We start from the raw sequence: 72,089 nt of genomic DNA, 5'->3' as shown, positions 1-72,089 counted from the left end.
TCACAGTCCAACTCTCACATCCATACATGACCACTGGAAAAACCATAGCCTTGACTAGACAGACCTTTGTTGGCAAAGTAATGTCTCTGCTTTTTAATATGCTGTCTAGGTTGGTCATAGCTTTCCTTCCAAGGAGTAAGCGTCTTTTAATTTCATGGCTGCAACCACCATCTGCAGTGATTTTGGAGCCCCCAAAAATAAAGCCTGACACTGTTTCCACTGTTTCCCCCATTTCCCATGAAGTGATGGGACCAGATGCCATGATCTTCGTTTTCTGAATGTTGAGTTTTAAGCCAACTTTTTCACTCTCCTCTTTCACCTTCATCAAGAGGCTTTTTAGTTCCTCTTCACTTTCTGCCATAAGGGTGGTGTCATCTGCATATCTGAGGTTATTGAGATTTCTCCTGGCAATCTTGATTCCAGCTTGTGCTTCTTCCAGCCCAGCATTTCTCATGATGTACTCTGCATAGAAGTTAAATAAGCAGGGTGACAATATACAGTCTTGACGTACTCCTTTTCCTATTTGGAACCAGTCTGTTGTTCCATGTCCAGTTCTAACTGTTGCTTCCTGACCTGCATACAGGTTTCTCAAGAGGCAGATCAGGTGGTCTGGGATTCCCATCTCTTTCAGAATTTTCCACAGTTTATTGTGATCCACACAGTCAAAGGCTTTGGCATAGTCAATAAAGCAGAAATAGATGTTTTTCTGGAACTCTCTTGCTTTTTCCATGATCCAGCGGATGTTGGCAATTTGATCTCTGGTTCCTCTGCCTTTTCTAAAACCAGCTTGAATGCTTATTAAATCAGAAGGGTGGTGACATTTTTCTTTCACCTAATGTCCTGGGGCATATCTTATGCTTTTATTTATGGCTTTATAGTTAAGTAAGCCCGCTTTGTTCCATGACATTCTGATAGCTTTCTTGAGAGATCATTAACATAGAATGGTCTCCCAAAGCTTCCTGGGTTTCTCTATCTGTAGTCCCCTACTGGGACTTTGACAACTGTCTTTATAACTATCCTATTAATCTACCCTATCATAACCCTTGGACTGCCAGGGAACTCCTCACGTTTTGACTTCTGAAATTACAGCTTGGGCACTTGAGTATCGTGCCACAGGCTTTTATTTACCCTTATCTCATAACCCACAATTTTGTGAGGTGGATATTATGAACTTCATTTTACAGACAGATAACTCAGGGCTGGATGTTAATCCCAGGCCCTCATCCCTGCTGCTTCTTCATCATCAACCTCACAGCCGACAGTATTAAAAAAGTTGAATATAGGGGCTTCCCTTTTGGCTTGGTTATAAGGAACTCTGCCTGCCAATTCAGGAGACACGGGTTCAATCCCCCACCTAGGCAGATCCCACATGCCACAGAACAGCTTAGCCCACGCATCACCACTATCGAGCCTGTGCTCTAGAGCCCAGTAGCCAGAACTACCGAGCCCACGTGCGCCAACTACTGAAGCCCGTGGGCCCAGAGCCTGTGCTCTGCAACAAGCCACAGCAGTGAGGAACCCGCACACCACAACTAGAGAGTGACCCCTGCTCTCTGCAAGTAGAGAAAGCCCTCACACAACGTCAGAGACCCAGCACAGCCAACAATTAATAAATATAATTATTTTTATAAAGTTGAGTATAGGCAGATATACCATTGTGCTGGGGCTTCCCTTGTGGCTCAACTGGTAAAGAATCTGCCTGCAATGTGGGAGACCCTGGTTTGATTCCTGGGTTGGGAAGATCCGCTAGAGAAGGGATAGGCTACCCACTCCAGTATTCTTGGGCTTCCCCTGTAGCTCAGCTTGTAAAGAATCCACCTGCAAGGTGGGAGACCTGGGTTCGATCCCTAGGTTGGGAAGATCCCCTGGAGAAGAGAAAGGCTACCCACTCCAGTATTCTGGCCTGGAGAATTCCATGGGCTGTATAGTCCATGGGGTCACAAAGAGTCGGACACTAAGCGACTTTCACTTTCACCATTGTGCTGGGCACAGTCTTCAAAGGGACTCCCCCAAACAAAGAAACAAGCATGCTACACATGGAAGGAATTAGATTTTTAAGGAGATTAAAGGGCTACATGTTGCCTATACATAGAAATTTAATTTGTGGGAACTAGAAAATAAAAATTTTGTATTACTTGCGAGGAGACAGAGGTAAATTCATCTATGAGAAATCTGTGTACACTGAGCTTCTTGACGACAGGTTGCTCACCCTGGTCATCTTTGCATTAAAACTGATGAGTATTTGCATGTCTTTGTGAAAGTTCTATGAATTATGGAATACTTACTCAGCCTCCAGTTTCCAGCACAGGTGGGTACCCAGCAGTATTTGAACATACGAAGTTACTGACGGGCTGCACTCAGCAACCCAGGCAAACTGCAGTGCTGTGTGCTCACGGAGCCCGTATGTACTTGCCGAGCCCATGTGCGCTCCTGGAGCCTGTATCTGCCCCTGGAGCCTGTGTGCGCTCGCAGAGCCCATGTGCTTGTGGAGCATGGTTGCATACATCTCAGGCTCCATTCTCTGGGAAATGCTCCAGCCGAAGCTCTGCCAAGGACCATGAACAGGAACAGAGTGGGTACCCCATATATGCCACTTTGGCATGAGTTTTAGTTTGGGCTAACAGTAGTCAAAAAGCCGGTAGATGCAAGAAAATTTCTTTACTTCTCCTGTGCATGCGTGCTAAGTCACTTCAGTCATGTCCAACTCTTCACGACTCTATGGACTGCAGCCCACCAGGCTCCTCTGTCCACAATATTTTTTCAGGCAAAAATACTGGAGTGGGTTGACATTTCCTCCTCCAGGGGATCTTCCCAACCCAGGTATCAAACTCACATCTCTTGTGTCTCCTTTGCTGGCAGGTTCTTTACCACTAGCGCCACCTGGGAAGCCCTTACAACCCCCTCAGTTGCCTAAATTTATGTTGGAAAGGAGCCTGTACCAAAAAGAGAGCTATTACCAGATATACCTTATTACCTAAGAAACTCATCAGCATAACAGGACATTTGTTTTTCAAGCATCTCCTCTGCCTTCCTACCAATGGCCTTCCTCCCTTTGTACCCCTGCCTCTTCCCTTAGCTCAGGATGTTACAGAAGCTTCAATTACCTGACCGTCCTTTGGGACTTCATATCTCTACTAGGCCCCATATGTACATAAATTTGTGTGTTTTTCTGTTAATCTGTCTTTTATCAATTTAGTTATTAGACCAGCTGAAGAGTCAAGAGGAAAAAATGTTCCCACTGCTACAGCCATATTTAGACATGTGACAATTCCTCCCTTGCAGTTGATTGGACCCAGAAAGCCCATCCACCGACCAGCAAGCAATCAGATTTTCTACTGGGCTTCATTTTCACAAAATGCTCTTGTAACCTTTATTTTTCAAATAAATTTATTTTATTTACTTATCTTTGGCTGCACTGGGTCTTCATTGCTTCGCCCAGGCTTTCTCTAGTTGCAGCAAGCAGGAGCTACTCTGGGTGGCGGTGCTCAGGCCTCCCATTGTTCTGGCTTCTCCCGATGCAGAGCACAGGCTCTAGGTGCGTGGATATACTACATGGGCTCTGTAGTCGTGGTGCTTGAGCTTAATGTGAAACCTTCCTGGACCAGGGATCAAACCCATGTCCCCTGCATTGACAGGAAGATTCATACCCACTGCACCACCAGGGAAGTCCCTTTTGTCATCTTTAAAATCTGTCCTCCTCAAGATTTGACCCACAGACTATTTTAGACTATTTTCTTTCAATCTACCAGGAAATAAGTGCAGAAACTGAGAGTTAAGAGTTTGAATTTGTATAGCTATCTTGATAGCTGGCTATTGGATCTAATCCTAATAAAAATGTGTTTTTTATTGTGTATGTCTCTTTATGTCATTTTTCTCCTTATTATATTTTATAAAAATATTGATACCTGATGCTGTTGATCTAAAACTGGACTACCAGCTAGTTCTCCAGCAAAGATACACTTATACACAATCGGTAGAGAATTCCAACTCAAGGTCTACAACCATGAGGAAGGCAAGGAACACACTTTTATTGGCGGGGGTGGGGAGGAAGTTGCGAGGGCTGTAGTCAACACAGACTCCGTGGCTTTTCAAAGGCTGAGTCCTGGCCATGAAAGAAGAGGGAGATTTCTTCTTCCTCTTGGGCTCTGCTATCATCGCAGGGTCTCAGACCTCTCCCTTCTTGTCTCTTGACTCTATTTAATTGGGGTTTCTCTTTATTAATATTTTACAGTGTCCTGGAAATTTTTAAAAAGAAACAAAACATCTGCTATTTCACTACAAGTGGTTTAAGAAGCACTGTTTTAAATAACTCACTTTCTTCTTTTGGGAAAGGAAGGGCCGAGCTGCAGTCAGTTCCTGTTCCTTAGAAAAAAAATAAGCTCTAACATAATGCAAGAGGCTTGCTTTAATTTCATAAAAGCAGCAGTGACCTTTAGGACCTGACACCAAAGCTTGTGAACATGATTCAGGTGATGGCAATAGACTCTGGGCCAATGGAACACCCAGACAACAGGGGGAAGAGATAAGACCAGTAAGAACCTGTTATTTGAAGAGTGGTAAGAAAGTAAGTAAACTGGAACCATATGGTCTGGAATTAAGTAGCATAATAACTTACATTTGTAGAGCATTTGATTATTTATAAAGCAATTTTATATGAAGTATTTTCTTTATTCCTCACAAAACCCAATTGACAAGGCAGAGCAGATAATAATTTCAATTTTCTAAGTGAGTAAGCTGTTCAAAATCCTTCAAGTTAGGCTTTAGCAGTATGTGAACCGGGGAATTCCAGATGTACAAGCTGGATTTAGAAGAGGAAGAGGAACCAGAGATCAAATTGCCAACACCTGTTGGATCCTAGTAACAGCTAGAGAGTTCCAGAAAAACATCTACTTCTGCTTCACTGACTATGCTAAAACCTTTGAGTGTGTGGATCACAACAAACTGGAAAATTCTTAAAGAGATGGGAATACCAGACCACCTTACCTGCCTCCTGAGAAGCCTGTATGCAGGTCAGGAAGCAACAGTTAGAACCAAAGATAGAACAATGGACTGGTTCAAAACTGAGAAAGGAGTACATCAAGGCTGTGTATTGTCACCCTATTTATTTAACATATATGCAGAGCACATCATGCAAAATGCCAGGCTGGATGAAGCACAAGCTGGAATCAGATTGCAGGGAGAAATATCAACAACCTCAGATATGGAGATGATATCACTCTAACAGCAGAAAGTAAAGAGGATCTAAAGAGACTCTGGATGAGGGCGAAGGAGAAGAGTGAAAAAGCTGGCCTAAAACTCAACATTTAAAAAACTGAGATCACGGCATCTGATCCCATTACGTCATGGCAAACAGATGGGGAAAAAGTAAAAGCAGTGACTGATTTTATTTTCTTGGGCTCCAAAATCACTGTGAACAGAGACAGCAGCCATGAAATTAAGACGCTAGCTCCTTGGGAGAAAAGCTATGACAAACTTAGTGTATTAAAAACCAGAGATATCACTTTGCTGACCAAGGTCCATCTAGTCAAAGCTATGGTTTTTCGAAGGCTGAATGCTAAAGAATTGATGCCTTCAAAATGTGATGCTGGAGAAGACTCTTGAGAGTCCCCTGGACTCTCAAGGAAATCAACTTGAGAGTTGATTAAAGGAAATCCACCCTGAATACTCATTGGAAGGACTAATGCTGAAACTGAAGCTCCAATACTTTGGCACCTAATGCAAAGAGCTCATTGGAAAAGACCCTGAAGCTGGGAAAGATTGAAGGAAAAAGACGAGGGTGGCAGAGGAGGAGATAGTTAGATAACATCACTGACTCAATGGACATGAATCTGAGCAAACTCCAGGAGATAGCAAAGGACAGGGAAGCCTGATGTGCTGCAATCAATGGAGTCGAAAAGAGTCAGACACTACTTAGTGACTGAGCAACAACAAAATATACTCACAAACATTATGCAACTATCGCCACTACTCATCTCCAGAAGCTTTTCATCATTCCAAACAAAAACTCCAAGCCCATGAAACAACAGCTCCCTAGTTCTCACTTCTTCCAGTATCTGGTCAACTCTCTTCTGCTTTTTGTCTCTATGAATGTGCCTATTCTAAGCACTTCATTGAAGCAGAATCCATACACCATTTGTCCTTTGGTGCTGGCTTGTTTTTACTTGGCATAATGTTTTCAAGTTTCTAAGATGAACTTGTATTCTCATCCATAAAAAAGATAGAGAATGGAACCTACTTCACAGGGCTGCTTGAAAGGTTTAATCAGATAATACACAGTATGATGTACAATACTCCTTGCTTCTCCTCCCATCACAAAACAAAATCAAATTCCACTTACATGGTCTGACCTTAGTGACCTGCTTCCACTGAAGAGAAAGCAGCCGAAATGGAGCATAAAAGGTGATATGACTTTTGCCTGGTTGCTGAGACATTTGTCCTTGGAACTCAGCCCTTTTTTCAGTCCTAGACAGAGAAAATCCACCTGCTGCCAGGAAAGGCCCCCTAGCATTAACTGCCGGATGTTGTGAGTGAGTCAGCCTGAAGGCAATTATATAGCCCAGCCTTCAAGCCACCACCGCAGATATCTGCCAAGTGAAGCAGAAATGAGCTGTTTCAACCAAACCTCATGCAAGTCACAGAGTCAAGAGCAAAACTGGTGTTGTTTTCAACTCTAAGTTTTTGTGCTTTTACATAGCAGTAGATAGCCAGGACACATGAACAGCTGACAGCTGTTGATACCATTTCCCTTTTTCATCTTTGTGCCCCAAAGAATAACCAAGTACTCAGAGAAGGTGATCCCACCCCAACTCAGGGATAACCAACATGGAATCCCCTTCTCTTGGCAGCTGTAGCTGGACATATGACCCAGTTCTGGCCAATCAATCTTAAGAGGGAGATTCTGCTTCTAGAAAAGACTCCCCGGCTCTTAAAAAGAGACACAGAGAGAAACAGATGGTGGGATGCCTGCAATCACTGCATTCATTTTCTAACCAGGAAGTTAGCAAAACTGAGGACAAAGCTAACAGGGCAAGAAGGGCAAGACCACTGAGAAGGTGGAAAGACCCAATGACTACAGTGTTAACCCACCAAGTCAGCCAATTCTGGAATTTCCCTTCCTTGGGATAACTTGGTATGTGAGATGAAAATGTTTCTTTTTTTTTTTTTCCTTTATTTTTTTTGAAGGACAATTGCTTTACAGAATTTTGTTGTTTCCTGTCAACCCTCAACATGAATCAGCCATAGGTATATATATATATATCCCCTCTCTTTAGAACCTCCCTCCCATCTCCCTCCCCATCCCACCCCTCTAGGTTGATACAGAGCCCTGTTTGTTTCCTGAGCCATACAGCAACTTCTCATTGGCTATCTATTTACATACAGTAATGTAAGTTTCCATGTTACTCTCTCCATACATCTCACCCTCTCCTCCTCTCTCTCCATGTCCATAAGTCTATTCTCTATGTCTGTTTCTCCATTGCTGCCCTGTAAATTCTTCAGTGCCATTTTTCTAGATTCCGTATATGTGCGTTAGAATATGATATTTATCTTTCTCTTTCTGACTCACTTCACTCTGTATAATAGATTCTAGGTTCATCCACCTCATCAGAACTGACTCAAATGTGTTCCTTTTTATGGCTGAGTAATATTCCGTTGTATATACATAATACCACTTCTTTATCCATTCATCTGTCAGTGGACATCTAGGTTGCTTCCATGTTCTAGCTATTGTAAATAGTGCTGCAATGAACAATGGGATACATGTGTCTTCTTCAATTTTGGTTTCCTCAGGGTGTATGCCTAGGAGTGGGATTGCTGGGTCATATGGTGGTTTTATTCCTAGTTTTTTAAGGAATCTCCATACCATCTTTCATATGGCTGTATCAATTTACATTCCCATCAACAGTGCAAGAGTGTTCCCTTTTCTCCACACCCTCTCCAGCATTTATTGTTTGTAGACTTTTTGATGATGGCCATTCTGACCCGTGTGAGATGATATCTCATTGAGGTTTTGATTTGCATTTCTCTAATGAGTGATGTTGAGCATCTTTTTACGTGTTTGCTAGCCATCTGTATGTCTTCTTTGGAGAAATGTCTGCTTAGGTCTTTTTCCCACTTTTTGATTGGGTTGTTTGTTTTTCTGGCATTGAGTTGTATGAGCTGCTTGTATATTTTGGAAATTAATCCTTTGTCAGTTGTTTCATTTGCTATTATTTTCTCCCATCCTGAGGGCTGTCTTTTCACCTTGTTTACAGTTTCCTTTGCTGTGCAAAAGCTTTTAAGTTTAATCAGGTCCCACTTATTTACTTTTGTTTTTATATCCGTTACTCTAGGAGGATCATAGAGGTCATAGAGGATCTTGCTTTTATTTACATCATTAAGTGTTCTGCCGATGTTTTCCTCTAAGAGTTTTACAGTCTCTGGTCTTACATTTAGGTCTTTAATCCATTTTGAGTTTATCTTTGTGTATGGTGTTAGGAAGTGCTCTAATTTCACTCTTTTACATGTAGCTGTCCAGTTTCCCCAGCACCATTTATTGAAGAGGCTGTCTTTGCCCCATTGTATATTCTTTCCTCCATTGTCAAAATATAAGGTACCCATAGGCACATGGGTTTATTTCTGGGCTTTCTTTCTTGTTCCATTGGTCTGTATTCCTGTTTCTGTGCCAGTACCATACTGTCTTGATGACTATCACTCTGTAGTATAATCTGAAATCAGGAAGGTTGATTCCTCCAGCTCCATTTTTCTTTCTCAAGACTGCTTTGGCTATTTGGGGTCTTTTGTGTTTCCATATGAATTGTGAAATTTTTTGTTCTAGTTCCATGAAAAATGCCATTGGTAATTTGATAGGAATTGCATTGAATCTGTAGGTTGCATTTGATAGTATAGTCATTTTCACAATATTGATTCTTCCCACCCAGGAACATGGTATATCTCTCTAAATCGTTTTTCTTTCATCAGTGTCTTATAATTTTTTGTCTCCTTAGGTAAGTTTATTCCTAGATATTTAATTCTTTTTGTTGCAATGGTGAATGGAATTGATTCCTTAATTTCTCTTTCTGATTTTTCATTGTTAGTATATAGAAATGCAAGTGACATCTGTGTATTGATTTTGTATCCTGCAATTTTGCTAAATTCATTGATTAGCTCTAGTAATGTTTTGATACTATCTTTATGGTTTTCTATGTACAGTGTCATGTCATCTTCAAACAGTGAGAGCTTTACTTCTTCTTTTCTGATCTGGATTTCTTTTATTTCTTTTTCTTCTCTGATTGCTGGAGCTAGGACTTCCAGAGCTATGTTGAATAATACTGGTGAAAGTGGACACTCTTTGCCTTGTTCCTGATCTTAGGGGGAATGCTTTCAGTTTTTCATTGAGAATAATCTTTGCTGTAGGCTTATCATATATGGCCTTTACTATGTTGAGGTAGGTTCCTTCTATGCCCATTTTTTTTAAGAATTTTAATCATAAATGGGTGCTGAATTTTGTCAAAGGTTTCTTCTGCATCTATTGAGATGATCATATGGTTTTTATCTCTCAATTTGTTAATATGACATATCACATTGATTAATTTGTATATATTGAAGAATCCTTGCATTCCTGGAATAAACCCAACTTGATCATGGTGTATGAGCTTTTTGATGTGTAGCTGAATTCAGTTTGCTAACATTTTGTTGAGGATTTTTTGCATCTCTGTTCATCAGTGATATTGGCCTGCAGTTTTCATTTTTTGTGGTGTCTTTGGTTTTGGTATCAGGATGATGGTGGTCTTGTAGAATGAGTTTGGAAGTGTTCCTTCTTCTGCAATTTTCTCAAAGAGTTTTGGAAGGACAGGCATTAGCTCTTCTCTAAATGTTTGATAGAATTCTCCTGTGAAGCCATCTGGTCCTGGGCTTTTGTTTTTAGGGAGATTTTTGATCACAGCTTCAATTTCAGTGCTTGTAATTGGGTTGTTCATAATTTCTATTTCTTCCTGGTTCAGTCTCGGAAGATTGAACTTTTCTAAGAATCTGCCCATTTCTTCCAGGTTATCCATTTTATTGCCATGTATTTGTTCATAATAGTCTCTTATAATTCTTCATATTTCTGCATTGTCTGTTGTAACCTCTCCTTTTTCATTTCTAATTTTGTTGATTTTTCTTTTTTCCTTGGTGAGTCTGGCTAAAAGTTTGTCAATTTGTTCATCTTCTCAAAGAACCAGTTTTTAGCTTTATTAATCTTTACCACTGTTTCTTTCACTTTTTCATAATATTTCTGCTCAGATATTTATGATTTCTTTCCTTCTACTAATTTTGGGTTTTGTTGTTGTTGTTGTTGTTCTTTTTTTTCCAGCTGTTTCAGTGTAAAGTTAGGTCGTCTATTTGATGTTTTTCTTGTTTCCTGAGGTAGGATTGTATTGCTGTAAACTTCCCTCTTAGAACTACTTTTGCTGCATCCCAAGGTTTTGAGTTGTCATGTTTTCATGGTCATTTCTTCCTAGAAATTTTTTGATTTCCCTTTTTATTTCCTCAGTAACCTGTTGGTTATTTAGAAATATGTTGTTGAATCTACATGTGCTTGTGTTTCTTACAGCTTTTTACTTGTAATTAATATCTAGTCTCATAGTGTTATGGTTGGAGAAGATGCTTGATACCATTTCAATTTTCTTAAATTTACTGAGGTTTGATTTGTGACCCAAGATGTGGTCTATCCTGGAGAATGTTCCATGTGCACTTGATAAGAAGGTGTACTCTTCTGCATTTGGATGGAATGTCCTGAAGATATCAATGAAATCCACCTCATTTAATGTATCATTTAAGACTTGTGTTTCCTTATTAATTTTGTTTTGATGATCTGTCCATTGGTGTGAGTGGGGTCTCCTACTATTATTGTGTTACTGTCAATCTCTCCTTTTATGTCTGTTAGTGTTTGTCTTATGTATTGAGGTGCTCCTATGTTGGGTGCATAGATAATTTATGATGTTATGTCTTCCTCTTGGATTGATCCCTTGATCATTATGTAGTGTCCTTCCTTATCTCTTGTAATCTTCTTTATCTTAAGGTCTATTTTGTCTGATATGAGGACTGCTACTCAAGCTTTCTTTTGCTTCCCATTTGCATGGAATATATTTTTCCATCCTCTCAGTCTATATGTGTCTTTAGGTCTGAAGTAGGTTTCTTGTAGACAGAATATATATGTGTCTTGTTTCTGTATCCATTCAGCCAGTCTGTGTCTTTTGGTTGGAGCATTTAATCCATTTACATTTAAAGTAATTATTGATATATATGTTCCTACTGCCATTTTCTTAATTGTTTGGGGTTGATTTTGTAGTTCTTTTTCTTCTCTTGTATTTCTTGACTACATAAGTCCATTTAACATTTGTTGTAAAGCTGGTTTGGTGGTGCTGAATCTCTTAACTTTTGCTTGTCTGAAAAGCTTTTTATTTCTCCATCAATTTTGAATGAGATCCTTGCCAGGTACAGTAATCTTGGTTGGAGATTTTTCCCTTTCAGTACTTTAAATATATCCTGCCATTCCCTTCTGGCCTGCAGAGTTTCTGCTGAAAGATAAGCATTTGTGGTTTCCCTTGTACGTTACTTGTTGCTTCTCCCCTGCTGCCTTTAATATTCTTTCTTTGTGCTTAGTCTTTGTTACTTTGATTAGTATGTGTCTTGGTATGTTTCTCCTTGGGTTTATCCTGTGTGGGACTGTTTGTGCCTCTTGGACCTGACTATTTCCTTTTCCATGTTGGGGAAATTTTCAACTACAATCTCTTCAAAAATTTTCTCATACCCTTTTTTTCTGTTCTTCTGGGACCCCTATAATTCGAATGTTGGTGTGTTTGATATCGTACCAGAGGTCTCTAAGACTATCCTCAGCTCAGTTCTTTTCATTCTTTTTCACTTTATTCTGCTCTTCAGAAGTTAATCTCAGCATTTTATCCTCCAGCTCACTGACTGGTTCTTCTGCTTCAGATATTCTGCTATTGATTCCTTCTAGAGTATTTTTAATTTCAGTTATGGTGTTGGTTGTCTCTATGTTTATTCTTTAATTCTCCACGCCTATGTTAATTGATTCTTGCCTTTTCTCCATTCTGTTTTCAAGGTTTTTGATCATCTTTATTATCATTATTCTGAATTATTTTTCAGGTAGTTTGCTTATTTCCTCTTCTTATTTGGACTTCTGTGTTTCTAGTTTGATCCTTCATTTGCATAGTATTTCTCTGCTTTTCTGCCGGGATCCAGCCCCGGTGGATCCAGGGAATTCGAAGCGGGGACTGCGTCGGTGAGGATCAGGAAACAATTGCTTAATTAAACGTTAATTAAGGATATAAAGAGTGGTGAAATAAGGATAGCTCAGTGAGGAAATTCAGTGGAGAAAAGAGGCTGAAATAAGGATAGCTCAGTGAGAAAATCCAGTGGAGAAAAGAGGCTGAATAATTCAGCCAGAAGGCGAGAGAAAGAACGACATGGGGAGACCAAGTTTCGGTGAACAAGGCCCGCACTTTATTTTCCAAAGTAGTTTTTATACCTTAAGTTATGCATAGAGGATAATGGGGGAAGGGGTAGAGTCATGCAGTAAGCCAGGCTTTCTTCCTGCAAACTTATCATATGCAAAAGTTTAGGTGATTTGCATCATCTCCTGGCCCGCAGGCCTGTTAACATTTTAAGACCCTTTCTTCAGAAAACTTATTCTTCTCTAAAGGTGATTAGTCAGGCGCCATCCTCCAAAAGCATTAAATAAAGTTGCATTCCTACAGGGCAACGGTGTGGTGGGCTATAACAAGAAAAAGAATTAACTCAAGGGTCCAAGGTTACAAACATTAAAGCTACTACTTACACCAATTATATTAATCAATACACTGCCAGGGACACAGCAGGTAAGGGATATGGAGACTTAGCAGCAAACATTGGCCCAACAAGTGAAAAACCCTTCACCAATACAATTTCTAATCAATCTTTTAACTGCTCAAAGGAATCTGTATTTAGACAGTTTAGAACATCTCATGCCTCTCACAGTTGTGAACTAAAACTCTCTTGTCACGCCCAGGAACTTTATTAACTGGAGCTGTAATTTAACTCTTTTTTCAGAGAGAGGTAGTGGGGGACAGCCCCCCGTAAAGTCAGAGGTGTAGGTGAGAGCACAAAGCAGTAAAGTAGGCAGACTCTGGTTTTGGGGGTAGATGCTCAAGAATTTCCAGGGGGACTCCTGAGGCTCGATCCTGCCTTTGCGTATGCCGAGCCTCCTTCCTCATGACCTTTGCCGTGGGCGGAGCTTCTCACGCCAGCTCCCGGCACTTTTACATTATTTTTTTTTAACTTATTGTGTCTGAGGTCTCCTTTTTCCAGGTTTTAAGGTTGAATTTTTCCTTCCTTTGGGTTTCTGCCCTCCTAAGGTTGGTTCAGTGGTTTGTGTAAGCTTCCTATAGGATGAGATTTGTGCTGAGTTTTTATTTGTTTTTCCTCTGATGGGCAAGGCTGAGTGAGGTAGTAGTCCTGCCCGCTAATGATTTGGTTTGTATTTTAGTTTTGTTTGTTGTTTAGATTAGGCGTCCTGCAGAGGGTGCTTGGGCAATGCCGGGTCTTGTATTCAAGTGGTTAACCTTGTGTGAGTCCTCACTATCTGATACTCCCTAGGGTTGGTTCTCTGGTAGTCTAGGGTCTTGGAGTCAGTGCTCCCACTCCAAAGGCTCAGGGCTTGATTTCTGGTCAGAAACGAAGATTCCACAAGTGGTTTGTTATGGCATTAAGTGAGGTTAAAACAAATATCCAAAAATGAGAAACCAAAGATGAACCCCAGAAAAATGGCAGTTACAAAACCAGGCAAATAATAATTAAAATAATGGAATATACACATATACATATACACCCATGAGCAAAGTTAAAACAGCCCAACAAAAATAAAGTGTAATCGATTGACCTGGTGAACAAAGGAAATAAAAAATCATATTTACCAGTTAAGATCAAAACTAACTAAAGAACAAAGTGAAAAACAAAACTAAAGCAAGGTGCCAAGTGGGGAATAAAGCAATGAAAACAAAACTAACAAATATGTTGAGAGGAAAGGAAGAATACATATGCAAAGTTAAATAGAGGTAGATGAATATTTATAAACATTAAAGATTAACTGCAAGGGGAAAAGATCAGTAGGAAAGGCAAACAAAGGAATAAATGTAGAAAAAATATGATAGGTTTAAAAAATTAAAAGTTAAAATTATAAAAAAGAGAAAAGAAAAAAAATAGAAGAAAAAAGGGGAAAATAAGGAAAATTCCATAGAACTGCAAAAGCCCAATGAGATACAGAGGTTTATAACAATAAAAAGTGTGACTGAATGTACATATATACATATATACCCATAAGAAAAAACAGCCCAACAAAAATAAAGTACAATAGACTGACCCAGCAAAAAAAGGAAACCAAAAATTATGTCTACCAGAACAAAACTAACTTAAGCACAAACTGGAAAACAAAACTAAAGCAAGGTGCCAGGTGGGGAATAAAGCAACGAAAATAAAACTAACAAATATGTTGAGAGGAAAGGAGAGAAAGAAAAGAAAGAAAGAATAGATATGCAAAGTTAAAAAGAGGTAGATGAAGAAGATTTATATACATTAAAGATTAACTGCAAGGGGAAAACATCAGTAGGAAAAGCAAACAAAGGAACAAATGTTGGAAAAATGTAGGTTTAAAAAATTAAAAGTATAAAAAAGAGAGAAAAAAAAAAAAGCCCAACATAGAGGCAGAGATTTATAACAACAATAAAAAGTGTGACTGAACATACACATATACACCCACAAGAAAAATCAAAACATCCCAACAAAAATAAAGTACAGTAGATTCACCCAGCAAAAAAAAAAAAGGAAACCAAAAAGTATGTCTACCAGAACAAAACTAACTAAACCACAAATTGGAAAACAAAACTAAAGCAAGGTGCCAAGTGGGGAGAAATGAAAATAAAACTAACAAATATGTTGAGAGGAAAGGAGAGAAAGAAAAGAAAGACAGACTAGATATGCAAAGTTGACTAGATATGCAAAGTTAAATAGAGGTAGATGAAGAAGATTTATATACATTAAAGATTAACTGCAAGGGGAAAAGATCAGTAGGAAAAGCAAAGGAATAAATGTAGAAAAGGTAATAATAAGTTTAAAAAATTGAAAATTTAAATTTAAAAAAAGAGAAAATAAAGAAAGAAGGAAAAAAAAAAAAGGAAAACTCCCCAGAACTGCAAAAGCCCAACATAGAGGCAGAGTTTATAACAACAATAAAAAGTGTGACTGAGGGAAAAAAAAACCTCAGAAGCTTAATTAGATTTCATAGTGCCAATAAAATCAACAACTACAACAGAGGGAGAAAAAGGAGTGGGGGGTGGTGGAGAGAGGAAAATCCAGAAGAATCTACAGAACAAGTCAAAACATAAGAATAATAAATGTTTTAAGAGACCTTTCCCTCGCCAGGTGTCACAGGCCACCTCACCTCCCTAGGATGCCCTCTAGCACTGTGCTGATCTCTGGACCCGCTGGGACGGCAGCTCAGATCCTAACCTGGTCCTACTCCTGTGTGTTCTTGCCTCCAATGTCCACAGCGTCAGAACTAGTGCGTTTTCTTTGGTGGCTGCTCTCAATGTCCTTTTATATATTCCATAGACACAGTCTGCCTAGTTGATCATGTGGATTTAATCTACAGCTTGTACAGCTGGTGGGAAGGTTTTGGGTCTTCATCCTTTGTCACACTGCCTCTGGGCTTCAATTGTGGTTTTATTTCCACCTCTGCACGGGGGTCGTCCACTGGGGTTTGCTCCAGAGGCTGCCCTGGAGGGCTTGGGTCTGCCCCTGTGAGGGCCAGGTGTGGAGGTGGTGCAGCTGCTTGGGTCACAGGGGTCCCGGCAGCACCAGGTACTCAGGGGTCTTGGCTGCTAGGGCAGCAGGAAATACAGTGCTCTAGAAGGGTATGGCAACCAGTATTGGCCCACACGCTCCTGTATTCTTGCCTGGAGAACCCCCCCGACAGAGAAGCCTGGCAGGCCAGTCTACAGGGTCGCAAAGAGTCGGACACGACTGAAGCGACCCTGTGCGTGTAAACGTAAGACGTATTTTGCCTGTGGCAGCTCTACCCCAGTGAGGGTGAGTGTGAAGGTGGCGCATCTGCTTGGCTTGCGAGGACCCTGGAGTGCCAGGTGTGCAGGGACACACGCTGCCTCCGCCCCAGGAGCTACGGCCCTATCAGAGTCTTTTTCGAGCCTCTTGTAGCTGGGGATCAGAAGGTCTCTTTGGCCACTCTTTCTCTGTAGCTCCACCCACTCAGGCTCTTAGAGGGCTCCCTTGCCTGGGGTCCTTCTCTGTTGTTCGGTGCATCAGGCACACAGAGGGGGCCCCCCCGGCTAGGGTCCTACTCATAGATCAGTGCATCACACACTAAAGAGGCACCCTCTGTGCGGTCCTACTCTGTAGTTCAGTGCATCAGGCGATTGATGGGCCAGCCTCTCCATCGTTCAGCTGCCCATGCTGGCCTTGGGGGAGAGAGAGGCTGTGGTGAAGGCTCCACCCCCTACGCATGACTCAGCAGTATCGCCTTGCTTCCATGGCTCCCTGGCTCCCTACGCATGACTCAGCAGTATCGCCTTGCTTCCATGGCTCCCTGGCTTTCCTCCACAGGCATTTCCCACCACAGTCTCCTCCCTCACACCCCCTTGATCCATCTCTCCAGTCAACAGCAGTGCTCATCCCCGGATTGCTCCACAATCCCCCCAAACTCCAGCTCCCAGCCACTGCGCCTTCCAGGGGACCTGTGTCCCTGTCCGGGGTCTGTATGGCTGTGGCAAGGACTCTCTGTATCTCATTCCATTTAGGCCACCACAGATCAGCTGTTTCACTCTCAATCTTAACTGTTTCTCCTCTGACTCAAGACAATCGCCCAGATGTGGGGATGGGACCCCTGCTTTCGTTCCCCTACCCTCAAGGGACAAGTCCAGTCCTACTAACACTCCTGTTTTTCCCCCGAGTTCCTTCATCCTACCGAGTTTTGCCTGATTCTATATATTATTTTCCACTGGTCAGGCACTCCTGCCCACTCTCAGCTGGTGTTCTCCATGCACTTCTGTATCTGAAGGTGTATTCCTGATGTATCTGTGGAGAGAAATGTACTCCACGTCCACCTACACCTCTGCCATCTTCCTTATTTTTTAAAAGTTGGACTTTCTGCTCATTGCCTCCAAAAGCAACATCCTAATATGTTTATAAAGTGTGGTGCATTATAAGGAACATAAGAACACAGTAAGCAGAAATAAATATCAGCAATGATGATGATGACGATGATGAAGAAAGAGGGTGAATTCTTGGAAATCAGAATACTCAGGTGAGAATAGCAAAAACTACGGACTTTGAGGAGAACACTCTACTTTAGGGGAGAGTGGCTAGGGAGAGTCAACAATGGACAAAGTGACAAATACCAGGAATGGAAAGAAGTGAAGCATAATGAAAGCCAAAGAGACGATATTACAGGTATCTCTCAATTTCTGGAAGTTCACATTACACTATTTTGCTTTTACAAAACACCCACCTTAGTCCCTGTTTTCAACAACTTGGAGACATCTGAAGACAGTCTTCGTTCTTATCAAAAAAAGTAACTGCCATATTAATGTACTAATGTAGGACTTTTGTAAAATCAAAGTGATCTAACTGGAACTATTATTTTAACTTTTTATTTTATATGAGAGTATAACCAATTAACAATATTTAATAGTTTCAGGTGGACAGCAAAGGGACTCAGCAATACATATACACGTATCCATTCTCCCCTAAACTTCCCCACCCCACCCTCTCAACCAGGCTGTCACATAACGTCGAGCAGAGTTCCTTGTGCTATACAGTAAGTCCTTGTTGGTTATCCATTTTATGTATAGCAGTGTATACATGTCCATCCCAAACTCTGTAACTATCCCTTCCGCCCATCCTTCTCCAATGGCAACCATAAGCATTGCCAAATCTAAGCCTGTGAGTCTGTATCTTAACTGGAACTAATTGAAAGCTGGGGATACTCTTTACTTTATGCCATAATAGGTGTGCTCTACTTTTCACAGATATTAAGTGTTGGACCATAAAGAAGGCTGAGCACTGAAGAATGGATGCTCTTGAACTGTGCTGCTGGAGAAGACTCTTAAGAGTCCCTGGGACTGCAAGGAGATCCAACCAGTCCATCCTAAAGGAAATCAATCCTGAACATTCATTGGAAGGACTGATGCTGAAGCTGAAGCTCCAATACTTCGGCCACCTGATGTGAAGAACTGACTCATTGGAAAAGACCCTGATGCTGGGAAAGACTGAAGGAAGGAGGAGAAGGTGATGACAGAGGATGAGATGGTTGGATGGCATCACTGATTCAATGGACATGGATTTGAGCAACTCCGGGAGACAGTGAAGGACAGGGAGGCCTGGTGTGCTGCAGTCCATGGGGTCACAAAGAGTCAGACACAACTTAGTGACTGAACAACAAACAACAACTACTTTCAGATACAGGGGAAACCTCTATCAATGCCAAGGGATGATTCCACCATACAAATCCTGCAGATCCTCTTGCAGTCTTATCAGTGCAGACCTCAAAGGGGATAAATATGACATGCAAAAGCCCAGGTGGATGTCTGTGCTGATGCCCCCTGAGGTGTTCTTTTAGATCGATGATTCTCAAAGTACAGTTCCCAGATCAGCAGCATCAGCAACACCAATGAACTTGCTTAGAAGTATAAATTCTCAAGTCAGAAACTCACAGATGGAGCCCAGGAATCTGTTGTTGCTGTTCAGTCTTTCAGTCATGTCTCTTTGTGACCCCATGGACTGCAGCACGCCAGACTTCCCTGTCCTTCACTATCTCCCAGAGCTTGCTCGAATTCATGTCCATTGAGTCAATGATGCCATCCAACTATCTCATCTTCTGTCACTTCCTTCTCCTCCGGCCCTCAATCTTTCCCAGCATCAGGGTCTTTTCCAATGAGTTGGCTCTTCGCATTAGTTAGTCAAAGATGGAGATTCAGCATCTGCATCAGTCCTTCCAGTGAATATTCAGGGTTGATTTCCTTCAGTATTTACTGAGTTGATCTCCTTGCAGTCTAAGGGACTCTCAAAAGGCTTCTCCAACACCACAGTTCAAAATCATCAATTCTTCAGCACTCAGCCTTCTATAAGGTCCAACTCTCACATCAATACATGATTCCTGGAAAAACCATAGTTTTGACTATACAGATCTTTGTTATTAGCAAAGGGATGTCTTTGCTTTTTAATATGCTGTCTAGGTTTGTCATAGTTTTTCTTCCAAGGAGTAAGCATCTTTCCATTTCATCACTGCAGTCACCTTCCATGGTGATTTTGGAGCCCAAGAAAATAAAATCTAACACTGTTTCCATTTTCCCCCCATCCATTTGCCAAGAAGTGATGGGAGCAGATGCCATGATCTTCATTTTTTAAATGATGAGTTTTAAACCAGCTTTTTCACTCTCCTCTTTCACCTTCATCAAGAGGCTCTTTATTTCCTCTTCACTTTCTGCCATTAGGATGATGTCATCTGCATATCCAAGGTTACTGGTATTTCTCCCTGCAATCTTGATTCCAGCTTGCGCTTCATCCAGCCCAGCATTTCTCAGGATGTACTCTGCCTATAAGTTAAATAAGCAGGGTGACAATATACAGTCTTGATGTACTCCTTACCCAATTTTGAACCAGTTTGTTGTCCCATGTCAGTTCTGTTATTTCTTGACCTGCATACAGGTTTCTCAGGAGGCAGGTAAGGTAGTTCTGCAGTCCCATCTCTTTAAGAATTTTCCACAATTTATTGTGATCCACACATACAAAGACTTTAGCATAATCAATGAAGCAGAAGTAGATGTTTTTCTGGCATTCCCTTGGTTTTTCTATGGATGGATGTTGGCAATTTGATCTCTGGTTCCTCTGCCTTTTCTAAACCCAGCTTGTAGATCTGGATGTTCCCCAGCTCACATACTGCTGAAGCCTAGCTTGAAGGATTTTGAGCATTACCTTGCTAGCATGTGAAATGAGTGCAATTGTGCAGTAGTTTGAACATTCTTTGGCATTGCCTTTCTTTGGAATTGGAATGAAACTGACCTTTTCCAGTGCCGTGGCCACTGCTGAGTGTTCCAAATTTGCTGGCATGTTGACTGCAGCATTTTAACAGAATCATCTTTTAGGATTTGCAATAGCTCATCTGGAATTCCATCACTTCTACTACCTTTGTTTGTAGTAATGCTTCCTAAAGCCTACTTGACTTCACTCTAGAATGTCTGGCTCTAGGTGAGTAACCATATCATCATGGGGGTCCGGTTGATTCAGACCTTTTTTGTATAGTTCTGTGTAATCTTACTTCTTAATAGCTTCTGCTTCTGTTAGGTCCATACTGTTTCTGTCCTTTATTGTGCCCATCTTTGCATGAAATGTTCCCTTGGTATCTCTAATTTTCTTGAAGAGATCTCTCGTCTTTCCCATTCTATTATTTTCCTCTGTTTCTTTGCATTATTCACTTAAGCAGGCTTTCTTAACTCTCCTTGCTACTCTTTGGTACTTTGCATTCAGATGGGTATATCTTTCCTTTTCTCCTTTGCCTTTAGCTTCTCTTCTTTTCTCAGCTATTTGGAAGGCCTCCTCAGTCAATCATTTTGCCTTTTTGCAATTCTGTTTCTTGGGGGATGGTTTTGATCACCACCTCTTGTACAATGTTGATGAAATGGGAATCCAAGTTCTTGTTCATGAAGCTGAAGGATGAACTTTAAGAACACACAAACACTCAACGTAACAAGCCAATAGGATTTATTAAAGAGAAGGAAAGTACAAAACTCTCAGCATAGACACTGAGATGGGGTAAAGAGTCCCCCAAAGGTGGGACTTACAACAGTTTATATCTTTACCACTATTAATCTGTACATCTTTGATTGGCTCCTTTCCTTAAAACAGGTCATTTTTAACCAATCAGTTTAAAGGTCAACTTAATATCTCTATGGCTTCTCTTAATCCTCGGATTGAAGAAATGCCCCCTGGCCATTTTACAATGGAACAGAGGTATGGGCTAAAGATTAGTGATCACCAGTTGTTTTTCCCTCAGGCATATGGAACAGAAGTTAATCACAGCCTTTCCCTGGATCTGAGTGCTGATAATTTATCAGACAAAGGACACATTCCAGGAATTCAGGACAAGGGGTACAGCTTTAGGTTAATGGTGTGAGATGTTTACTGAAAACAAGACTGAGGTCTCAGAGCCCTACACTGATGGCCTAGCAATTCCTACCTCATTACAGACCTCTGTCCATGGTTCTTCAGGCACTTAAGTCTACCAGATCTAATCTCTTCAATCTATCCCACTGTATAATCATAAGGGCTTGAATTAGGTGATACCTGAATGGCCTTTCAACAGTACATGAACCATGAACTTCCAGATGTTCAAGCTGGATTTAGAAAAGGCAGAGGAAGCAGAGATCAAATTGCCAACATCTGTTACAGGATCATTGAAAAAGAGAGCTCCAGAAAAATATCTACTTTTGCTTTATTGACTATGCCAAAGCCTTTGACTACGTGGATCACAACAAACTGGAAAATTCTTAAAGAGGAATATCAGACCACCTGACCTGCCTCTTGAGAAACCTGTATGCAGGTCAGGAAGCAACGGTTAGAACTGGACATGAAACAACAGGCTGTATATTGTCACCTAGAGTACATCATGAGAAATGCTGGGCTGGAGGAAGCACAAGCTGGAATCAAGATTGCCGGGAGAAATATCAATAACCTCAGATATGCAGATGACACCACCCTTAGGCAGAAAGTGAAGAAGAACTAAAGAGCCTCTTGATGAAAGTGAAAGAGGAGAGTGAAAAAGTTGGCCTAAAGCTCAACATTCAGAAAACTAAGATCATGGCATCTGGTCCCATCACTTCATGGCAAATAGATGGGGAAACAGTGGAAACAGTGACAGACTTTATTTTTGGGGGCTCCAAAATCACTGCAGATGGTGACTGCAGCCATGAAATTAAAAGATGCCTACTCCTTGGAAGAAAAGTTAGGACAAACTTAGACAGCATATTAAAAAGCAGAGACATTACTTTGCCAACAAAGGTCCATCTAGTCAAAGCTATGGTTTTTCCAGTGGTCATGTATGGACGTGAGAGTTGGACCATAGACAATGCTGAGTGCCAAAGAATTGATGCTTTTGAACTGTGGTGTTGAAGAAGATTCTTCGGAGTCCCTTGGACTGCAAGGAGATCCAACCAGTCCATCCTAAAGGAGATCAGTCCTGGGTATTCATTGGAGGGACTGATGCTGAAGCTGGACCTCCAATACTTTGGCCACCTGATGCAAAGAACTGACTCATTGCAAAAGACCCTGACGCTGGGAAAGATTGAAGGCAGGAGGAGAAGGGGATACCAGAGGATGAGATGGTTGGATGGCATCACCAACTCAATGGACATGTATATGAGTAAACTCCAGGAGTTGATGATGGACAAGGAGGCCTGACGTGCTGCAGTCCATGGGGTCTCAAAGAGTCAGACAAGATTGAGTGACTGAACAGACTGACTGAATGGTCTAGCGGTTTTTCCTACTTTCTTCAACTTAAGTCTGAATTTGGCAATAAGGAGTTCATTATCTGAGCCACAGTCACCTCCAGATATTGTTTTTGCTGACTGTATAGAGCTTTGCTCTCCCCTTACCTTACTTTCTTTATAGTAGTTTTTCCTTAGGTAATACTTTGTGTATTATCTGTATACTCTGCTAGAGTGTAGGATCCATGAAAGCAGGGGTTTGGGGTTTGTTTGTTTTTTTCCATTGTGTCCCCAGCATGCGAACAATGCCTGGCACATAACAGGAACTCAAAAAATGCTCACGGAATAAGTCACCTGTCCATGAGGCCACTGTGGCAACAGGAGCATTGTTTCAAGGGGCTGGTGGGCCAGGGTTCCAGGTGAGGACGCACTAGTGAACCGGAGCCGTACCTGGGGGACAGTTGGGGACAGGCCAGGCCATATGGAGGTGACACAGCACGACCCTGTGGGGCCCTCCTGGGTGCAAGTCCTCTCTGTGTCCACTGTTCTTATTGGTAGGCAATAGGTTTCGTTCAGCCTCCTTAACCTTCCCTGAGTTCCAAAGGGCAGATTCAAACAGTTGCTAATCAGGGAAGGGAAGGAATATAGAAACAAAGGAGGAGCAGTCAATAAATAATAGTACAGCCTCAGGGCAGGGTCCTGATTCCTCCTGAAGAATACACATAACAGTATCTTTGACTTCTTCTGCAGAAACAAAGGTCTCTACCAAGGTGGAGGACAGTAACTTCTCGATACCTCACCATCAACCAATCAGAAGAAAGTCATACCGCCTGCAGCCCTTACCCCAAAATTTGCCTATAAGAAAACCTTCTCCCAAACCATCAGGGACGTCAAGGTTTTCAAGCACAAGCCACCCATTCTCCTTTCTTGACACTGCCATAAACCTTTCTCTGGTCCAGACTGACGTTTCGGTTTATTTGGCTTCACTGTAACAGGGAAGAGCAAAATCTGACTCTGTGTTGGATCTGCTTCTCTGAGTTTTTTCTCATTGCTTTTGTTATTACAATCTCACATGATGGCCTGCCCCAGGAAATGTGCCCCTCTGTCTGAATGTTAAACTAAAGTGACTTTGTTTATCTCAGAGACAGACCATCTGACCCTGCCCACCCATGAAATAGCTACAGAAAAGAATAAATTAACACATCCCCTCCCTGATGCTGGTCAAGCCAGGAGATGTTTTGTAATATTAATTGCCATTTTACTTTACGTTCTTGTCTTCCTTTTTGTTCTATAAAAGAAGCTGGCATCCAGACCCCAATAAAATGGTTCCTGGGGGACCACTAGTCCTCCCCCTTCTTGGTCTGCCAGCTTCCCAAATACAGTTGTATTTCTTGCCTCAACACTTCACCTCATGATTTATTGGCCTGTTGTGCAGGGAGCAGAGCAAGCTTGGGCTCGGTAACATCACTGCATCAGGCACGTGTACTTGTGTTCAGTAACAGAGGAGCAGCTGTCCTACATGGAGCAGCTGAAGATGAACTGTGACCTGGGAGGCAGAGCCTTGTGTCAGGGGAAGCACACTGAGTGAAACCGCCCACCCTGGCCAGGCACCAGAGTAACCACTGAGAGAGCTGTTTTACGACAGGAGGAACACGGAACTAATAGGCCACCACCTATGGGAAGAGTTTGGGAAAGATCAAAAGGAGACACCACGTGTCCGACCACCTCCCAGAATCCTCCTCGCTGGCATCCATCTTGACTGAGCAATGCGTGCACCACCAGGGAGGGCTCTGAGTCAGAATGATTGGTCAGAGACAACCCGAAAACTAATCCCATCACCAGAAAACCCAAGACTGCAAGCCACAGTTCTCCTGGTTTCCCTTACCCTACTGCTCTCCACCCAGGTGCCTTTCCCAATAAAATCTCTTGCCTTGTCAGCACATGTGTCTCCTCAGACAATTCATTTCCGAGTGTTAGATAAGAGCCCACTTTCGGGCCCTGGAAGGAGTCCCCCTTCCTGCAACACTTGGGCTACAACAGATTTAGTAAGTTAGGGCAATTTTTCATTAAATATTGGTGCTTTGTTACAAAGTGTAGTGGCAGAGGACTTCCCTGGTGGTGCAGTGGATAAGAATCTGCCTGCCAATGCAGGGGCACAAGTTAGATCTCTAAACCAAGGAGATTCTGCATGCCAAGGAGCAACTAAGCCCATGTGCCACAGCTATTGAGCCTGTGCCCTACAAGCCGCAACTATTAAGCTCCGTAACACGAGAAGCCACCGCAACGCGCAGCCCATGCACTGCAACGAAGAGCAGCCACCACTCACAGCAACTAGAGAAGGCCTAGGCAAAGCAATGAGGACACAGCACAGTCAAAAATAAAGAAATAATTTTTTTTAAGAAAGAAATGTAATGGCATAATTGGCAGCATACATGCATGCTGAGTCACTTCAGTCGTGTCCAACTCTGCAACCCCATGGACTGTAGCCTGCCAGGTTCCTCTGTCCATGGGATTCTCCAGGCAAGAAGACTGCAGTGGGTTGCCATGCAGCAGAGGGAAAAGGGAACGATTAAAAACACACAAGAGTAAAGATGACTGTAGAACAGAATTCCAACCTCTACTTTTCAATTTCTCTGAGTCTCCATCTTGCCATAAAATTAGGAATCATCACTTCTATTACTCTTTTCCTCATGGTAGCAACTGCTATTTCCTACAAGTGTTCAAGAGTACCCAATACCACTGCAGCTTCTGATAATTGGCCACCTTTCAGAAAGGTGACGAAGGAAAGGCCACTGTGTGCCGTTGTTAGAATCCACTAAGCGAATCTGACTTGAGGCACATCAGCTAGACGTAAAGAATGAGTCATTATGAATCATTAAGGGTTAGAAATACAAAACAGAAACCACTCCGCCTAACAGGTGGGGCTCCTATTTAATAGACCAAAGGGCTGCTCACAGAATAGCACAAAATTGTGCAGCAACCCACAACAGGAAAATAAATGCAGTGTTTTTGTTTACACTTCATAGAATTGTTTTGCGATGACGTTACTGGCATCTATTTCTGACTAAAGATAGTTGGCACTTCCTACACCATTAGAAAATTTAGACTTGGGTTTTAAAAAATAACTTTCCAAAAAGGGAACACAGCACAGATTGCATTCAGCCTTTTCTAAGTGTTGTATAAAGAGATGTCATTTCTTACAGATAAGCAATGACTGTTTTATAAAGTGGGAATAAATTTTTGAGCTTTTTAAGTAGTTTCTGTTAAAAAAAAACAACATTGATTTGGCATGGCATTTTAAGAATTTAGTTTTTGTGCTCTGAATAGGTGACACTATTCTTTTTATAACTTCAAGGGTTATTGTATCTGATAGTCCCAGTGGCATCAGAGGGTGATTGATAATCTAATATTATTCATGGATATTGGTATTAAAAGTCAAATGCCATTTGTATGTGGATCTTTTACACAAAGATGAATGTAAAGTTGCAAACTGAGTAATTATAAATGTATATAAACGTTCCCTTATACTCAAAACAACAACAATATTTTCATAGAACAATACTAAATTATTACAGGTGTTGGCAAGCTGAAACCAGTAATGTAAGTGAAACAGGAAGGAAGGGGGCATGGCCTAACCTTTAAAAGAATGACATAGCCATTGAGTATGTGCTGAAAACTGGTTAGAACCAACTAGGTTCTGGCTGGCAGAATATATCACTTTCAGTGGACCTTGGGCCTCCTCATGTGTTCATCATAATAGCATGTGTTAAGTGATACTCTCACCAGCACCTTGTCAGTTTCGAGGCCAACCATCAAAGACCAAAAAGTGGGTGGTGGCCCAACTCCTGCAAATACCCACCCGTTCCTCAAAACAGTTGGAATAATCCTCCCACTTATTAGCCTATGAAATTACCCAGCCCATAAAAACTAACCATGCCATACTTCGAGGCTCTCTCTCACCTTCTAAGATGGCCCGCACACTGTGGTGTGTTTTTCTCTCTAAATAAATCCACTTCTTGCCGATCACTTGGTCTCTCACTTAATTCTTTCTGTGATGAGACATCAAGAACCTCAGATTCATTAAGCCCCGAGACCTCGTGTGATCTCAGTTAAAAGACTATGGGTTCAAGTCCCATCCTGGGTTTTGGCCAGGTTAAAGTCCCAATATGAGTCACATGGTTTCATTTGTTTTCAAGAAGAAAGAAGTGACTCAGAGGATTATGACAGATTTTTTTCCCCAGAGATGACCACAGCGTTATTTCCCATTCTACATGCTCAATTACGTTAAATGTAAATGGTCTAAGCATAACAATTAAAAACAGACTGTCAGATCTGCAAGACCAAAATACACGCTGTCTATAAGAAATACACTTTAAATATGATGACACAGGTTAAAAGCAAAAGAATGAAAAATAGATATGTCACACTAACATTAATCAAAAGAAAATTAGACTCTCTATTAATATCACAAAAAGTGGTTTTTCAGAGCAAAAAATAGTAGCAGTGTAAAAAGGGTCAGTTCATAGAGAGGTCAAATCACCAAAAGGACATCAAAATCCTAAGTATTTATACACTTAGTAAGGCAGCTTCAGGCAGACCCAGGTTCAATTCCTGGGTTGGAAAGATCCCCTGGAGACGGAAATGGCAACCCACTCCAGCATTCTTGCCTGGAGAATCCCACAGACAGAGGAGCCTGGCAGGCTCCTCCTGGGGTTCCAAGAGTCAGACATGACTGAGCAATTAAGCACAAGGCAACTTCAAATTACACAGAATGAAGACTGATAGGACTTCAAGGAAAGATAGAGACATTCAAAGTTTTAGAGATTTTAACACCCTTCTCCCAGTGATTAATACAAGTAGACACAAATCAGTAAGAATACAAAAGACCTTGGAGAAGGCGATGGCACCCCACTCCAGTACTCTTGCCTGGAAAATCCCATGGATGAAGGAACCTGGTGGGCTGCAGTCCATGGGGTCGCTAAGAGTCAGACATGACTGAGCAACTTCACTTTCACTTTTCACTTTCATGCATTGGAGAAGGAAATGGCAACCCACTCCAGTGTTCTTGCCTGGAGAATCCCAAGGACGGGGGAGCCTGGTGGGCTGCCGTCTATGGGGTCGCACAGAGTTGGACACGACTGAAGTGACTTAGCAGCAGCATAAAAGACCTGGGATTTCCCTGGTGATCCAATGCCTAAGATTTCATGCTCCCAATGCAGGGGGCCTGAGTTCGATCCCTGGTCAGGGTACTAGATCCCACATGCCGCAACTAAGAGCTCACATGCTGCAACTGAAAGACCCCACACGCCACAACCAAGACTCAGCACAGCCAAATAAAATTTTTTAAGAGTATAAAAGACCTGAACATTTATCAACCAACCTGACCAACTGACACAGAACCCTCCACCCAACAACAGCAGCATACACAGTATTTTCTTTTTTTTTAATTTATTGAAGTATAGTTGATCTACAATGTTATGCCAATCTCTGCTGCAAGCAAAGCGACTCAGTTATACAGCATATGAACATTCTTTTTTATTCTTCTCTATTAAGGTTTATCCCAGGATGTTGAATATAGTTCTCTGTGCTATATAGTAGGACCTTGTTGTCCATCCATCCATTCTATCATAGTGTGCATGTGCTAACCCCAAACTCCCAGCCCATCCCGTCCCCACAAGCCTGTCCTCTGTGTCCGTGAGTCTGTTTCTATTCTGCAGACAGGTTCATTTGTGCCATATTTTAGATCACACATATAAATTATGTCATACGGTATTTGTCTCTTTTTTACTTCACTTAGTGGGATCATCTCTAGTTGAACGCATGTTGCTGCAAATCGCATTTTTCATTTGTAACGACTGCGTAGTATCCCATCGCGCCACCTGTTCTTGTCCATCTCTCTGCCGATGAACTTTTAGGCTGTTTCCATGTCTTGGCTATTGTGAGCAGTGCTGCTATGAACACAGGGGTATGTGTATCTTTTTATAGTTTTATCCAGACACATGCCTAGGAGTGGGACTGCTGGGTCATACGGTAATTCTATAGTATTTTTAGTTTTCCCAGGAACCGCCCCGGGAGAAGGCAATGGCACCCCACTCCAGTACTGGAAAATCCCATGGACGGAGGAGCCTGGTAGGCTGCAGTCCATGGGGTCGCTAAGAGTCGGACACGACTGAGGGACTTCACTTTCACTTTTCACTTTGATGTACTAGAGAAGGAAATGGCAACCCACTCCAGTGTTCTTGCCTGGAGAATCCCAGGCATGGGGAAGCCTGGTGGGCTGCCATCTATGGGGTCGCTAAGAGTCAGGGATGACTGAGCGACTTCACTTTCACTTTTCACTTTCATGCATTGCAGAAGGAAATGGCAAGCCACTCCAGTGTTCTTGCCTGGAGAATCCCAGGGATGGGGGAGCCTGGTGGGCTGCTGTCTCTGGGGTCGCACAGAGTCGGACACGACTGAAGCGACTTAGCAGCAGTAGCAGGAGCCACCCGACTGTTTTTCATTGTGACTGCACCAACTTATATTCCCACCAGCAGTGCAGGAGGGTTTCCTTTTCTCCACACCCACTGAAGCATTTGTTATTTATAGACTTTTTAAAGATGCTCATTCTGACTTGTGTGAGATGCTACCTCATTGTAGTTTTGATTTGCATTTCTCTAATAATTAGTGATGTTGAGCCTAGCATCTTTTCATGTGCATATCGACCATCTGTATGTCTTCTTGGGAGAACTACTTATTTAGGTCTTCTGCTCTTTTTAAATTGGATTGTTTTTTATTTTTGTTGTTCTTGTATGAGGTGTTGGTCTGTTTTGGAAACTAAGCCCTTATCTGTTGCATCATTTGCAAATATTTTCTCCCATTCCATAGGTGTCTTTGTTTTGCTTTCTTTATGGTTTCCTTTGCTGTGTACACGTTATTTTATTTATAATCTCATGGCTGGTCTCTCTGATGACCAGCCCCGATCCTGGATCATCTCACCTCTTAGCATAACCTCAGATGTGATCCAAGGGGCTGGTGAATAACAAGGACATTCCTATTGCTGAGGGCAATTCCAAGGATTTAGAATCTCCCCACCAGAAACAAGAGACAACAGCCAGTCAAGTTATTATACAACAACCTCAAATCCACACCTCAAACAACTCCCTCCCCTCTTCAAACAAAGATAAAATCTGGGCCCACTGCTGGCTAGTTTTGTTTCATTGTTTTTAAGTTTTTATTATAGGGATTTTCAAACAGAGACAACAGTAGAAGGAATAATATAGTAAACACTCATATTTCCACCACTGTTTCCTTGATTATTCAACTGTGGTTTATTTATCTTTTCACTCATAGCCCTCCCCTGCCTCCCTACCCTCATCCTCAGATCATCCTGAAGCAAAGCCCAGAAGGACATTTGGCTGAGAATTCACAGCAAGCTTCCTGAGAGGCTGCCCCACCCAAGCAGCCTCAACTAGGCTCCAGCTCTGCTGAAATCTAGCAGGCTCCAGCTCTGCTGAAACCTAGCAGGCAGCTGAGTGGGGGGCACCCAGAGGCCCTTGGGCACCTCATTTGCTGACTCCTGCATGACAGTTAAGGAACACTTTCTACACACACTGTAATGTGTGCAAGAACACCCAACACCGCTGTATTGCATTCAAAGCTTCTAAGGCACGCAAGCCAGCCTTGGTCCCGGTATTTCTCATGCCTTTCAAAGGAATAGTGTCTACAACACTGATAATGTCCTGAAGAATCAACGCATAAAAATACAAGCTCAAGAACACAGGCTTAAATACTCCTAATTAAAATCAATGCAGGGTCGGACAGAATAAGGTAAGAAATAATGTATCAGTATTATTTTATAGATCACAGACCCATCTCAGAATAATTAAAACAGGCAAACCAATCAACCAGTCTTTGAACAACAAAAACTTGACCCCGATCTTTGATTTATCATTGTCAGAGTGGTGGAGACAGTCCCTGCTACCTAGGTTGGGAGAACATTTGTATGTTTATCTGTGAAGTTCTGACCCTCCCCCAGGGTACCAGGGGGCATCTACAAGGTACCTCCTCCAAGACGGGATGGCAGGAGCAGTGAGTGGATCCATCCAACACCTGCCCATCTGACTTACTCTGCAAAATGGGAAGTCAAATGAATGCAAAGTTCCCCCAAGTCTAGGACTTGAGCACTGGGTACCAGCCCCGCAAGGCGAGAGGGGACATGAAGTCTCACCACTGGATACAGTATGGTTTGAGACAGCGAGGGTGTGCTCCTCAATTCACGTCTCCAAGGCACCCGCATAAGCCTCAACTTGGGTTACCTGCTTGCCTTTCATCATAAGAGGGGCTCAGGCTCCTCTGTCCTGAGCTGGACGATGCACTATCAGGGAAGCTCCCCCCTCCCCGCCCCCACTGCCTTCATTTCTAGAGGAGAGCCCAAGCAAGACCTGTGGTTTAATCTTGGGCACCCTCTTCAACCCAGCTGTTCCCCAAGCATGAACTGGCTCTGAACAAGGCTTTTGTTTCAGGAGATCAATGAAGGTGCTTTGAACCATCTCCAAAAGCAGAGAAGAATCACCAAAGAACTTTTCTTCCTAGTAGCAAAGGAAGAAAATCTTCAAACACCCACAGTTCAGCTATTGCAGGGGATCTTCCCTACAAAGATGAATTCTCTCCCAAGGAAGTAAAAGTTCGTGTTGGAAGGTGACACAGATCAACACTTCCATCAGGAACATCAAGTGCTCTGGGCCTAACTAGAATGCCCTGGGGATCCAGCACAAAACCAGAGATGACCTGACATAATATCAAACATCTATATGGAAAGGCCTGAGGTGCGTGTCTCCAGTGGTATGGTCCTTTTCAGACCATAAGGATTAAGGAGCCTGACTTCAGCTCACCTGCTGGGAAAGTCCAGAGCAGGACTCATTTCCTCACAAGCCGTTACATTTCTCCCACTTTGGGGATGAAAACTTATATCCTGACAATGTCAGGATGTAAGGAGCTCGGAAAATTCCAGCCATCGACTCCCTCCAGCCCTCAGTGGACTGAGGCTATTTCTGTTGCACAGAAACACTGCAGGAAAAATAGCCCCTTGTACTTGAGCCTGGCAGCTGGTTTCCTCCCTGGTTTCAGTCTTTCTGACCCTTCTCCTGGTCAATTCCTACATCTGCATTTGGCTCAAGCGAGGAAGAGAGTATAAAGGGTTCGGGCCTCTCTGACTCACAAGAGGACCAGCGCTGGGTTGAACAGGAATGTTGCTGCTTCCCGTGCATCTGCTAGCAGGCCCTTCTGGCCACAGGTAGGCACCCCAGCAGATGACTAGGGTGGTCCTGGAGGCAGCCGCACCGGGCCTGTCTTCGTGGCAGCAGGCTTAGCTAACCGATCAGCTCTGCTGGCCACGGTGGGGTCTCCACCAGCTAGGGCAGGGTCTCACGGTCCTGGAGGAAGGAGGCGAGCACTGAGGAGAGCCAGTCAGTAGCCGAGACGCTCTGATGAGAGCAAAACTGCCGACTGCTAACGCCCTCTTGCCTAGGGGGACTGCTGCTCCACAGCCTGCGTGACCGGAAGGTTCTGGGGCCGCAGTCAAAGCCAAGGCATCTGCGGCCTTTCATAATACACAGGAGTGGGTGGGGCTTCTGGCCACATGGGGACCGGGTCATGCTGACCCGGAATCACAAAGTCAACACAGGCTGATTCAGATTATGGTTTGAAACCTTAGACCAAAAGTGTTCCTGTTGGGACTCAACATTTTAAAACCGTGGATGGGGTGATGAGGTACAGGACAGAAAGGGACAACAGAGGGCGAAAAGGACATACTTCTTTGGGAAACTCCAGTCTGGGTGGAGACCTGCTGTGGGTCGCTTCCCTCGAGCACAGAAAATAATCCGAAGTCTAAGCATTCATCCCAACTCCCACGTGGAGGCAGTGGAAGGGAATGAAATTCACTGACTTTGGCTTTTTTTTTTTTAATCTACAGACCCGAATAGCTCTACAAAGAGTCATCAGAACTCCAAGATTTGAAGGCTACTTCGGAGAAGAAAGAAGCAGGCACCAGAGGCCTGAGGAATAACCCACAGTGGCTACAGATTATGTCCAGCAGAAAAGGGACGCTTGTGACTTTGCCTCCCCGGAGACCTGCCCAGCTGCCTGGAGATCTACCAGAACCGAGGTGGGGCATCCGGCCAGAGAGGCACCAGGAAGTGGGAGCCTTCCTCACCCACAAGGAAACACCCAGCCCATCCCTGGCCAACCCTGACCTCTCATCCCATCTGCCCAGCCTCCCACCCTCCGCAGCTCCTCTCCCATCCCTTTGGCCCTGGGGGACCTAGGGCAACTTCCCGGGGGTCCCACCTGCAGCACCCTCCCGGGGGGGACCAGGGGAAGCGCGCAGGCGGTCCGGCCGAGCATCCGTGGCCGGCCTACTTGGAGGAGCAGATGGAGAGCGTGGCACCCGTGGAGAAGAGCCAGAAGGCGGGGTACACGGCCTCAGTGAAGTCCACCTTGTACTTGTACAACAAGTGGACCTTGTCAGCCGCGGCGAAGAAGAGGACGAAGCCGTGATCGCAGTTGAGAAGCACCCCAACCCGCGTGGCCTTGGTGGAGGGCAGGGTTTTCTCCACATTGTTGTGCCAGGCGGAGATCTTGGTGTTGAACCACTCCACACACCAGGACGCGTTGTTGCGGCCAAGCCGGCTATCGGGGCCCTGCCGCTCCATGCTGCCGTAGCAGACACCCACCCCGCAGAAGTTGTTCTTCTGCAGCTCCACCTCCCAGTAATGAATCCCCTTCTTGTAGCAGTGCAGCCCCAGCACCTGCGAGCAGTATGTGAACCTCTGGGGATGCGGCCGGTAGTTCAGGGACGTGTCAGCCACGGACGCCACGGTGTAGTTCTCGGACAGGGCCACCTTGCTGTGGGCGGTGTTGTAGTCCAGGACGACTTTAACCACATCTAAGGAAGCATCAAGGAGTCAATCACGAGGAGCTCCAAGCGCTCTCACCTTTCATCCTTTCTCTGCTGCTAAGTCACTTTAGTCGTGTCCGACTCTGTGCGACCCCATGGACTGCAGCCTACTAGGCTTCTCCGTCCATGGGATTCTCCAGGCAAGAACACTGGAGTGGGTTGCCATTTTCTTCTCCAATGCATGAAAGTGGAAAGTGAAAGTGAAGTCGCTCAGTCGTGTCTGACTCTTAGCGACCCCATGGACTGCAGCCTACCAGGCTCCTCCGTCCATGGGATTTTCCGGGCAACAGTACTGGAGTGGGGTGCCATTGCCTTCTCCATAGCTGGTAGTATTTATTCATTTGTTCTACCCATCCATTCAACCACCCTTCCAGTCCATTCATTCTGTCCAGCTCGTCAGACATTTGTCCATCTCTCTAACCACCAATCAAGCCATCTGTGTGTCTATCAGTCACCCATCTGTCTGTCTATTCCTCCACCCAAAACCATTTACTGAGCCCCTGGCTTATGCCAGGCTCTATACAGGATGCACAACCATGAACCAGATGTGGTGCCTGGCCTCGTGGAGTTCCCACTCCCAGAAGTAAGGCAAGCGCATCAGTAATGACAACAGTGAAGACTCCATGCTCCACTAAAGGGCAGGCACCCTGGGGGAGGGACACAGCCATGGGGGTAATGGGCCAAGGGAGGGGAGAGCACAGAGGAACACTTACTTCACGGGTGGACTGGAATCTGAGCCAAGCAAAAGGGAGATGAGAAGAATTAAACAGGAGAGCAGAGGAGGGAGAAAGGCTACGCTGGACAGAGGAGACCGTGAAGGCAAGCATGGAGTCACAAGGATGACGGGCATGTGCTGGGAACAGGGAAGGCCGGGCAGCTGGGAACACAGAGGCCACAGCAAGAGAAGAGGGACCCCTGAAGCCACGAGTGGCGAGCCAAAGGGTCTCGACTTTAACTGGGGGCAGCGGGCAGCCAACTGAGGTCTGCCAAACACAGCAATGACCTGAATAGAATCCTTGATTAGGACACAAGCCTGGCCTCCACCTCCTCCCTAGGACAAGCCCTCCCTGCCCTTCCACTCACGGAGGACCCTGGACCAATGATAGAGAGCGGGGCAGACAGGGAAAACCCTGCGCTTGAGAATTTGGGAAGCTAGAGACCAGGACTCTCTGCCACCCCCTGGCTCAGGGAAAGATACTTTGCACCTGGCCCTGGGCCTCCCCCAGGGCAAAATGAATGGCCTGGGAAAATGTCCTCTGAATGTCCTAAGTCCCTAGAACTCCTTTCCCCTGCTTAAACAGCTGTACTGCAGAGTGCAGGGGGCTCCACAGACATGTGGCTCAGCACCGCCCCCAGCAGCACGGCATCAGTCATGGGGGTTGGGGGCAGGGGAGGCCTTTCCCAGCCAGGAAGCTCCAGGGAGGCCGGCCCTGATAACCAGGTACCACTGTTCCAGCAACGGGTGAACCACGCCCACTGCACCAGAACCACGCCCACAGCTCCAGCAATGGGTGAACCACGCCTACTGAGCCAGAACCACGCCCACAGCACCAGCAAGGGGTGAACCACGCCCACAGCGGCTGTGGGGAAAGGAGGGCCAGAGCGTACTTTGCAGAGAGAGATTTCTGCAAGAAAGCATTAGCGGAGAGTGCTCCGTGGGTGAAGCTATGGGTGGCCCGAGGCCTGGCCTGGAGGAAGGAACTGCCACCACTTGCAGGCTGGAAGCCACAGAGGAGCAGTAAGGACACCCTCCAGGGGACAGGCTGACCACGCCAGACAGAGGCAAGGACAAGCAAGGCAGCAGATACTCACACTCCAGGAGCTCCTGCCTGGACTTGGTTAGGAAGTTCTCCAGCACCTTGGCGTTGAGAGATGCTGAGGTCGGCGGCACGGCAGGGGCTTTGGCTGCACCTGGAGGAAGAACAGAAAACCATTTGCTAAACAAATTCAGAGCAGGCATTCCACTGTCCACGGCCCACCAGAACTCACCCTCCTGGACAGTTAGTTTGGGATTCACTAAGTGTTCCAAGGATCCAAAGCTGAGAGGCTTGTTGAGTAAGGCAGAGCCTGGGATAAGGGAAGAGAGGTATGAGTTGGGGAAACAACAGAGTGACCTGATGGCCTGGAATCCCTCCCACACTATTTCTCAAGAGCTGCCTCCACAAACACACACCTGGACCACCAGGGTGACACAAGAGTCCAGACAGGGCAACATGCATCATACTGATCTCATGCATGTCCACTTACCCTCACCCCCAAGCCCAGACCCGGCGGCCAGCACAAGTCAAAGTCATGGAGCCCATGCCCATCTCAGACCCTCCCCCAACACACACCAGCCCACAGCTCAGCTTTCCTTGCTGGCATTTAGTTCTGCACTCGGGCACTCAAGGAACTAAAAGATGCAGAAATGCATAACTTACCAGGTTTCCTGGGCTTCTTCTCTTCTTCTGAAAAACAAAATTTTCAGAATTAAGATGTTTCAAAGCAGACACAACCATACTTTCAAACACCATAATAATAATCGCTATGTGAAGGTGACCCATACAAATAGAGCTAGTATGTTTGAAGTTGAAAAATATAAGGGGGTCAACAGGCAAATTAATCTACGGTCCTATATCATGGTTTTGGTGGGGAGGGGCTTATAAGGAGCATGAATGGATTTCCTGGTGAAATGGAAATCTTTATCCTGATTTGCGTAATGGTAACACAGATGTATCGGAGAAGGCAATGGCACCCTACTCCAGTACTCTTGCCTGGAAAATCCCATGGACGGAGCTTGGTGGGCTACAGTCCATGGGGTTGCTAAGAGTCAGACACAACTGAGCAATTTCACTTTCACTTTTTGCTTTCATGCACTGGAGAAGGAAATGGCAACCCACTCCAGTATTCTTGCCTGGAGAATCCCAGGGACAGGGGAGCCTGGTGGGCTACCCTCTATGGGGTCGCACAGAGTTGGACACGACTGAAGCAACTTAGCAGCAGCAGCAACACAGATGCATGCGTTTGTTAATCTAACTTTACTTTTAAGATCTGGACATTTTACTGTAGGTAAATCATATCTCCACAAAAGAAAAAATGCAAATACAAACACACACAAAAAACCCACATAGAAAACCAGCCAAAAAAAAAAAAAAATGTGCTTGCCAGATATCACAATAGTCTTTATAAAGTACCTGCAGTGTGTATCTATGGGGACTGAGTTTAGCTAAAACAACTATCCTCAAAGCACGTGCCCCAAGCTAGCAGTGCCAGCATCACCCGGGCAGCTGTAAGGAATGCAAAGGCCCGGGCCCCTCAGACCAGCTGAAACTAACAATCTGGGTTACGAGCCACTGGACTCTGATGCCTGCTCAAGTTTGGAGGGCCGGAAGATTTCGGGTCCACTCTTCACTACCACGACTGAAATGAAAAGGGGAGTCCTGGATCTCATCCCTGCCGGCCTGAGGACCCTGCACATTCCAGACCAGCCCCACCAGACCCGCCCATGGCCCCACCTGGCCCCTGGCCGCCCCTTCCTCTCACTCAGAGCCCTGTCTCAGGGGTCATTTTCACTCTCCCCATCTCCCCACCTGCGTCTCCCCGCGACTCCCACTGGACCAGCATCTTGGGAGGACTCCAGGCTGTGACCTCGGCTGTGGGCACAGGGCTCCCTCCCAGTGACCACGGGAGCCTCACCCACACTGTGACGAGTCCACCCACGAGCCAGCCTGATGCCAGCATCCTCGGCTCGCGCATGCAGAGCAGGCTTGGGGGGGGGGGGTGGGGCGGGCGGTGGGAGGGAGGCTCTCTGGGCCCGAGCCTTGAGAAGGACACAGGTTGGCAGTGCGCGTCACCTCGTCTTCACATCGGGTGCTCTGCACGTGTCAGGCTCCCCTGACGGCCCCCTCCTCCCCTGTCCCAGGCATGCCAGCCCCGGGCTACACTCCACTCCGAAAGCACACACTTGTCTGCCAAAGACAAGCACTAAATACTAATGACAAGCAAACAACAACAAAAACTAGCCCAGAGTTCTCTCAGCCCCTCACCACCCCATGGCGGCGAGCAGCCCTCCTCCGTCCTCACCGACTCTTTCGGTCAACAGTTTGATGACATTTATTGCTGCTGTCCAGTCGCTCAGTTCTGTCCCACTCTGTGACCCCATGGGCTGCAGCACACCAGGCTCCTCTGTCCTTCACTGTCTCTCGGGGTTTGCTCAGATTCATGTCCATTGAGTCGGTGATGCTTTCTAACCATCTCATCCTCTGCTGCCCCCTTCTCCTCCTGCCCTCAATCTTCCCCAACATCAGGGTCTTTTCCAGTGAGTCGGCTTTTCACTTCATGCGGCCAGAGTGCTGGAGTCTCAGCTTCAGCATCAGGGACATACGCCTGGCCTTTAAAGAGCTCTCACCATCAGTGTCCCGCATAAACCTCACACAACAGTCCTGTGAGGTCAACGCCGTTATGCTCTACGTTTGACAGATGAGGAACCTGAGGACCATTCTGCACCCAGCCCCCATCTCAACAAGGGTTCCAAAATCCCCAAGTGAAAGTGAAAATGACGGTCACTCAGTCATGTCCGACTCTTTGAGACCCCACGGACTGTAGCCCCCCAGGCTCCTCTGTCCGTGGAATTCTCCAAGCAGGAATACTGGAGTGGGTTACCATGCCCTTTTCCAAGGGATCTCCCCAACTCAGGAGTCGAACCTAGGTCTCCTGCATGGCAGGCAGGTTAGGTGCCATCTGAGTCATCAGCCCATTACCCCCAAAGTGGAGGACAAAAGTTGATCTTTAGGGACTCAGGGAGAGGTAAGAAAGGAAAAATCTTCTTTTTTGGATCAAAGCACCATATGTAAATAGACACACCATATGTGGGGTATTAAACTTCATGTATGGGGTGATTATGAAAATTCTGTCTAAAAGGGCTTGAGGGGTAAAAGCAGAGGGTAATAATGGAGAAAAGGCTGAGAAGCTCTGTGAGGGCTGACTCACGTCACACCCGGGACTGAAGAGAGACAGCCTCTGCTCGGGGTGCTGCCCCCCAGGCCAGAACTTGGCGTCACGTTAAGTATTTCTCAAGACGAACCAGCTTTGGTCACCTTGCCATCCCAAGCAGTGGGAATATCTAGCGCTGATGGCTGGTCCTCCCAGGAGCCCTGCAACCTCCCCGCATCAGGTCGGTCGGTACTTGCCCCCAGATGCTTCCAGGCCACCCAGAACCCGGGGTGGGCTGGGCCCCCCGGGAGGAGCCATGACACCCTCTGGTGCCTCAGCCTGAGCACTGATGCCCACAGCTGCCGCCGCCCACGGGGATGGAGGTGCGACTACTTACTCACAGCCTTCTTCACAGGCCGGTGGGCCTTCGGTGTGTGTGGTGCGCAGGGTCCTCCAGCGTCCCCTGGGCCAAAGAAGGAGAGGTTAGTTTAGGCGGCTCTTCCACACCCAGCCAAGGAGCCAGCCTCACGGTGGAAGGGCAGCCAGCTGCAGGGAGCTTACAAAGGTGATTCCCACCAGCCTTCCCTCTGATCACTTACAAGCACTAGAAACGAGGCAACAGAAACACAAGTTTGGTGTGTTCCCTCTCTTCTCTGCCTTAAAATGTAACTGGGGTGGAGTCTTTTCTCTGCCAGCACCCTGCTCCACGACCGCTGACCTGTCTGCGAGCTGTGCTTGCTCGCCCGAACCGCGGGGAAGACTCTTCACCCAGGGGGCAAGACCAAGGCGCCTGCTGTGCCCAGGAGGTTCCTTTCCCCCGGGAGTCTCTCACCACTCTGTCTCCAGGCCAGCGAGCACAGGTGTAGCAGGAAAACAAACACACGGGGCTAATGCTCAAAATTAGCTTTCCCCTTGGCCACGGCCACGGCACACGGGTTGCAGAGGCTCTTCAGCAGGGCCATTCGGCCAGCCAGGCTGGGACTCAGGCCTGCTCCCTGGATTATAGACCAAACACCCAGCGTGTGCTGGGCTCTGTGCCAGGCACTGGAGACAGTACTGGAAGAAAAACAGACCCAGCCCCTGCTTTCACGGATCACAAGCTGGCAGGGGAGACAGAGGGCGATGGCAAGGAGGAGTAAAACGACAGGTGTGAAGGAACTTCCCAGGTGGTCCAGTGCATCCACTCTGCAAAGCAGGGGACGAGGGTTCAAGCCCTGGTTGGGGAACTAAGATCCCACAGGCCTTAGGGCAACTAAGCCCGTGAGCCTGGGCACTCCAGGGCCTGCAAGCCACAGCTAGAGGGTCCGTGCGCCTCGATGCAGGAGCCCGCATGATGCAACTAAGACCCAAGCAGCTACATAAATATATAAGTTTTTTTTAAATGACAGGTGCAAAAAGGGCCCCAAGGAAGGATAAGGACCTGGGACCTTGTCTGAGGAGCCAGAGTGGCAACAGGGAAGGTTGGCTGAGAAATGTTAATGTTTTAACTGATCTCCAAGGGAGACAAGAGTCACTTGGTGGAGTCTGAGCCCTCTAGGTGGCTGGGGGGGGATGCACAAAGACCCTGTGGCAGGGAGGTTAACATATTCGAAGAACTGAGCGTAAAGGGATGTACTGGGGGGAAGGGGCCGCTTCAGGGCTGGAGAGGTGGACGGGGCCTGATCAGGCAGGGGCTTAACAGCCAGACTCAAGAGTGTGGTCTGCAATCTAAACAAAGGAAATTCTCCAAAGAGGAGGCAGGGGAGAGGGTGCCAGGAGAGCAGACTGTCATCCTGAGGCGCTCTCTCCAGCTGCGACAGGAGCGGCTGCAGAGGAGCTGGTTAGGAAGTTGCCGCAGGTGATTCAACCGAGAGCAGGCATGAGGTGGCTGCGGTGGAACGAGCTGAGTCCGGAGATATTTAAGAAGAAATCTGACAAGGGGCTGGATATGAGCAGAAGGGCACGGGGTGGCGGTTGTTTAGTTGCTAAGCCGTGTCCAGCTCTTTTGCAACCCCATGGACTGTAGCCTGCCGGGCTCCTCTGTCCATCGGATTCTCCAGGCAAGAGTACTGAAGCGTTGCCATTTCCTTCTCAGGGGATCTTCCCAACCCAGGGATCAAACCCACGTCTCCTGCTTGGCAGGTGGATTCTTTACCACTGAGCCACCCGGGAGGCCCCAAGGTAGGGGGTATCAAGAAAGAATTTCATGTTTCTCTGACCTCCAAACTAGCCGCTTCCTTACCAAACAACACTGACAACCCAGAATCCATTCAGCCCATCTGAGCCAGCCTCAGACTCAGACCAAATAAAAGCCTATCCAGAAAAGCCTTTCATAACACCTGGCCACAAAAGACATTTTAGGAAGGATGGCTACAGTCTCAGGATGAGGTGAAGACTGCCCACTGCCTCCTAGATGAGGGTAGTGGTCTTGTAACAACTGAAGCTCAAGCCCCACTGCTCCAGAGCAGGACTTCCCTTCCCGAACCGCAGAGGGGACACATTCCGTTTCTAGAACCCCAGTGGAAAGCCTGAGAGGCTGCTGACAGTTACCTGGGATGGTGACCTCCTCAGGCTTCTTGTCCTGGGGCTGTCTGAGGCACCGCTTCAGCTCATTCTTCAGGTCAGAGGTGCCCTGATAGATTTCCTTAATCAGCTCGTGGTTCAGCTCCACCTTGGGGACGAAGACTGGCTTCGTGGTGATTCCCTGCAGCTTTGTCGCTTTCTGCAATGAGCCAGGGGGTTAGTTCAGGCAGGTCTGGTGAAGCTAGGGCCCGGGCTCAGGCCTCATGAACCCCAGAACGAGCTTCCCCATGCCCGTGGGCACTAAGTCTAATCAGCCTCTCAAAAGTGGCTGGGGGTTGAAGTGCCCCTTTAAGACACAGCCATCTGGAGGTGGAAGAGCCCTCACCTTACAAAGGGAAAAACTGCAGTCAAGAAATGACAGGTGTCCTGCCAGGACCTCTGCCGATTAGTACCAAGGACACAGCTGGGACCCAGGCCTCCTGACCCATGGATAATGCTCTTTCCACCACCATCGCCCCTCAAAGACCAGCTCTGAATGCATGTTCTGAAAACAGAACAGGAAGGCCCTGAGGCCTGCAGGATTCAGCCACACATCCAATGAAGGAGAAGAATCTTACGGAAGGTCTCCCAAGCTTGGAGACCAAATCAGATCACATGGTATCAAGAGGCCCAGACGTGGACTCAGAATCCTTCTGGGAGAGCTCGAGGCAACTGGATCAACAAACAGGAGTGAGCATGTGAGAAGAAAATGCCATCCTGCCCAGGCGGGCTAGAAGACCCTGCACACAGGAGAGAAGGTTCCTGGGCACTCCTGTGCCTCCCCAGGACCTGAACGTGGAATCTGGGCCTTTGAGGTGTCAAAGCAGCATGCCACCCAGTCACCTGGGCTCCCAGAGACACCCGTTGAGTACCTGGCACTCTGCTGTACACTAGACACACTGGGAGGGTGAAAGGCCCCTCTTGAAAGGCACAGACAGCCTTCGAAACAGACAAGGAAACAAGCACATCTAGACTGAGATCATCAAGGGAGAGAGCAGAGGCAGGTCACATGCTCTGGATCACCAGCAGTGGGAAAACAATGGGATCCCAAGAAGATGGGGGAACCGGGGCTGCCCTGGACAAATGACAGGGTTTACGAGGCAGAGGCCAGTCTCAGAGTTCCCTGCCCACACTCAGGGCCTCTGAGGAGCACCCTGCTGTGGTCAGAGCCCCAGGCATGGGCTGGGGGTGGCTCGCAAGAGATAAGACTGCTGGCAAAGGCAGGCAGGTCACCAAGGGCCCTATGGGCCACGCGGAGGAACACAAAGTCAGAAAGGGTGTCCATGCTGTAGAAAGATACTTCCGGGGACCATGCAGAGGCGGGATGGGAGGAAGAAGGTGGAGGCCTAATGCAGGCAGCATCCCAAGATGGACCCCGAGCCTCCTGACTGCCCTGGGCGCACATGTTACACATCCTCACCCCCAGATTAAGGGCAGGACAGTGAGTATGAAAGGGTATCACTCCTATGAGTAGGTTACATTACATGGAAACACTGAAGGAGTACTGCGGATGTAAGTAAGATCCCAAATCTGTTGATTTTGAGTTCTTCAGAAAGATGATTCTTCGGGGTGGGCCTCACCAAATCAGGTAAAAGCTCTTAAAACAGAAAGTGGGCCTTCCCGGAAGGAGAAATTCTCAGCTGGTTCTGAGGAAACCAGCTGCCCAGTCGAAAGAGGACCACATGCTGAGGAATCGTGGCAGCCTCTAGGAACCTGAAGGACACAGGGCCCTCAAGCCTGCACCGCGAGGGACTGAACTCTGCCAACAAGCATGTGAGCTTCCCCAGAAGGAAGTGGCAACCCCCTCCAGCATGCTTCTCTGGGAAATCCCATGGAGGGAAGGGCCTGGCGGGCTACTGTCCGCGGGGTTGCCAGAGAGTCAGACACAACTTAGCGACTAGAAACAGCAACAGCAGAATATGCTCCTTTCTTCAACAGGACAGTCAGACTTCCTATTTATGAGTTATTAGAACCCACCAGTACCAAACACACTGGAACCCAACAAAAGAGAATTAGGCTCTTTTCTAAGGGGGAGAGAAATGCATGTCTTGGGGGAGATGTCCAAGGGACACAGGTATTCTGTCTGTGTTTGTCAGACAGGCAAAAGAGAGACATCAAAGAGTAGAAAATACTGAAAAATGGGTCTTGAGCTAAAACTCCCCTGAAGTTTGTGGATTTCTGGGAGTATGAAGCCCTCTGAATGAAGAGTTTAAGCCGTACACAAAGATGGAGCTCAATTAGGACTGGATATATTCACAATGACCTTGCTTATTCCAAGTGATTTGACCAGACACTGGCTGAAGAGAGCTTAAGCTGAAAAGGAATTAATAACGTTGTCGCTAAGATTCTGACAGATGTGAATAACAGGAAGAAGAACTCTGGGGCAATCCAGAAGGATAAAAGTGGAAAAGAGGCTGAACAGATACAAACTGCTGGCTGTATTGATTGAATCTCATCCCAGCTATGAATTCAAACAGTAGATCTATCATTTCAGAGAAACAAATCTCTTTTAATAAAGAAAAATTACACAGTGGGAAAAAAAAAAAAAAAAAGCATGTCAGCTTAGAAGACAACCCTGAGCTCCAAAAGGAACATACAGCCTAGTGAGACCACAGCCTCAGCCACACAGAGTGTGAGGTAACGGACAGCTTTTCTTCTAAGCCACGCAGTTTGCAGTAAGTGGTCACAAAACGTAGAAAACTAATACAGCCTGTGTGTCTCAGGGATGCGTCCCAAAACCTCTTACCGCCCCAACCCCTTGAGAGTCCCGCTCCACACTGTAATTCAAGGCAGAAAGAGGATTCAACAACGTGCTCATCATGACCCACCTCCAGAAATTCAAACTCGTCCCCCTTAGTCAGGGCCAGTTCAACCTCCTCCTTTAGGGTCTGGATCTCACTCCTCTTCTTGAGGATGATCTGGTAAATGTTGTCGAACTTGCTGATGACCCTCTTCTCCTCTTCCTTTATCTTCCTTGTGGCGCTGGCCTCGGAGGCATCAATGAGAGCCTTCATCTCCAGGTATTCCTGTCTCAGCTGGTCCACCTTCCTATGTGCAGCGTCCTGAGAGGCCAGAACAAAAGGGCATCCATCAGACGGGCAAAAGGGCTGGGCCTGACACACGGAGTACCACAAGCTCTCACCTGGACTTCACGGGAATTCAGACAGGTGCAACCACTTTGGAGAGCAATCTGACAAGATCAGTGAATTTCATACCTTATGACCTAAATCCTAGAGGAAATCAACCCTAAATATTCCTTGGAGGGACTGTTGCTGAAGCTCAAATACTTTGGCCTCCTGATGCAAAGAGCTGACTCATTTGAAAAGACCCTGATGCTGGGGAAGATTGAGGGCAGGAGGAGAAGGGGACGACAGATGCTTGGATGGCATCATCAACTCAGCAGACATGAGTTTGAGCAGACTCGGGGAGATAGTGAAGGACAGGGAGACCTGGCGTGCTGCAGTCCATGGAGTCGTAAAGAGCTGGACGTGACTAAGCAACTGAACACCACCATCACCACCACCACCTTAGGACCCAGCAATTGAGTCCAAAGAAGGTACCCTAGAAAAAGACTCTGCTCCTGAGACACCCGAGAATGCTCTAAGCAGCACTGTTTGAATAGCAAAATCAAGGAAACAAGCTGAATGTCAGTCAGTAGAAGACTGAAAATTATTCCCTGGGATGGAATATTAAACTATGATAAGGGAAAAACAACTTATAGAAGACACACAGTAAGAGGCACCGGACACAAGACTTAGAAACAAATAGAATGGCACATGTGCGCACTCAGTCACTTCCGTTGTGCCCAACTCTTTGCGACCCCATGGACTCTCTGCGACTTCTGGACGAGAGGACGAGGGATACAAAAAGGGAAAGACAAAGCCAGGCCTATATTCTCCTTGGCAATATTTTACTTCTTAAGCTAGAAAGCGGTTCATGAGTAATTTTTTTAAAGGGTATGAAGCTGCCCTAGACAATTTCCTCTAGAGCTACACTACATGCAGCTGAAGTGCCCTTGAATTACGGCCAGTCCAAGTTAAGATGTGAGATAGTATAAAATAAGAAGAGTATGAAACATCTCATTAATACCTTATATTGATTAAAATAACACTTTGGATATACTGAGTTAAACAAAATGTACTAACAGAACTAGTCTCGTGCATTATTCAGATTAAAGTTATGTATAAGGTTCGCTTTATATTTCTACTGGACGGCACTGCTCTAGAAGCTGCCGTTTCCCTTTACAGGTTGGGTCACCTCATCAGAATCGAACGTGACAAAGAGAAACACACACAAGAGGGCCAGGGAGACTGGAATTCAACTTTTTTTTTTTTTTTGGGCCACACCATGCGACACTCAGGATCTTAGTTTTCCTACCAGGGATTTAAACCCAAGCCTCCTACAGTGGAAGCTCAGAGTCTTAATCATTGGACCACCAGGAATTCCTGAGAATTCAATTTACTTCTTAAACCAGTACCTGACCCTGCCACTTCCAATGTGACTATCAATGTCCCTGAGTAGTCATCCTCCTTCTCCCCTGTCAGTAAGAAAACACCCCTGGGTTCAGATGGGCACACGGCTGCCCAGCCACAGACTACATCTCCCAGCATCCCCTGCAGCTGGTCACGTGACTACGCTGCTGCCTACACAACGTGAACAAAAGTGACAAGCACAACACTCTCCCCCCTTGTCACTCCTTCTCACAAGCTACAGCTAAGATCTAATGGTGTCCCAGTGGCAGCCAGAGACGAGGAAGGGCAGGAAGAAGGCAAGGTCCTGAAGCCTGATGGGTCACAGGCCGCAGACCATCCCATAGCCTGCCTGGGTTACTCAGGTCCAGCCCTGAGCCGTCACAGTGAGGAACTCACACAGCTATCTTATTTAAGCCTCTGATTCGGAGGGGTATCTCTGCTACAAGAACTTAGCCTGCCCGCCAGTCAATACAGGTATTCTCATCTGCATTCTTTCACTTAAACCTCAAACTCACCTTCGGAAAGAGGTTCTGCAAGTAGATGGAAAAACTAAGGCTCAGAGATTTGCCAACATGACCACAGTATCACAGGCTAGTATTCTAATCTAGAGCTCATCTAATCTAACCACAGCTGTGGTGATGAAATCAGATGCTGCCACCCCAGAAAGGATGCTTAAAAATCAAACCTTCTCTCAATATAAAAGCACTGTAACCTTATAAAAATTATGAACCTGGAGGAAAAAAACCTCTATAATTCTACCACTCCAACACTTGCAGTACTGCTCCTTGACTATATTTCCTTCCAGTCTTTTTTCCTACACTTTCTGTAATGGGTTTAATGGTGGCTCCCTAAAAGTTACATCCGTGTTCCAGAACCTGGAAATGTGATCTTACTGAGAAAAGGAGTCTATGCAGATGTAACTAAGGTAGAAATCTGGAGCCAAGATGATCCTGCTTACCCAGGTGGTTCTAGATCCACTAGCAAGTGTCCTTATTAGCGACAAAGAGCAGACACAGAGGGAGGAGGCGATGTGAAGATGGGGGCAGAGACTGGAATGATGCAGGCCCAAGTCAAGGAATGCCAGAAGCCACCAGAAGCTGGAGAGGTGGGGACAGACTCTTCCTCAGAACCTTCGGAAGGAGTGTGGCCCTGTCGACACTTTGGGTTTGGACTACTGGCCTCCTGGAGGCCATTTTACAGATGATAAAACTGAGGCAGAGGGGACAGCACGGGGGTCAAGTTCACAAAGATAGAACGAGCTGAGACAGCGGCTTCAGTAAGTGGCAGATGTGGTCGTTCAAACCAAGCCTCTGCCTGCAAACAACCAGAGAACTGAACTGTGAGAGACTACATTTCTTGAAACCCAAGTGTGTGGTAATCTGTTACAGTAGTCCTAGAAGACAAATACACTTTTTACAAACAAATGGATGCAGGAACTTCCCTGGTGGTCTGGTGGTTAAGACTCTGCTTCAAATGCAGGGGACATGGGTTCAATCCCTGGCTGGGGAACAAAAGTTGCTCCATGCTGCATGCAGCGCAGCCAAAAACTAACTAAATAGATAGATGCAGCTTTGGCTTCCTGTTTCTCTCCCACTTAAACCGTAATTACTTTTTATGTTTTAACCTTAATTTTCAGTGATTCCTCCCAGCCAGGTTGGACTCATAGTCTATTAAGAATCTCTCTGGGCATGTAGATTTTTGCATGTTTTGTTGAATTCTGACTCTGTGAGTGGACCCAACAGGAGCTGTTCGGATGCCAGAGCTGTGCCCGCCTCCCCAGAGGGGCGGGGTGCCCCGTCACCCACCTGCGCCTCCTGCTGCCTGGCTCTCACGTCCTCCAGCGCTCTTGACGCCCCATTGATCTGGCCGTACATGACAGTCAGTTTTTGCCTCAACTTGTTCTGCAGAGAAAATGAACCGGGTAAGAACACACCTTGTCCCAGCCCCCCAGAAGCGCCCAACACCAGGGACCCACAGCTGTTTCCACCACCCGAGTCTCGCCTGCTTGCAGCTTTCTGATGCATTCTCGTATTTACTGCCTCCATCCTTTCAGGGGGACAGCGCAGTGAAGAAGTTATAGGATAGGACTTGGAGCTAGACAGAGCAGACTCAGTTCTCAGCTGTCCAACTGTCTCGCACCTGTTTCTCTGGTCAGGAAATAGATACAGCTGTTCCTACCCTGCAGGGCTAGAAGGACAATTAACTGAAGCAGTGTCAGTCCTCAGCCTAGTGCCTGGATCTTAGCAAGGACAAACGTCCTTAGTAAACATCAGCTTGGATTATTACAAGCTTCTTCACTAGAACCCATTTTACAGATGATGAAACTGAGGCAGAGAGGAAAGCAAGGGGGCCAAGCTCACCCAGACAGAATGAGCTGAGACAGCCGCTTCAGTAAGTGGCAAATGGAGTTGTTCACACCAAGCCTCCCACTACAAACAACCAGCAAGCAGACAAAATACTGGGGGAGGAGGGACCTACTGAAAACCAATGGGGGATTAACAAAGAAAGGGAGGATCACACAGTTAAGATCCAGGAGAAGGAAACCCAAAGAGATAAGCCTGGCATCTGGGGTTCTCCCAGGGCCATCTGCCAGTTCCAGAACACAGCTGGGAGAGCCTCTGTGCGCCTCAGAGAGGCAGGGAGACAAAAACCAAAGTCCAAGGCTCACCTGATAAGCCCCACAGACCGAGCCCTCCAAGGGAGACACCCTGGAATAAGGATGAACCGGCGGCAAACCAGGTCAGTCCCTGAAACTGAACTAGGGTGATTCAGAATCGCTATGCCCCAGGTCACATTTCGATGCACCAAGGCAGCTAATGCCACCCGAAGCCCCCGAGTATTTTCGTAAATTTTCATAATCACCAGCCGACTTGCACCCAACTCAGGCAAAATGCTGCAGTGTAGAAATGGGTAGGAAAATCACCACCACCTCCACCGTAATAACGGCAGCTGGTGTTGGTCATGAACTTACTCCAAGTCAGACACTGTTCTAGTACTTTTCACATATTAACTTTGTAAAGCTAAAAACAACACTAGGAGGTAGGGGATTATCCGCCCTAACAGATGACGTCACTGAAGCAGAATAATTAAGGGGCTTACCTAGGCCACATCACTATTAACTAGTGTACAAGATGCTGGTATTACAATAACAGACTTACGTCCAAACTGAGCACACAGGAAATTTCTAGGGGAAAAAAATGCACGTCCCTTAACTAGCTGGCTCAACAATACTCTGGCCTTCCCTTCCTCTCCTCTGGCTCTCCCAGGTCACTGACCTTCACTCTGGATTTGAATAACCCAGTGACAGTCACATGAAAAGGCTGGAAGCACAAACCAAGGCCACACTAACTCAACCTCGAAAGCCCAAGTCACTCATGGTGTTTCAGATATGACTTCTCTGACAATAACCTCTGACCCAGCCTCTAGCAGTGGCCAAGCTAAACTGCGGCCAAAGGCAGAAGGCCAGCCCTGGGCACATCCAGCCTCACGGGTCTCAGACCTGGAAGAGACCTCAGGACTCCTGGGGGCTGCCAACTGTTTCCAAGACCCACTCTCAGTGGTCATTCTTGTAGCTGTTCAGTCTCCCAGTCGTGTCTGACTCTTTACAACCCCATGGACTGCAACACATCAGGCCTCCCTGTCCCTCACCATATCTTGAAAGATTTTACACAAATTGATCAAAAGCATGCAACAGTCCCTGTTGGTACACAGGGGCCCACATGGCTATAGACCAAAGGAAAGCCACCCAAGGCCTTTGAGAGCAGCTAATCAAGGACAGGGAACTTTTCAAAGTTCTAAGCATCCCTTTACAGGCTGGGGACTTCGGTCCTCCAAGTAGGCACCAGAGTCCTGAGTCCACCCTACACCAGTGATCAAACCCAGCTGGGCTGGCTCTGCAGCCAGTACTGACCAGCAGCAGGGCTGGAAAAGGAGACGGGTTAAAGCAGGAGTTCCCAACCCTGGGCTGTAGGCTGGTACTGGTCCAAGGCCTGCCACGAACCGGGCCGCAGAGCAGGAGGTGAGCAGTAGGCGAGCAAGCGAGGCTTCATCTGCCGCTCCCCACACTGCCTGAACCACCTCTCCCTGTCTTTCACGAAACCATTTCCTGCTGCCTGCCAAAAAGGTGGGGGGCCGCCGGGTTAAAGGACGCAGCAGGCCAAGAGATGGAGGGCAGGCAAGGCTTGTTAAAAAGATTAAAAAGCTGAGTGTGCATGGCATACAGATAATCTGGGCGCAGATTTCAGCTCCAGGCCCTGGAGGTCGAGTAGAAGCTGTGGCTCCAGACCAGACTACAACGGGTCCTTCTGCCCCTCCCTGCCTTCTGCCTCCTGGATAAGAACTGCTAGCAGGCCTTCTGAGCAGATCTAGGCCTCCCAAGTCCTCAGGCCCACACGTTCTGAGAAGAAGAAAATCTGAGCAGTCTAACACCCTCCATGCAGCAAACTCTCCTCGGGGAGTTTCTGAGTAACAGAAATGTTAGCAGGAGCTGCTAGCGAGCTATAAAAATGCCACGCATGGGGAATTCCCTGGTGGTCCAGTGGCTAAGAATCCACCTTCCAATGCAAGAGACACAGGTTCAATCCCTGCTCAGGGAACTAAGATCCCATATGCCAAGAAGCAACTAATCCTGAGAGGCTGTGCTCTGCAACTAAGACCGTCAGAGCCAAAACTTAAAATGACTATTTTTTTTTAAAAAGCAACTCTGATCTCTGTCAACTGAAAAGAAAAAAAAAAAAAAAATACACAGCCTAAAAGCTAAGAAGTGAAGTGTTAGTTGCTCAGTCGTGTCTGATTCTTTGCAACCCCATGGACTGTAGCTTGCCAGGCTCCTCTGTCCTTGGAATTCTCCAGGCCAGAATACTGGACTGGGTAGCCATTCCCTTCTCCAGGGGATCTTCCCGACCCCGGGATTGAACCTGAGTCTCCTACACTGAAGGCGGATTGACAGCTATGTTTAAAACAAATAAACAAAACCCGCCATTTATGGATCACCTCATTAATCCTCCCAACAACCTCCTCAGATAGGCATCATTATTGGGCCCTTTGATGGGTTCCCAGCCAGGAAGTAGAGCCAGAATTCAAACCCAAGTCTCAACATTCAGCTCTGGTCAGAGTCCGAGTCAACCAGCTGGGCCCTGGGGCCTGCCTAAGAAGCACTTCCCAAACAGCTCAGCCCCATGGAGCCTCCTGGCCACTCTTGGATGTGCAGAGGGAATGCTATTAATTCCATTTTAGGGATGAAGAAGCTGACCCTCAAGAGAAATGCAAAGACTTGCCCTGAACCACAGCTGATGTACGCAGAGCAGGCCTCCAGGCTCTGAAGGCCAGGCAGGTTCTTTCCTATAACAGGTGGAGACCCAAGTGGGCTGGGCCTGAGACAGTTGTACCTCCCAGGTCAACGCCAGGCAAGGCCTGAGGGACTCAGGGAAGCAGGCCGCAGGAACCCAGCTCAGCCTGGACAGGCAGACGAGGCAGGGAGGGTCCTGCCCAGGCCAGAACAGCACCTGCCCCCGAGCCGTGGAGCCACTGCAAAGGTCCCCAGGCTTCCCATCTCCTTAGACAAAACAAGGACAGTCCCGGTTTTCCCTGAGAGCCTGGGAGAGAGAAAAGAACCCAGGCCTCACCCTGAAGTTTGACTGAAGCAAGGAAAGGGAGTGGGACTACACCTGTTCAGCCTCTGCCTCCATTCCAGACGGGACATCAGGGTCCACGAACCACTGAAAACATCTCAGACCAAGAAGGGCCCTGAGGAATCCACCTGATCCCCCTCCTCACATTGCTGACGAGGGCCAACCTCAGGCAACCACTGAAACCATCTCAGACCAAGAAGGGCCCTGATCCCCCTCCTCACATTGCTGATGAGGACCAGCCCCATGATTTAAAGTGGCTCAGGCAGGAGAAAGGGCACAGCAAGCGTGCGGCTGGGCCTCCTGTCCAGGGCTTCCTGGGACCCTGCCCACCCTCCCCCTCATAGTGGTTGGTCCTCCCTGGTCACCAGAAGTCTCTGGCTCACAAAGACTTTATCTCACATGACCTCAGAAATGTCCTGTGCTCTGAATTCCAGGACTTGGCTTTGAGGCTGATCCACCAGGAGAAACAGCAACAATGATGTCGGACCAGCTGGCCAATGACCACTTGGCCACTTGGGTTAACTCAAGTGAAAGGAACTTCTCTGAATGTCCATTTCCTATTTCCTCAGCTGTAAACAACTCATTATACCCACCACCTGGGAGCCAGGGGAACTTAAGAGAACAGAGGTAACCTCTAGCCCTCATATTTGATGTTCAAAACCCTCTACTAAACATGTCAGACCACTGCTAAAGTAAAAGTGTAGTCATTCAGTCATGTCCCACTCTTTGAGACGTCAGGGACTGTGGCCCGCCAGGCTACTCTGTCCATGGAATTCTCCAGGCAAGAACACTGGAGTGGGTTGCCATTCCCTTCTCCGGGGGATCTTCCCAACCCAGGGATAGAAGCTGAGTCTCCAGCATGGCAGGCAGATTCTCTATCATCTGAGCCACAAGGGGACCCCCAGATAACTGCTAGGCTTAATGCAAACAACATATCAACTGTGTCTTAAGTAGTTAGTTCCCTCTACAAAATGGGTGAGTGGGGTGAGCCACGAATACGAGGACTGTATGTTCTCATGACCCCTTCTACCAGGACACTGGCTGTGCCCCTGCCCCCATCTCAGGCACTGCAAGGCCTGAGGGTGCCCCTCCACCGCCCCCACGGGAATCCGCCTGGTCGGCCACACTGCCCACAGCGGGGCCCTGTGAGCCACCCAGCCGGCCCAGGCTGCCTCTCGGCACCGCCGCCCACCGCCCCCTACCTCCAGGTCGGTGCTGGCCTCGTTGAGGGGCGCAGGCGAGCAGGTCTTGTGGTCCACCAGGCAGACGTGGCAGATACACTCGCTGTGCTCGGGGCAGAAGAAGTCCCGCAAGCGGTTATGCCTGGCGCACTTGCGGCGCATCAGGTCGCGGACAGGCGGCTGCAGCGGGTGGTCCTGGAAGGCGGGGCTGTCCAGGTGCGGCCGCAGGTGCTCCTGGCAGAAGGAGGCCATGCACACCAGGCACGTCTTCACGGCGGTGGCCTGCAGGCAGTGGTCGCAGGCCACCTGGCCGGCCGCGCTGGGGGCGGCGGCACGGGTGGGCGGCGTCCAGTCGTCGGCGGCGAGCGCGGGCCGGGCCTGCTCGGCCTGCAGGAACTGCTCCACCACCGCGCACAGCACCGTGTTCTTGCGCAGCTGCGGCCGCGCGGCGAAGCCGGTGCGGCATTGCGGGCAGAGATACGGCGCGCCCTGGACGGCCCAAGTCTCGTCCAGGCACGCGCCGCAGAAGTTGTGGCCGCACGGCGTGGTGACCGGGTCCTTGAAGGGCTCCAGGCAGATGGAGCACGACAGCTCCTCGGCCAGCGGGCACAGCTCCGCCATGGTGTGTCGCGGGCGCCCGACGGGACGTGCGGGGATGCGGCGGCGCAGTGGCCCCGAGGCCGCCGAGGAAACGAAACCAAGAGGCGAGGCGGGGCCCCGGCTTCCAGGAAGTCACGTGGGGCAGGCGGGGCGCCCCGGGCGGGGGCGTCCCGGGGTCCCCGAGGTCCCGCCCGCCGCGCTAGGGCCCCGGCGACGGGCGCTGGGTGGGCGCGGGGCGCGCGGTGCCGGACCCCGGGCGTTCAGGCCGGCCTCTCGGCCCCCGGGCCGTTCCCGTGGCCGCGCGGCGGAGGAGGAAGCGGGCTCGTCGCGAGGAGTGAACCCCAGGTCCCGGGCGCGCCGGGGCCCCCGGGGGGACGCGCCTGCGCGGGTCCCTGCCCTCGGGGAGCCCGGCCGGACGCCAGCCGCCCCCGCGAGCCAGGCGGGTTTATCGGACGGACCTGTGAAAAAAGCTACAGCAAGGGCTTCCGGGGTGGCCCGCGACTCTCTGCATTTTTAAATTTTTATTTATTTCATCCTTCCTTTCTGTTCCCTGGTTCTGGGCCCTGGCGTTTGGGCAACACGATCTCCGCAGGCTGGAACTCGTGATCACACACTGAGGCTTCAACTTAACGATTTCTTTCCCAGCCGGACGATGTAACACGCTTTCCCCTCTACGCCCCACCCCGCCTTCTAGTTTCCTGGAGTTTGGAGATTCCCCAGTCTCAACAAAAATCTCCTGTCTCATACATACCCACTTTCACGCGCGCCTGTGCACGCACACAAATATAATTTTGAGACATTGTTCTCAAAATTGTTTATTTAGTTATTTTCTTCTAATTGTAGCTTTGTTTCCCTGGCTGCTCTAGCCTCGGTGCAGGACAAGTGTGTGTACATTAGGGGAGACGTGTTCAAGAGAGGAGATGCGGAGCGAAAGGAAAGGTAATGCTTTGGGAGGAGTGAACTGGAGTTTACTTTGGGGACAGGGTGGGCACCAAAAAGGGAGGAAAGGCAGCTTCTAATTCTGATCACTACCATTTATCAGTACCTCTGGGTGCTAGGCGAGTCATAGATATCCTTATAATCGCCCATAATCCTTGTTAGCACTACAGGAGGGACGTCATTATGTCCATTTTATAGATGAGGGTCACGTGTTTCATACAAAAGAGGACTGGGGTACTAGCTCAAGATTGCTTTATTCAACATCCTAATTCCAGCTTTCTTTAACTCTATTGCTCCAGGACAATTTACCCCATTTCTTCTCTTGCATATTACGATGTTATTTGCCTGAGAAAAAGAAGACTGAAGAGGGTAGGAAATTAAGATTTATTTATTTAGCATCTAAATCCTTGAGGTATAAATACCTTATGGTACAGACGAGAAAGCTGAGGCTTAGGGAGAGAAATAACTTGTCTAAGGTAATGATTATTGGTATCCAGACTATGATTCCAAAAACCAAGCATGTCCTACTATAAACTGTTGTCCCCCATGGGGAGCATTTTCCAGGAAATAAACATTATCAAATTCCCTCTGACCTAGCTCTTGTGGGTGAGGTGACCTGACTCATGCCAGAATGCATGTAGAACTTGCCTTCCAGGAAGAGAAGTTTAGAAAGGCTGATTAGTCAGTGAATAACATTAGGAGGGACATGGCGTTATTAACAAATTCCATGCAGTGGCTATTTACTAAGACCTACCTAAATACATTCCATTATGGAGAGAGAATATACTTTGTATTATTTCAGTCCTTTAAGTTTATTGAGACCCAAATGTGGTCTATCTTGTTATTGGTTGCTATTTGCATAGTTTCTCTTTTTGTGTCCTTTTATTTTCAACCTATATGTGTCCTTGAATCGAAAGTATGGTTCTTGTGGACTGTATATGGTCAGATCATGTTTTTTTTGTGATCCTTTCAATCTCTGCCTTTTAATTGGAGCATCTGACCCATTTACATTAAATTCCTAAGAAAGTGAAGTCACTCAGTCGTGTCCGACTCTTTGGGACCCTGTGGACTGTAGCCCACCAGGCTCCTCCATCCACGGGATTTTCCAGGCAAGAATACTGGAGTGGGTTGCCATTTCCTTCTCCAGGAGATCTTTCCCACTCAGGGATCAAACCCAGGTCTCCCGCATTGTAGACAGACACTTTACGGTCTGAGCCACCAGGGAAGTCTCTAAATTCCTAAGAAATAGGATTTATATCTGCCATTCATATCTGCCATTCACTACCTATTTTTATGTCATATATCGTTTGCACTTCAGTATCTCCATTACTGGGTTTCCCTGGTGGCTCAGCCACAAAGAACCCGCCTGCCAGTGCAGGAAATACGGGTTGGATCCCTGGGTTGGGAAGATCCCCTAGAAAAGGAAATGGCAACCCACTCCAGTATTCCTGCCTAGGAAATTCCATGGACAGATAAGCCTGGTGAGCTACAATCCATGAGTCACAAAAGAGTTGGACGTGACTCAGCAACTAAACAACTTCCCAATTACTGTGTTAAATATTTTCAAGTAAACTGTCTTATTCTTTTGTTATTTCTTCCAGTATTCTTTCCTCCCTCCTTCTCTCTCCTCTCCTTGAGGAATTTCCATCATGTGTATGTTGAAGAGCTTGTTGATATCTCACAGGTCTTTGAGCCTGTATTCATTATTCTTTTTCTTTTCTGCTTCACCAACTGGATTGTCTCAATTAATCTATGTCCAGATTCATGAATTCTTTCTTCTGCCTGCTCAAGTCTGATGTTGAGTCCCTCTAGTGAATTTTTCATTGCAGTTATTGTACTTTCCAAAACCAGAATTTTGATCTGGTTCTTTTTAAGAAATAATAATAATTTCTGTTTCCATACTGATATAGTAAAGAGACATCACTCTCATGCTTTATTTCTTTAGACATGATTTCCTAATGTTCTTGGAACATATTTTGCATAACTGATTTAAAGACTTTATCTAGAAAGTGCAACATCTGTGCTTACTCGGGGACAGTTTCTGTTTCTTTTTCCTTGTATGGGCCGTGACTTCTTCTTTGTATGTGTCATCAATTTTTTGTTCAAAACTGGACATGGACATTTAAAATAATACAGTGTGGCACTGTGGACACCAGATTCCCCCATTCCCGGGGTTTGTTGCTGTGGCCATTTGTTGTTATTTGTTTAGTGACTTTTCTGAATTAATTCTGTAAAGTCTGTATTCTTTGTCATGTGTGGCTCTAAACTCTGCTTGTTTAGCTTCGTAATCAGCTGACAATTAGATATGAATTTCCTTAAGTGTCTAAAACCAGTCCCAGTGTTTTCTAAGGAGTTACCTGCAGACCATTACTTTTTTAGACTACCATGGAACTAGGGTGGGGATATTGGGAAAAGGTCAAGTTAAAACCCCACAAAACTTGCTGTTCTTACCAAGATTCAGCCACTTTCTTTGAGTAAGCATTTTTCTGAATTGTTGCAAGCTTTTTGCTAATTTATAGAGTGCTAAAAACGTTTATCCTGAGAATTTTTGCTAGTTTTCTTTTATAGAGGCAGAATTTTCAGAGGTCTTTATTTCTACCCTATAACTCTTTTAATGTCAGTAGAATCTGTGGCGGAGAAGGCAATGGCACCCCACTCCAGTACTCCTGCCTGGAAAATCCCATGGACGGACGAGCCTGGAAGGCTGCAATCCATGGGGTCGCTGAGGATCAGACACAACTGAGCGCCTTCATTTTCACTTGTCACTTTCATGCATTGGAGAAGGAAATGGCAATCCACTCCAGTGTTCTTGCCTGGAGAATCCCAGGGACAGGGGAGCCTGGTGAGCTGGTCTATGGGGTCGCACAGAATTGGACATGACTGAAGCGACTTAGCAGCAGCAGCAGCAGCAGAATCTGTAGCAGTAACCCCTCTTTCATTCCTGATATAAGTAATCTGTGTTTTCTTTCTTTTTTCTTGGTTACTCCATCTACTAGATTATTAATTTATTAATTTTTTCAAAGAACCAGCTTTTGGCTTTAATTTTCTCTACTTGCTGTTTTTTTCATTGATTTCTTCTCATAGCTATTATTTCCTTCTATTTACTTTTGGTTTAGTTTGCTCTTCTTTTTCAAGTTTATGAAGTTGGAACATCAGATCATTATTGTTTAACTTTCTTTTCTAATATAAATGTTTATAAATCTCCCTCTATGCATTGTTTTAGTTATAGTCCACAAGTTTTGATATGTGTATTTTCATTGTTATTTCATTCAAAATATTTTCTAATTTCCTTTGTAATTTCTCCTTTGTTATTGTAATTTCTTTGTAATTACTTATAAGGATATGGCTTCATTTCCGAATATCTAGTGCTTTCCTGGATATCTTGTCATTAATTTCTAATTTAATTCCATTTTAGTCAGCTCTATTAAGATGTTTGTCTTTTGAAATATGTTGAGACTGACACGATGTTAATTTCGTCTATGTGATGATAAACTTGTCTGTTTCTTACTTTGTATTTGCCCCTCCCCCCATGTATTCTGAAACTTTGTTATTAGGTACTGTTATGCATTGAGTTGTGTCCTTACAAAATATATGTTGAAGTCCTAACCCTTGGTGTCTATACATATGACCTTATTTGGAAATAGGGTTTTGCAGCTGTAATCAATTAAGATGGGGTCATTAGGGTGGCCCTAATTTGGCATAAGGTAGGAAAATGCCATGTGAAGACAAACTCAGATGACACTGAGGACAGAGACAACTGCTGTAGCCGAAAGCCAAGGGACACCAAAGATCGCTGGAAAATCATCATAAGCTGGGAAGAGGCAAGAAGGGAGCCTCTCTTACAGATCCCGAAGGAAGCATGGCCCTCTGATTCCTTGATTTCAGACGTTCAGCGTCCAGAACTGTGAGTGAATAAATTTTTGTTCTAAGTCTCCTAGTTTGTGGTACTTTGTAATGGCAACCCTGGGAAATTAATACGAGTACATACACATTAAGGTTTTTATATGTTTTGTGGTATTTAACCCCTTGAAATTCCACATTTATGTCTCATAATAATCTTTCTCTTAAAATCTACTTTATTGGGACTTCTCTGCTGGGGATGTGGGTTCAATTCCTGGTCGGGAAATTTAGATCCCACATACGGTAGAGCAACTAAGCCCAGGCACCACAACTCCAGTCCACACGCCACCGCTGGAGCATCCATGCGCCACAACAGAAGATCTGCATGATGCAACCAAGATCTTGCATGCCACAACGAAGACCCAGTGCAACCAAATAAATAAATAGATGATACATCATTTAAAAAACAAAAAAAGTCCACTTTGTCCAATGTCAGTATAGGCAAATAGTTTTCTTATCTTCCTACCTGCGTGGTATAGATTTCTAACCTGTTAATTTCTGTTTCTCTCTGTCTTTATGTTCCAAGTATGTCCTGTAGATTGAACATAGTTGAGTCTTCCTTTTACATCGAGTCTGACAATCTCAGCCTTTTAATTAGAGTGTTTAGTCCATTTGAATTTAACGTGCTTATTGACTCGAAATGTACCAAAATGTTACTTGTATTTGGTTGTTTCTTTGGGTTTTCTCTGTTTTTCCTCTTTTCTAGTCTTCTTTTGGACTAATCAAAGATGCTGTACATTTCTTTTTCGTTTCTCTTTTGGCCTTTTGCTTATACTTTTTTTTTGTACTTTTTATTTTATATTCAAGTATAACTGGTTGACAGTTGTGTTAGTTTCAGTGTACAGCAAAGTGATTCACTTATACATGTATCTATCATTTTTCAAGTTATTTTCCCATTTAGGTTGTTGCATAACATTGACCAGACATAACATAGCACATTCCCTGTGCTATATACTGTAGGTCCTTGTTGGTTATCCATTTTAAATATAACAGTGTGTACATGTCAATCCCAGACTCCCTAACTATCCCTTCTTTTTATTATATTTCTCATGGTTATTCTAAGGATTTTAATATGCAGCCCTAATTTATCACAGTCTGTTTATAATGAATATATTAAAATGAATAAATATATAAAATGTTACAGTCTTATTACATTAAAATTTTATTTACCACTTCTTATGCTATTGTCATGTAAGAGCCTGACATGACTTATCGACCGAGTACACATGCATTTTACATATACATACCTAATAACTGCACAGTACTGTGAAAGTCATTAAACAAGGAAGTCATTAGACTAGGGTGACTCCCATGCTTTGGCAGCCAACGTAAGCAAGCCACAACCTAAGCCAGAGTCAATTTCTGTAAATACCTCAAGGTTAAGAAATCAACACTTGAAAGCAACCAATCACAAACTCCACTAACTAGACTTTTCCCAAATAATGCAACTGCCCAAACTAAAACCAGTTAAGCGACCCCCTTGCTTTGCTCCTGTGTCTGCCCTGTGGGAGCCTTTCCCTTCGTCCCTGCTGGTAGAGTGAGTGCCCTCTAACCACTTTCAGTTTGGCACTGCCTGATTTAAATCGTTTTCTCCAACGAACTCTTCACAAGTTTAATGTTCCTCAGTTAATCTTTTAACAGTATTATATTATTACATTTACTTTAAGCAATCACCTCTCAAAGGAAAATACAGTTATACATAAAAGATAGATCTATTCTCCACAAATTCACTATTTCCATACTCTTCCTCCTTCCGATGGCAAGTTTACTGCTGCATATCCTGTAGTGCAGAACTGCTGGCAATTCTTTCATCTTTTATTGATCTGAAAGTGTCTTTTTTTCATCTTCATTTTTAATGGGTCGTTTCACAGAATATATAATTGTTGGTTGACTTTCCTTTCAACGCTTTAAAGATGTCATCCTGTTCTCTTCGGCCTCTGTTGTTTCTGATGAGACATCAACGTTCATTTGTACTGGGGCTTCCATGCTGTTCTTGTTCAGTTGCTGACTTATGTCTGACTCTTTGTGACCCAATGGACTGCAGCACACCAGGCTTCCCTGTCCTTCACTGTCTCCCGGAGTTTGCTTAGGCTCATGTCCATTGAGTCAGTGATGCCATCCAACCAACTCATTCTCTGTCACCCCCTTCTCCTCCCGCCTTAAGGTCTTTTCCAGTGAGTCTGCTCTTTGCATCAGGTGGCCAAAGTATTGGAGTTTCAGCTTCAGCATCAGTCCTTCCAATGAATGTGCAGGACTGATTTCCTTTAGGATAGACTGGTTGGATCTCCTTGCAGTCCAAGGGACTCTCAAGAGTCTTCTCCAACACCACAGTTCAAAAGCATCAATTCTTCGGCACTCAGCTTTCTTTATAGTCCAACTCTCACATCCATACATGACTACTGGAAAAACCATGGCTTTGACTAGACAGGCTTTTGTCATCAAAATGAAGTCTCTGCTTTTTAATATGCTCTCTAGGTTTGACATAGCTTTTCTTCCAAGGAGCAAGCGTCTTTCAATTTCATGGCTGCAGTCACTGTCCACAGTGGGTTTGGAGCCCAAGAAAATTAAACTTGTCACTGTTTTCATTTTCCCCTCATCTATTTGCCATGAAGTGATGAGACTGGATGCCATGATCTTATTTTTCTGAGTGCTGAATTTTAAGCCAACTTTTTCACTCTCCTCTTTCACTTTCATCAAGAGGCTTTTTAGTTCCTCTTCACTTTCTGCCATAAGGGTGGTGTCATCTGCATATCTGAGGTTATTGATATTTCTCCCAGCAATCTAGATTCCAGTTTGTGCTTCTTCCAGCCCAGTGTTTCTCATGATGTACTCTGCATAGAAGTTAAATAAGGAGGGTGACAATATACAGCCTTGATGTTCTCCTTTCCCAATTTTGAACCAGTCTGTTGTTCCATGTCCAGTTCTAACTGTTGCTTTTTGACCTGCATACTGGTTGCTCAGGAGGCAGATAAGGTGGTCTGGTATTCCAACCTCTTTAAGAATTTTCCACAGTTTGTTGAATGTTTTTTACTTCCTCTGGTGAGTTTTGAGATTATCTCTTTATGATTTTCAGTGTTTTAACGATGATGTGCCTAAGTGTCTTTTTTAAAAAATATCTTGCTTGGGGTTTGCTATTTATAGCTTCTGGTGAATGCTGTCAGATTCGTCATCTCTGAAGTAGAGAATTTAGCTTTGGGACCAGAGACACAGCTTCAGGCACTCAGAACTTCGGAAAAGGTTTTATTACAGTGAAAAAGAGAGAAAGCTTCTGCCATAGAATTCAGAAAGGGGCAGAGAGTGCCCCACTCACTAGTCTTATCAAGACCTTATATACTTTTTTCAGTTGGTTACTAACAAAAGAAAGGTCTTGCCAGACCCACTCCCACAACATTTTAAGATAATAGGATTAGTTAGAAGGTTCTTGTTAAGAAGGAGAAATATGTCCTCGAGCAAGATAAAATTGTTGTTTTATAATCATTAGTACAAAATTTAAGGAAAAACATGCCCTTGTGCAAGATGAATTGTTTTGTTGTATAATCATTAGCTCTGGGCTTAAAGAAAGTTAGTCTTAGAAGAAATAGATTGTTGCAACTAATAACTCAGAGCTTTAAAAAAAAAAAAAGTCTTAATGTAACTAAGACAAGGAAGGTAGAAAAAAAGTTTATCCCTTTTCTCCTGAGGGCCCAAGATCACTTTCTCCTCCTCGAGGGCCCTGGACTCCTTATCAACCTACATAAGCATTGACTCTCTCATCAGGCTTCTTGGATTTGTAACTTGTTTTTTTTTTCCAAATTTGGGCAATTTTTTCAATTTCTGTTTCTTCCAGTTTTTGGCCTCATTTCCTCTCTGCAGTTAAATACATGTTAGCTTGCTTGATATTGTCCCATAGGTTACTGAGGCTTTGTTACTCATTGTAAGTCTCATTTTCTTCCTCTTCTTTACCTAGTATTGTTTCTATTGACCTGATTTCAGGGTTTACCAATCCTTTCCTCTGAAGTCTTTGACTTGCTGTCCCAGGTGGCGCGGGTGGTAACAAATTTGCTTGCCAATGCAGGAGACACATGGGATGTGGGTTCAATCCCCTGCAGTAGGAAATGGCACCCCACTCCAGTACTCTTGCCTGGAAAACTCCATGGACAGAGGAGCCTGGTGGGCTACAGTCAATGGGGCTGCAAAGAATCAGACACCACTGCGTGACTAAGAGGAGGTGGGAGGGAGCCAGAGGTGGACATTTCTTATGTCTTTTTCAATAACAGGTTCTTTCAGAACATTTCGTTTCTGATGTTTTTGATGCTGTTTTCTACTGGGGCCGTAAGCTTAGTCCTAGTCCACCATTTCGGTAATCCAGCACCACCCTGTCTCCTGTTTTTTTCCCACTCTATCTTCTAATCCTAAAAATGGATTAGGATCAAGAGAATAAGGAGACAAGCCACAGGATGTGAGAAAATACATGTACCTGATGAAAGACTATTTTTCAAAATATACAAAGAACTCATAAAACTCAACAGTAAGAAAACAAACAACCCAAATTAAAAAATGGACCAAAGACCTGAACAAGAACTTTATCAAAGAAGATATATAGATGGCAAATAAGTATATGAAAAGATACTCCACGTGATATGTCATCAAGGAAATGCAAATTAAAGCAACGAGATACTGGTTTACATCAATCAGAAAGGCCAAAATCTAAAACTTTGACAACACAACACCCTCCAGGAACTCTCAGTCATTGCTGATGGGAATACAAAAATGGGACAGCTATTTTAGAAATCGGTTTGACAGTTTCTTACAGAAGTGACATACTCAGTACACAATTCAGCAATCATGCTCATTGGTATTTACCCAAAGGGGTTGAAAATCGGTGTCCACACAAAAACCTGGATGCAGATATTTATGGCAACTTTATTCATAATTGCCACAACTTGGAAATGGTCAAGATGTCCTTCAGTAGGTAAATGGGTAAATAAACATTGGTGCATCCAGACTATGGAATATTATTCAGTACTAAACAGAAATGAGCTGTCAAGTCAAGACATGGAGGAAACATAAATGTACATTATTAAATGAAAGAAGTTAATCTGAAAAGGCTAAATACTGTTTGATTCCAACTATATGACATTCTGAAAGTGAAAGTCACTCAGTCATATCTGACTCTTTGAGACCCTATGGACTATACAGTCCATGGAATTCTCTAGGCCAGAATACTGGAGTTGTTAGCCATTCCCTTCTCCATGGGATCTTCCCAAGCCAGGGACCGAACTCAGGTCTCCCACATTGCAGGCAGATTCTTTACCAGCTGAGCCACCAGAGAAGTCCCCAAGAATACTGGAATGGGTAGCCTATCCCTTCTTCAACAGATCTTCTTGCCCCAGGAATCAAACCAGGGTCTCCTGCATTGCAGGCAGATTCTTTACAAGCTGAGCTACCAAGGACATTCTGGATATGTCCCTGGTATGACATTCTGGATCAGGCAAATATATGGAGACGGTAACAAGATCAGTGGTTTCCAGAAGATTTTTAAGGCAGTGAAATGGAAACCGTTCACCTCATATTGGGACTTAAACCCATGTGCTGGGACTCAAACCCAGCCAAAACCCAGTTTGGGACTCTTACCCATGTGACTGGGACTTGAACCTGGCCAAAAGCCATAGTTTTCCAGTTGAGATCATACACCTGGTTTCAAGACCTAATGAAACTCAGGTTCTTTTTTTGTTCTGATTGTGCAGGGTACCCATTGCCGAATGCGAGCATTCTCTAGTTGCACTGAGCAGGCTACTCTTTGTTGCTGTGTGCAGGCTTCTGTGGCAGTGGATCCTCTTGTTGGTGGAGCACAGGCTCTAGGCACACGAGCTTCAGTAGGGCCGCTCACAGTAGTGGCAGTCTGTGAGCTGGACTTCAGTAGTTGTGGCCCATGAGCGTTAGTTGCTCTGTGGCATGTAGAATCATCCCAGACCGGGGATTGGACTCATGTCCTCTGCATTGGCAGGCAGACTCCTGTCCACTGTACTACATGGCTAGTCCAAAGCTCAGGTTCTTGATGTCTCATCACAGAAAGAATCCAGTGAGAGACAAAGTGATCGGTAAGAAGTGGATTTATTTAGCAAGAAACACACTCCAAACAATGTAGGCCATGTCAGAAGATCAGAGTGGCCTCGAAATGTGGTGTGGTTTGTTTCTATGGGATGGGTAATTTCACAGGCTAATAAGTGGAAAAATTATTCCAACTATTTTGGGGAAAGTGTAAAGATTACCTGGAGAGGGCAGTGGCACCCTACTCTAGTACTCTTGCCTGGAAAATCCCATAGACAGAGGAGCCTGGTAAGCTGCGGTCCATGGGGTCACTAAGAGTCGGACACGACTAAGTGACATCACTTTCACTTTCATGCATTGGAGAAGGAAATGGCAACCCACTCCAGTGTTCTTGCCTGGAGAATCCCAGGGATGGAGGAGCCTAGTGGGCTGCCGTCTGTGGGGTCGCACAGAGTCGGACACAACTGAAGTGACTTAGACTTAGCAGCAGCAGAGATTACCAGGAATTGGGCCCCCACCCACTTTTTTGATCTTTGATAGTCGGCCTTGGAACAGTCACAGTACCTGTGGGTGTGTCACGTAGCTTGCTGCTGTGTTACAGTGAGCATATACTGAAGATCAAGGGCTAGTCAAGTGGACTTGTCTGCCATCTTGGACCCATTTGATTCTAATCAGTTTATGATGTGTCCTAAGGCTATCTCATTCTTTCAAATGTTATGTCCTACCCTCTTCTCTCCTATTTCAAAACTAGTCTGTGATACCATTAATGGTCTATTTTGATAAATTAATTAGGAGTCAAAATGGTGCTGGATTAAGCAAATGCGAGAGGAGTACATCAAGGCTGTATTCTGTCACCCTGCTTATTTAACTTATACGCAGAGTGCATCATGCGAAATGCTGGGTTGGATGAAGCACAAGCTGGAATCAAGATTGCCGGGAGAAATATCAATAACCTCAGATATGCAGATGACACCACCCTTATGGCAGAAAGTGAAGAGGAACTAAAAAGCCTCTTGATGAAAGTGAAAGAGGAGAGTGAAAAACCTGGCTTAAAACTCAACATTCAAAATACTAAGATCGTGGCATCTGGTCCCATCACTTCATGGCAAATAGACGGGGAAACAATGGAAAAAGTGACAGATTTTATTTTCCTAGGCTCTAAAATCACTGCAGATGATGACTACAGACATAAAATTAAAAGACACTTGCTTCTTGGAAGAAAAGTGATGACTAGCCTAGACAGCTTATTAAAAAGCAGAGACATTACTTTGCCAACAAAGGTCCATGTAGTCAAAGCTACAGTTTTTCCAGTAGTCATGTATGGATGTGAGAGTTGGACCATAAAGAAAGCTGAGTGCCAAAGAATTGATGCTTTTGAACTATGGTGTTGGAAAAGACTTGAGAGTCCCTTGGACTGCAAGGAGATCAAATCAGTCAATCCTAAAGGAAATCATACCTGAATATTCATTGGAAGGACTGATGTTGAAGCTGAAACTCCAGTACTTTGGCCACCTGATGCAAAGAACTGACTCCTTGGAAAAGACCCTGATGCTGGGAAAGATTGAAGGCAGGAGGAGAAGGGGACAACAGAGGATGAGATGGTTGGATGGCATCACAGAGTCGATGGACATGAGTTTGAGCAAGTTCTCGGAGTTGGTGATAGACAGGGGAGCCTGGCGTGTTGCAGTCCATGGGCTCGCAAAGAGTCGGACACGACTGAGTGACTGAACTGAACTGAACTGAGAGGGAAAGCCAACTAAAGGAATTGTAACAGGCTTAGGGGAACTTTCAGTAGAGTGTGCGGTTTGCATTGATTATCTAAAACTAGACAGCTTGTATATACCTAGCACATTAGCGCATTCTCTTAATTGGACTCTCAGAGGAAGAAATGGTTCTAAGAATTCAAAACCTCAAATAATTGCTTAACAACAAACACAATGGCCATTTTGGAGGCCAGGGGTTTATCATCCTCAGTAGTCTGCCTGAAACTACTTTTATAAATTAGTTGTATTTCACGAGCCACAACAAGAGAAGCCACCATAATGCGAGGCCTGTGCACCGCATCTAGAGAAGCCCCCACCTTCCACAGCTAGGGAAATCCTGCGTACAGCAACGCAGCCAGAAATAAATTAATTTTAAAAAAGAAAGAAAATGTAATCTAGGGCTGATCTTTTTGGTTTTAAGAAAATTGCTTTAACCAGGACTTATGCCTGAGTGGAGGCCAGTTCACAGCTACAGAAAGGTGAGCTGGAGATCCTGAGCAGAGCGGAGTTTTCCTGAAAAACAGTTTCAGATAAAGGGGAAATCAAGCGCCTGGTGTTCTGTGTCTTAGTGCTGTGGGTCTTTAACCCTAGCTGTGCACCAGAATGTCCTTGGAGCTTTGAACAACACAGAAATCCAGTCCCCCAGGGGATTCTAATGTATCCCCAAAGATGGGGACCACTGCCTAGAGCATGAGGACGTTTCAGGTAGAAAAACCCAAAGCAGTTTCTACCGATCACTGGCCACAGCCACAGCTATTAGTTAGCCGTGCTTACTGGATCTGACTGTGAATGATGGAAAATCCTGGTGAACGTGGAGGAAAAATGCACTCACAGGCAGTGAAACCTGCTGCACCAGATTGTGGGAACTTAGCCAATGAGTCTTGGGGGACCCCTGCCCACAGGAATACCTGAGCCCTTGCATCCAGGGCGCCATAGGCATTTGCCGTGACTTGGATTTATGGAGGCTGATTAGCCATCCTAGCTCACCCAGGCTAGCCAGGTCACAGGGCTCTTGTTGCTAACACTGGAGAGGTCCCAGGCAAATGGTTGAGTTGGTCACCCCAGTGGTTTGGCCTCTTCTCTGTAGGATCCAAGAGGAAAGGGGGTGACTTGGCCAATGGAGTCAGGCCTGAGGCTGAGAGGGGGACGTTTACTGGTGGCTTCCTCTCTAGCTGGGCTGTAAGAGGCAGCGTCCTCTCCCCCTACCTCTGTTCCAGCCTCCCTGAGACTTTCCTGTATATGTTCTGGATTCCAGCCCCGGCCGTCAGAGCCTGGGAGCCTCTGGGGCCTGGAAGAAAATGGAACTTCCCCCAAACTCTAAAGATCTGCTCTGTTGACCTCTGTAGGACCATGACTTTCCTCCAGAGTCAGGACGTGGGGCTTTGAGACTCACTGCCTTTTGCCTGGAGCCTTTGTTCTTGAAAGTCAGGTGGATCGCCTCTGGAGGAGAAATGAGACAGGCTGGGGACCTAGCAACCCTTTGCTGCAGTGCTTGTACCTGGAAAAAATCCCCTTCTTGAGCAACAGAATGCAAAGAAACTGTAAGAATAACAGAAAACAAAGAAACTCTGTAAGGGTTTCCCTGGTAACTCAGATGGTGAATAATCTGCCTGCAATGCAGGAGACCCGGGTTCGATCCCTGGGTCGGAAAGATCCCCTCGAGAAGGGAATGGCAACCCACTCCAGTGTTCTTTCCAGGAGAATTCCACAGGCTACAGTCCACAGAGTCACAAAGATTCGGACATGACTGAGTGACTAACACTTTCACTTTCATAAGGGACTAAAAATAACAGTGTGCGTGTGCAGTTGGAGGAAATTATGGACTACAAAATACAAAAAGGCCAAAGACGCAGCTCCACTTCTGAAGAGCTGGGAGCAAAAGCACGGTGCCTGGAGTAAAAGCAGGGTACTGCTCTTGCCCTCTGCACACAACATGACCAGTCACCCCTTCAGCCTGGACACATCCCTACCCTCACCCCATGCATGGAACCACCTCAGCTCTGCTTGGGGAGTGAGCAAGGGAACCTGTGACTTGTTCTCACTCTCTCCTGCTGCAGCAGGAGCCCCAATGAAGCCTTGCCTGAAAAAAAATCAGTTGTATTTCTATGCATTTTACTTCCAAGGATATTCATTGTGTCCTTGGAAACCATCTTAACATCTAGTTAGCCATTCATTGTGGACTTAGAAACAAAATGTCTATAGAGGACTGCTTAATTAAGTAAATTAATACATCCAAGTGATGTGATAGTTTACAGATCTTCATAAAGATGTAAAATATTTAAGGACATGGGAGAATAAGATTAATACTTTCAAAATAACATTTTTTGTTTGTTTTTTGAGATGATTGTGTTTTATTATAGCTTTAATTCCTTTAGGAAAACAGTTTACTAAAATGTTTTATTAAAAATTATAAAACATTTGGTGAAAACATATTTTTAACCTTGTTTCCCCATCTTTTTTTTTTTTTTCTGTTGAGGAACATCAAAGACACACCATTATTTTATTTCTGTTATATTTTCTTACATTCTTTTTTGTGTTCTATCCATTGTTCTAGAAGTTTTTAGCCATTATATAGCAACATCATTTGGGAATATTGGTTAAACAGCTATTTGTACATAGTGATTTTATATTTCTAGATACTAATGTTTTTCTTTCTTTTTTGCAATACAGTTGATTTACAATGTGTTAATTTCTACTGTACAGCAGTGACTATATATATATATATATATATATACACACACAGACAGAGGATGAGATGGCTGGATGGCATCACTGACTCGATGGACGTGAGTCTGAGTGAACTCCGGGAGTTGGTAATGGACAGGGAGGCCTGGCATGCTGCAATTCATGGGGTCGCAAAGAGTCGGAAACAACTGAGCGACTGATCTGATCTGATCTGATATATACAGAGTCCCTTGGACTGCAAGAAGATCCAACCAGTCCATTCTAAAGGAGATCAGTCCTGAGTGTTCATTGGAGGGACTGATGTTGAAGCTGAAACTCCAATACTTTGGCCACCTGATGAGAAGAGCTGACTCATTTGAAAAGACCCTGATGCTGGGAAAGATTGAAGGCAGGAGGAGAAGTGGGTGACAGAGGATGAGATGGCTGGATGGCATCACCGACTCAATGGACATGAGTTTGGGTAAACTCTGGGAGTTGGTGATGGATAAGGAGGCCTGGCATGCTGCGGTTCATGGGGCCACAAAGAGTCGGACACGACTGAGTGACTGAACTGAACTGAATATACACATACACATACATATACATTCCTTTTTAATACTCTTTTCCATTGTGGTTTATCAGTTATTGAATATAGTTCCCTGTGCTATATATAACAACAGTAGGACCTTATTGTTCATCCTTCCTATACGTAATAGCTTACACCATGATAACATTTTTAAGACAAAGCAGCTTGCAAAAAGTATATACAATTTGATGATGCTGCTGCTGCCGCTAAGTCACTTCAGTCGTGTCCGACTCTGTGCAACCCCATAGATGGCAGCCCATCAGCTCCCCCGTCCCTGGGACTCTCCAGGCAAGAACACTGGAGTGGGTTGTCATTTCCTTCAACAATGCATGAAAGTGAAAAGTGAAAGTGAAGTCGCTCAGTCATGTCCGACTCTTAGCGACCCCATGGACTGCAGCCTACCAGGCTCCTCCGTCCATGGGATTTTCCAGGCAAGAGTACTGGAGCGGGGTGCCATTGCCTTCTCTGCAATTTGATGCTAGTTTTATTTAAATGTATTTGTGTGTAGAAAGAGGTTACACATCAAAATATTGAGTTATTTGTGGGTAAGTGTATTATGGGCATTTTTTTCCTTATCATTTATGTGTTTCTATACTATTACAAACAACACATATATTGTTTTTAAGTAGAAAAAGGTATAGTTTTAAAAATGAGTTGAGTCATATGAACAAAAAGGAGTTAATGTTAAAAATAGGGAAGATTGTTCATGATATTAAGCAAAATTTTATTAAAGTAGAATCATAATAATCTTCTCATAATGTGCCCCCTACCCTGTAAAAAGTAAGTAGTAAGTGGACAACATTTTCTATAGTTGACCCTTCTTCTATAGGAAATGGCCAGCATGCCTCTTAAATACCAGAAGATTTGTATCCATTTTTTTAGGGAATCCTTATAGCTTTGAGTCTGTGTTCTCCCTATTTCTTCAGATGACAAAGGGAAGCTTGGAGCAGTTAAGTGACGTGTCCACGTTCCTCTGACTTTTCTAATTACTTTTATTTCTTTATTTGGCTGTGCCGGGACTTAGTTGGGGCATGCAGGATCTTCGATCTTCCTCGCAGTGAGCCAGATCTTTTTAGTCGTGGCACACGAACCCTTGGTTGCAGTGGGTAGGATCTGGTTTCTGGGCCTGGGCTCGAACCTGGGCCCCGTGCCTTGGGAGAGCAGAGTCTTAGCCACTGGGCCAACGGGGAAGTCCCAAGTTCCTATGACTTTTACGTGAGACATCTGCTAAAACAAACAAAACTCCTACATTATAAGATTCTGAAATACACACGTAAGTGGCTTAAGATCCTTGTCAGCATAGCATAGTGGGTAAAGACACCGACACTGACCCTGGAGCTCAGCATAGCTGATTTCAAAGCCCAGCCCGGCCGCTTATTCTGTGACTTCTGGGCAGATTACTTGGCTTTCTGGTGCCCTCGCGTGTCAGCTATAAAAGGGAGGCAACACGATTTAGGGTTTCTGTGAGGATTAAATGAATAAAGCACTTAAAACAGTAAGAACGCAATAACTGACACATGTCAGCTGGAGTGCAATGTCACATCCATCCTCTTCCATGCTAGGAGCCAGATCACTGCTCAGCTGCAGTACCGTGACTGGAAGGAAGCAGCTCCTGTCTGCAGGGAGCCCTCAATAGTTGAAATCGCCATGGCCTCTGAGGGTGTGCATGCATGCATGCGTGTGTGCATGTGTGTGTGTGTGTGTGTGTGTGTGTTCAGTTGCTTGGTCATGTCTGACTCTTTGGGACCCCATGGACTACAGTCTGCCAGGCTCCTCTGTCCATGGAATTTTCCAGGCAAGAATACTGGAGTGGGTTGCCATTTTCTTCCCCAGGGGATCTTCCCAACCCAGAGATCGAAACACAGTCTCCTGTATCCAGCCACCTGATGGCTGGAGCGTTAATAGATCCCTTAGTTAAATGAGTCAAAGGAAATTCTTGAAAGTTGGAGTTTTTCTTCTGAGGTCCTTGGATCCCCACTGTTAACAAGTAACACAGTAACATCAGGGACATTATCTTATAGTTGTACCTCATTTGAAAACAGAGATGGTATCTCCACTTTATCCACCAAACTTGTCTGTCGCCAGAAATTAAATCTGGAATTAAAAATAGTAGATTAGCTATATTTTTATTACTGTAATTACTTGAGTGGCATTCTTAAGACTGCTGCCCAAAGGAGAGTCTAAGAGAGTTGGCAACAGGCAGCTTTAATGCAGTAAATGTTTGGAAATCCAGGGCTTTTGTAAGACAACATTTGTTTTAAAAAAAAAATGGGAGGGGGGGATGATGTTACCTATATTTCTTCTATTTCTGTATTATTGTTAAACATTTTAATATGGCCAGGTATGACACAATAAGACATTTGAATTTATACTGAAGGGAAAAAATATTGCACTGATCATTATCATAAAGAAGTTAAAAAAAAAAAAGCACCAAAACCCTTATTCATGTTGCACACAGAGCAGCTCATTCTAATTATCTGTTAATAGGCCCAAAACACATTCTTGTATTCAATTATGCTTGGCTTTTTTTACTTATTGATTTTATAAGAGCATATTCTTAACCAAAAGGGATTCCACTCCAAACCTTTTCAGTTCACTTCAGTCGCTCAGTTGTGCCTGACTCTTTGCAACCCCATGAACCTCAGCACGCCAGGCCTCCCTGTCCATCACCAACTGCCAGAATCTACCCAAATCCATGTCCATTGAGTCGGTGATGCCATCCAACCATCTCATCCTCTGTCATCCCCTTCTCCTCTCACCCTCAGTCTTTCTCAGCATTGGGGTCTTTTCAAAAGAGTCAGCTCTTTGCATCAGGTGGCCAAAGTAATAGAGTTTCAGCTTCAACACCAGTCCTTCCAATGAACACCCAGGACTGATCTCCTTTAGGATGGACTGGTTGGATCTCCTTGCAGCCCAAGGGACTCTCAAGAGTCTTCTCCAACACCACAGTTCAAAAGCATCAATTCTTCAGCGCTCAGCTTTCTTTATAGTCCAACTCTCACCTCCATACATGACTACTGGAAAAACCATAGCCTTGACTAGACGGACCTTTGTTGGCAAAGTAGTGTCTTATCAAGCCTTTACTATGTGCCAGGGCCTGTGCTAAATACTTTGCATGCATTATTATCCCATTTAATCCTCACCATACTCCTATTGGTGGTTACTGTGATGAGGAAATTGAGGTTCAGAAAAGTTAGATAACTTGTCTTATGGGGAAATGACAACAAAGAGAAGAAGACAGAGCTGTACCTGGTTCATCAGACTCTAGTGACTATGTTCTAACCACAAGCATCTCTGTTATTTCACCACCTCTGAACCTGCTGTTTTAGGGTAAAATGGAGTTTGGGCTTCATCATTCCAAAGGTGGCTTCTAGCTTTAACATTTTATGACCCTACCAATGATCAAAGATTGGGTGCTTAGATTCCAG

At 45.5% G+C, this 72,089-nt stretch overlaps 1 protein-coding gene across 1 annotated transcript; it reads right to left on the bottom strand.

Annotated features, from left to right (window-relative positions):
• Positions 1-29,694: 29,694 nt before the first annotated feature.
• TRIM25 (tripartite motif containing 25) lies at positions 29,695-52,905 on the bottom strand. Its single transcript, XM_006076223.4, has 9 exons — positions 52,201-52,905; positions 47,174-47,269; positions 43,725-43,958; positions 40,885-41,056; positions 38,753-38,818; positions 35,865-35,891; positions 35,434-35,511; positions 35,257-35,355; positions 29,695-33,432 (listed from the first exon to the last, which is right to left on the bottom strand). Exons 1-9 carry the CDS (start codon positions 52,798-52,800, stop codon positions 32,903-32,905), a joined length of 1,902 nt encoding a protein of 633 aa, XP_006076285.1. The 5' UTR covers positions 52,801-52,905; the 3' UTR covers positions 29,695-32,902.
• Between the last annotated feature and the right edge of the window lie 19,184 nt (positions 52,906-72,089).

Source organism: Bubalus bubalis, chromosome 3 (assembly GCF_019923935.1).
Source record: "Bubalus bubalis isolate 160015118507 breed Murrah chromosome 3, NDDB_SH_1, whole genome shotgun sequence".
In the NCBI taxonomy this organism is placed as follows: domain Eukaryota; kingdom Metazoa; phylum Chordata; class Mammalia; order Artiodactyla; family Bovidae; genus Bubalus; species Bubalus bubalis.
This window is presented reverse-complemented; position numbering and strand designations above follow the sequence as displayed.

Bases quoted from the DNA above. Each gene is read 5' to 3' on its own strand.
- TRIM25 (XM_006076223.4), bottom strand. From the start codon at position 52,800: ATGGCGGAGCTGTGCCCGCTGGCCGAGGAGCTGTCGTGCTCCATCTGC. The intron at 47,270-52,200 runs GTAGGGGGCGGT...TTTTCTCTGCAG, and splicing joins AGGCCAGCACCGACCTGGAG to AACAAGTTGAGGCAAAAACT. The intron at 35,356-35,433 runs GTGAGTTCTGGT...TTCTTCCTCCAG, and splicing joins CAAACTAACTGTCCAGGAGG to GTGCAGCCAAAGCCCCTGCC.